This window comes from Myxocyprinus asiaticus, chromosome 25 (genome assembly GCF_019703515.2).
Source record: "Myxocyprinus asiaticus isolate MX2 ecotype Aquarium Trade chromosome 25, UBuf_Myxa_2, whole genome shotgun sequence".
Lineage (NCBI taxonomy): Eukaryota > Metazoa > Chordata > Actinopteri > Cypriniformes > Catostomidae > Myxocyprinus > Myxocyprinus asiaticus.
Window position 1 is genome coordinate 19,749,412 of NC_059368.1, and position 72,089 is coordinate 19,821,500.

The 72,089-nt window shown below is 38.8% G+C and overlaps 2 protein-coding genes across 2 annotated transcripts; both read left to right on the forward strand.

Moving 5' to 3' along the window:
* Window positions 1–17,632: 17,632 nt before the first annotated feature.
* LOC127416470 (synapse differentiation-inducing gene protein 1-like) lies at window positions 17,633–51,192 on the forward strand. The gene is made up of 5 exons (XM_051655859.1): window positions 17,633–17,730; window positions 17,862–18,046; window positions 22,462–23,052; window positions 41,064–41,201; window positions 49,972–51,192. Exons 3-5 carry the CDS (start codon window positions 22,582–22,584, stop codon window positions 50,128–50,130), a joined length of 768 nt encoding a protein of 255 aa, XP_051511819.1. The 5' UTR covers window positions 17,633–17,730; window positions 17,862–18,046; window positions 22,462–22,581; the 3' UTR covers window positions 50,131–51,192.
* Window positions 51,193–51,292: 100 nt separating this feature from the next.
* LOC127416468 (uncharacterized) lies at window positions 51,293–59,246 on the forward strand. Its single transcript, XM_051655858.1, has 2 exons — window positions 51,293–56,352; window positions 56,754–59,246. Exon 1 carries the CDS (start codon window positions 54,126–54,128, stop codon window positions 55,197–55,199), a length of 1,074 nt encoding a protein of 357 aa, XP_051511818.1. The 5' UTR covers window positions 51,293–54,125; the 3' UTR covers window positions 55,200–56,352; window positions 56,754–59,246.
* The last annotated feature ends 12,843 nt before the right edge of the window (window positions 59,247–72,089 follow it).

Consider the following 72,089-nt stretch of genomic DNA (forward strand, 5'->3'; position numbering starts at 1 on the left):
CTGCGCATGCGTTTTAGCCGATGACGACATCATTAGTTTCGACTAATAAATATAGGGTATAATAGGAGATGACAGTGGCGATAACTTCACCTTGGACACTAGCGTAAGCGTGCAGTTCTTTGCAATCAGCTGTCTCCTCAAAAAACACTGTTTGCGAGCAGCAGCAAGCTGCCTTCCCCTAGACATCTGATGAGTTATGCCATGAAGCGCACATATACGCAGTTGTAGTTCACTCTGCTGGGCATAATGGCACCAAAATAACAACAAAAAAAAAAGTATGATGAGTCGCGTTGTGTTCTCCATGCATGTTTGTGATGATGTAAGATGAATGCAAATGGACCGGGGTTCGATAGAATCAAGTGAGTGTGAAACCAGACCAACGCTGCGGGGGGCACCGGGAACAATCACACTCGGAATCGGACCGCAGCAAACGTGCCCAGTGTGAAAGCCCCCTGATAGAAAGCAAAAACCACCTGCCAGAGTGGCCTGTGACGCTGCGAAATTCACCAGCCAAACAGAAAAATTACCCCCATTTGGCGCTTGAAAGGTGTTAATTTCGGACCCTGCAAATGTGTCTTGAATACTAATAGTGGGGACAAAACAAGCTGACTTAGTTTATGAACTGAGCATCCTAATTCTTTCATTTGCATTATTTGCAAATATCGAATAAACAAGTGCTCCATTGATTTAATAATCTTAACAGGTGGTTGTTGTTTTTTCCGGAATCTTTCTGTTTGTATTTCATCTAAACTATGATCAATTTGCAGCACCTGAGACTATTATTAATTATTTAGGATTAAGTCTGTCAGAACAAATGAGAATGAATACACTACTTTCTTTCTTGCCTTATGGAAATAAATGCAATATACATCCTTCAACACTCTGTAGCTGTGTGATGTGGTCATAGCCTTAATCTCCCTGTGTTTGTTTTTTCTTAGAGCGGATTAAAGGAATGGATCAATAGAGATGTTAACAGACTGAGAGGAGAAGAGAAAAACAGCATTAACAGCATAGCAGCAAATATGCAGGATCACTACGACCACCATGACAACAAGGACGTTTGAGAGAATATTTAAAAAAAATAAAACATCTTACCGAGTCCGTTTACACCTGCTATTAAGATGCGTTTTGATGATCCGATCACATGTGGTCAGCGCTAAATACAGGTCTAAACGGGGTCTTCCCTTCCTCTCTGAGACCTGCACATTTCAATCAGTCCTCTAATATTTGCTTTTCCTCTCTACTCTGATTATGATCTGCAAGGGCGTAGGTTTGGCTTGAACAGCAGGGGGGTTGCAGTGTGAAGCATTTACATGTTTTCATTGATCATGATATAAATTGGGGGTGGGGGGGGAGGGGTGGGGTTTGTACTTGCTTGTTTTGATTACTGGGGGGTTACCTCTCCCCCATCTCCCCTGGAATCTCTGCCCTTTATTTCTTTCTGACCACTAGCTTTTGGGTAAATGTTCACAAAACACAGAAAGAAGATCATCTTCTGAAAAGGTTTATATGCATAGGGTTTTATTAATGTTTTCTTCACTATTTTCTTAAGCGTGACAAAAAGCTGTTTTGTGGTAAGGTCAAACTTTATTTTCTCCTCTGTGGTGTTTGAGTTTGAATATATAACTTTTCCAACTATTTCCATTCTATATGAAATAAATTTTACCAGTGCACAAAAAGACGTATCATTCATTCAGCAAGGAGCCATAGCTTCAGTCGCTATGATATCATTGATCACAGATCATTGATAGGAAATCTGTGAAAAGTTAGTCTTTCCTCTTGCGATGATACCCGTGGATGTAATCTAACATTTTTCAGTAGGTTGACCCTAGTGAAAAAGTAATATACCAAATTGTATTTAAAAAAATTTTATTGCATGAAAAGCATACTACAAATACATTAACATATCTATGTACTAATTAAAAGCACCATGTACAGTAATTGCACTTATTTTATGCTTTCTTTAAATGCACACAGAGAAACTGATCACTATAAATGAAGTGGTAAAGTAGTCTAGCTTTTACAAATGCAATTAGGGGAAGTAAACATTAAGTTAAAATATTGTGTACTTTAGGAAAGTACACTGGTTAGATGCTTGTTTCCATCTTATGATTCTACAACTTGTTTGAACAGTGTTAAAAGCAACTGTTATGATGTTCTTCAAGCACAAAAAAAAAAGAAAAAGAAATATTAGAAATATTTTTCTTATATATATATATATATATATATATATATATACTGTATATTTTATATTACGCCATTTCTGTTCTGAGAAATTTTAAGAGCACATAGTTCATTTGCATTTCAACATACTGTTATCATACTAACAGAGAACAAACTCTTTATTTGTCTGTCTTATAACTCGGAAGTCTTATAACAAGAGGGTACTAAATGCTGGAAATGTAATTTAAAAATTATAATTAAAACATTATTTTGAGTACATTTTTAATGGCACAATGCACATTCCTTAAAACACAAGAGTGATACTAAATTTACATGGGTGTACAACGGTCACTGCACCAGAACCAGTTTTGAAGTGGGGAGGAGCCCTCAAACAGGCTGGTTGTGACATCACACCATCAAGTAGTCAGTATGCAGAGTGTGTTGTACACCCAATTTATACCAGACCAGCTTCCAAAATGGTCAACACCATGCTGATTAGTTATTTATCTACATAAATATTAGTCAAAAACTGTCCCCTTACACAGTTCGAATGTTGACGCAATCAAACTAAAAATATTTAAATCTGCTTCTGCGGAGAGAGACTGGCTATGTGCTTGTCATTATTTTCAGTTCACACAAACCGCTGCTCAAAATGAAATGCTGTCTGTTAAGCCATTGATGATGATACTACTGGAACACTGAATTGGTTCAACTGCGTGTTCTTGTGTATGGGTTCCTCCTCTTTATGTATCTATTAAAGTCTCAGTCAGACAGTCTTTTGTTGTTTGTGTCTGCATTCAACAACGTTACATAAATACAGTATGCTCTGTGTTTTATTCAATTTTTAAAGCAGCATGTTGCATTCGATATTGTGTGACTTGAAGAGGTAAGGGTTAAAGTAATTTCCTCATCCCCAATAATAGGGTACAAAGCAATATTTGTTCATTAACCTACTTTGTCTAATGCTGCTTGTCTGCTCAGTCTTGTCTTTGAATTAAGACAAATTTCTCTCTTGAAAGAAGAATAAACACAAAAGCAACAGAGCATGTAAAACTGTTAATTTGCTTGTTAACATTGTGCTATCAGCATATGGTCATTCTACAACTATCACGCAAGACATATCATGTAAGTTATAACTATCTACATACACATCTGGACTTATATTAGTGTATAACGGAGCATCTCATTATTGTTCTAAACACGTCTACAAAAAACACACAGAATGGCAGTGACAACTATCTAGCCAGCGCACCCTCATCTACTTTTATATTTCTGGCAGGTTAGCCACTGTTGGCCAGGGGCCTTTTGTAGATCAGTGATTAGATGGACCAATCAAATGTCTGCATTTTTTCACTTTTATTCGTGCAAAGGGCAAAATTTTACATAACTACATAGGATTATAGTCCTTTCCAGGAGTAAACTGTAACGTCTGTTGAGGTTTCTGCTTGGGGACTTGCTATTGGTAGGTCTGTGTAGGTTTTGGGGACTGTTTGAGGGTTTTATTAACTAACATTTAAAAGTAATTGGAGTTGTAGTTATGTTTTGCGTTCAGCTTAATGTTAAATATATCATTTTATGTTATGAAAAGGGGTTATTTTTAGTTACCCTTGATGAGATTAGTGTTGCTTTGAGATAGGTGTGATCCTGTGTCTTTTAAGTATAAGGAACAATTCTTCAATGATTATTTTGAAGATTAATATTGATTGAAGACGCACTATGCTTGGTTTGCTATTTTTTGTACCAATTAAGCCCACGTTATAATACTTTTAATGCTAGTACCAGAAGTACATACACTGATCAGCCAAAACATAAATTCACTTACCTAATTTTGTGTAGGTCTCCCTCGTGCTGCCAAAACAGCACCAACCCATAACTAAGAATGCTATTTTTCATACCAAATTTGTACAGAGCGGCTATCTGAGTTACTCAACAGGCCATGCTCTGTTGACCTCTCTCATCAACAAGGCATTTCCGTCCATAGAACTGCCGCTCACTGGATGTTTTTTTGTTTTGTTTTTAGCACCATTCGGAGTAAATTCTAGAGACTGTTGTGCTTGAAAATCCCAGGAGATCAGCAGTTACAGAAATACTCAAAACAGCCCATCTGGCACCAACAATCATGCCACGGTCCAAATCACTGAGATCAAATTTTTTCCCCATTCTGATGGTTGATGTGAACATTAACTGAAGCTCCAGACCCGCATCTGCATGATTTTATGCACTGCTGCCACACGACTGGCTGATTAGATAATCAAATGGATGATTGTTGGTGCCAGACGGGCTGGTTTGATTATTTTTGTAACTGCTGATCTCCTGGGATTTTCACACACAACAGTCTCTAGAATTTACCAAACCTACCTAACTTTTTGTCATTAGTGGGCAGAAGCTCAATCTCTGCACTGATCTGAGACTCCTTCATACCAGCCATTCACTTGATCTTCCAAACGATGCCGTTCTCACTGGCTTTGTACTTGGCTTTCCCCTTCATGCAGATGACCTGAACCCCACTGGTGTTGAGTGGAGTGGGAGTGTGCACCTCTATCTTCTGTGCCAGCAGTGAGGGCTTGAAGTTGGACATGATCACCACCTTTACCTCCAACTTGGTGCGGCCGACCTCTCGGACCAATGGAATGATGCGAAAGGGGAGGATGATGTCTTTAGTGGTGTGGTACCTCATGAGCTTGTACTCTCCGTCGGGAGGGATGAAGCTAATACTGTGCTCAGGTAATTTTGGTAAATTCGAATGGTGCCAAAAACAAAAAACATCCAGTGAAGGGCAGTTCTGTGGACAGAAATGCCTTGTTGATGAGAGAGGTCAACAGAGAATGGCCAGACTGGTTTGAACTGACAAAGTCTACGGTAACTCAGATAACCGCACTGTACAATTGTATTGAGAAGAATATCATCTCAGAATGCTATTCTGAGATGTGGGTTGCCCCTGTTTTGGCAGCACAAGGGGGACCTACACAATATTAGGCAGGTGGTTTTAATGTTGTGGCTGATCAGTGTCCAAAATTCAGTTGTGGTGTGGGCCAGCAGTATATTATCAGTATAACATTAGTGTATGTATACCAATTTATAGCCTGCTAGCAATACACTTTAGTATACTGAAGCACCCACGAATAAAGTGTGCTTAAGTATATTATTTTTTCACTAGGGGAGGCATCCAGGATAAGCATACACAAGCACCATCTTGAAAAAGAAACAGATACAAATACAAATGCAACACCAATTCAGCTTCTGTATAACATTCCTCCACTGTTGTGCACAGCGCTTCCATCAGTTCTTGCGTAAACTTTCCAATGCACTTATGTCACGTGAGAGGCAGCGTGTATTCGGCCCTCATGACCGTGCATATCACAGCTGGGCTGAAGCAAAATTTTATAGTTAAAAAAAAGTTTTAAATATTGATTTTTTTCTTGCACACGCCTAGCGTTTCACTTCACAAGACATTTTTTAATCCACTGGAGTCGTATGGATTATTTTTGTGATGGCTGTGTGCTTTTTGGAGCTTCAAGATTTTGGCACCCATTCACTTGCATTGTATGGACCTACAGAGCTGAAATATTCTTCTAAAAATCTTAATCTGTGTTCTGCAGAAGAAAGAAAGTCATGCACATCTGGAATGGCATGAGGGTGAGTAAATACATTTTCATTTTGGGTGAACTAATCCTTTAAGCTCCCTAGCAGCAAGATGGAAAACCTGAGTCAAAGATCTTGTGAGGCTAGGTCCATTAAGAACAACATTGCCTATGGCGTTGTTTCTGGAGAAAATTAAGGGTGAAGCATTTTCTAGTAAAACAGCAGTTCCTTCCATTCACATTGCCTTAACATTCTGGCAGAATTGTTTGTTCAGGGAAAACTCACGATGCTTGAGAGCAGGTGTGTCTGAAATGTACACTACAGCATCACATCAGTGATAGCTTCTGACATGAGCTGGGTTATAATAAGACTCTGGGAAACAGATTACAGAGTGTTTATTTTTTATTTATTTATATATATATATATATATATATATATATATATATATATATATATATAGAAGCAGTGCTAAGAAAGCTATGTGCAAATTTTACTCATTGACAGCAGTACTGAGCCAACAACCAAACTCATCAATGTTGGAAGAATCCATGGGGCAGAAATCTATAACTCCCAGCTACTGAGAGTTATTTGAATCCCAGAGAGAAGAATGTGTAATATGAAGGAAATGACTATTGATTTTGCTCTGCCAGTGTGCATACCACCCCCTTCTGAAACAGAATAATTTAGTGTGATGTTTCATAAGTATAATACAGGACATTGTCCCCTGTTGTATTTTCTTTTTTAACAACATAGTGAGACCTCAGGCTATTTTATCAATGCCAGGCCCATTAAATTCTTCTTGAATCGATTGAAAAACCTCAATTATATTATCCCATAATTCCGGAGTAATGTATTCATTGGCCTGTGGGCTAGCAGTCATCCATAAAGTTTGAGTTGCCTGCTTCAAATTACATTATATATTCTGAAAAAGAAAAAAGATGGACTCTAAGCTCTTTTGACAGGAGGGACATGTTCATTGCAAGGCACATTGCGGGAGCAACCATCTGAAGGAAAATAAATTTCCCTATATGTTGCATTCATCTCTCTTAAGTCCACAATATACAGTATGTATTCCTTGATATGCATGGACCAACATCAAGACTTTGAATTTCATAAAGAATTCCTTCACAGCCAGAGGCATAGTGCATGAGGTAAATGAAGACATTTTAGCCTTTCGTCTGAATTTCGATATCACACAGCTATGATCTAATCAGTTGGTAAGAGTTTGCTGCCCTTGTGTGTGTTATTTAGAGAAACCTTATTTACAATGCTTCCTTCTCAAACAAGTTTCCAACTAGAAAATGTTGTTTTAATGCATATTAGTAAGGGGTGGGTGATATGGCCAAAATCGTATATCATTATATGAGTCATTTTATATCACAATAACAATATATATCATGATATAGTTCATTTGTTTCTGAAAAATAAATAAAAATTGGCTAATATATTAAATAATCACACATTGTAATACCTACTTTAGAATAAACCAGTCAGTGATTTAAATACTTTATAAATGAAAACTACTTCCTCCATAGCACTTTAAGGTAAAAAACTCAGCAGAATTGAAATGGGTGACGTAAGTTTTGTGGTTTGTGCGTGATATCAAGATAAGTTGGTTTTAAGTGAAACTCTTGATGTCCAGGTGTATGAGAGTGTATGAAATAAGCTTGTATTGAGTTGACGGACCTGGATAATTAAAAATAAATAATAATAATAAATACTTTCGTGCTCCGCATAAGAAAGAAAGTCATATCAGTTTGGAATTACATGAGGATGAGTAAATGATGACAGATTTAGCATTTTTGGGTCAACAATCCAATAAATTAAATTCAACACAATCAACTGAATACAGGTATAACTGAACACTTCACAAACCAGGAGAGGAGGGAACAAAATGGCTCGTATCTTACAAGAACAAACATATCTTAACAGGAAAACCTGCTCACGTTGTGCTTTTAATCATGATAGACGTCTTTTATTTTTTTTCACCTCATAATATAACAAGTCAAACGGAATTGTTTTGCAAGTAATTTCAAAGTTCACAGTGCCTCAAAAAAAGTGCATAATCAAAAGAGTCAGTCAAGTGCAACTCAACAACTAGCATGTTTTATTATTATTATTATTTAAAGGGATAGTTCACCCAAAAATGGAAATTCTCTCATCATTTACTTGCCCTCATGTCATCCCAGATGTGTATGACTTTCTTTCTTCTGCAGAACACAAAGATTTTCAGAAGAATATCTCAGCTCCCCCACACAAAGCAAGTGTTGGCCCACACAAAGCAAGTGAATGGTGACCAAATCTTTGAAGCTCCAAAAAACACAAAGGCAGCTTAAAAGTAATCCATAAGACTCCAATGGTTTAATCCATGTTTTCTGAAGCAATCTAATTGGTTTTGGTTAAGAACAGACCAATATATTATTTCCTTTTGACTATAAATCTATAGTCTCTTGATCATGATTTCAAACTCGATTACACTTCATAGCACCATCTAGCGCTCCGCAGATGTGTCAAGCACTAGGAATTGCAATTGAGCACAAAATCATGATCATGCTTAGAGACTGCAATGACAAGATGTACAGTAAAAAAGGGATTACATTTTGGTCTATTCTCACTTAAAACCAATTGGATCGCTTCAGAAGACATGGATTAAACCACTGGATTTGTATGGTTTACCTTTAGAGCTTCATTGTTTTGGTCACAATTCACTTGCATTGTATGGACCTACAGCTGAGATATTCTTCAAAAAATCTTTATTTGTGTTCTGCAGAAGAAAGAAACCTGTAAACATCTGGGATGGCATGAGGGTGAGTAAATGATGAGAGAATTTTCATTTTTGGGTAAACGATTCCTTTAACAATGATTAGGCAGGAATCTAGCCTATTAGTTTTAACAATAATCACATTTGATATTTTTCTATAAAATAATTTAAGTAAATGATATTGTGAATTAAAGATTTTTAATTTAGATGGCAAAAGAAATTATTTAAATTGCTATCAAATAATTTAGATTGTCCTTAGACAATTATGATATCAGTTCTATTGTCTATTCAAGGTAGGGCTGGGCGATATGGCTTCAGAATTTATATCTCGATATTTTTTAGCAAATTAACGATATTCGATATATATCTCCATGATTATGTTTTTGCTCTGAAATAGCATGTGTTTTGTTTTTTGTTTTTTTTAATCAGAAGAACCATCATTTCATCTAAACAGCCATTGTAGCCATGTAAAATGTATATTTCTTAAATAAAAAATCTGTTTAAAAATGATGAAGGCATGTTTTCCCACAGTTTTTCAATAAATTAACAGTAAGGGAGAGTAAAATGTAATAATTGTAATTGATTTGCACGTTTATACTAACATACAATCATATATGGAAGCTTAATAAAAACCTTATTTACCTATATATTTTTACTAAAAAAAAAATGTTTTTTTTTTTTTGTGAATGAACAAGGTGTGCAAAAACTACTTCACTTATTTTTTTTGGAAACCAGATGAATATTGCATAGTACTAAATTATCCAATTCATCATTAGTCAAGTTTATTTGTAAAATATAAAACGGAATTATTATTATTTTCAGGATAAGATTTTTTTAAAGATAAATTAATATGTTTCTGTCCTATTTACTTCACCCTAAACTGGGGTTTTTATTTTGACACTGTATGCAGTCGTGTTTATTTCACCTTCACCAGGAGCTTTTATTATGAAACGGAAAGGGCAATGTTTGTTTGACAGTTATGAGTTTCGCATCTTGTGAACCGCTGTGGTTTCATTCTGTTTTGCAACCTGCTTTAGATTTGTAGTTAACAGAATAGAATACGAAGCATGCCTGAACTCACCTACCTTTGTAAGTCAGAGGAACATTGGAGAAGTCCATCAGGATGGCCTTCACTTTGGTTGTGGCCCAAGTCTGGTGTCCTGACAGCTACCTTGGGTTTGTAAACTCACAGGTCAGTGCTTCTGGCCTTGCTTACTTGTTTCTCTGTAAAAAAATAAATAAATAAATAAAATAAATAAACATTCAGACAGACCATCATTAAGCAGTATCAGAACATGCTTCAGAGCTCAGTTCAGCTTTAACTGTGAGAATATGATTACGGTCAGACAAATACATAAATCCACAAAGTCTCAACTTTTGTCTTGCTTGCATTTTAGAAAAATGATGCTGTGGAGTAAGTATGGAGAGAGGCAACGTAATGATTGCACAATACATAACATTAAACTGGTTGCTTCAGGGTCCAGATTTTGCATTGTCTATCAAGTGGCAGCCCAACACAGTACCAAAAGTTAACAAAAATGCCCTTAAAATCAAACAATGAAAATAATTCATATTGATCATATTAATAAAATATTAAATAAAGAGCATATTAATTTTGACAGCCAAAAAAATAAAAAAAAAAATTAAAAAAAAAAATTTACACAAAAATACATTGAGGTCAGAACAAACATGTCTTTATCCTTGTTGCAAATGAACATACTGAATCTAGTCTGGATTGTGTTCATTGGGTCTTTTAACTTGAGTAGTTCTGTTTGTAGTTTGATTGAAGACACAGCCTTTGACAATAAAAGATTTTGGAATTTTTTTCTCTTTCCCTTCAAAAGTTTATAAAGCCTTTTAATTTACCCAACTATGAACAATATTGTTTGTGATGCATTTTTGAGTTGTGACCCACCAGTTGAGAACCACTCCACAACAGAAATATCCATGACTGCTGTAATTACAAAAATATTCCACACAGAAATAGAGAGGTGAACAAGATTGCAGGCCTGAGCATTTACAAGTTATAAAACCCAATGACATGTACATTACTGTGTTCAGTGCTGTCAAAGCTGAAATATTGATTGAGACCTTCGTTTGTCATTTTCACTGAGCTTCTCTCCATTCATAAGGGGCAGAATTATTGCTTCCGTCAATTTTAGAAAGGCAGACAAATTCTTTATTAGTAATCTTTCTGTGATTCAGAGCCTTAGGGCTCAAATAAAAAAAAATTAAAAAAGAAGAATGACGCAGAAATGGTAATGGGCTGCAATTTCGATATCTTGTTAAAGCTCACCTTTACATAGGTTGATAAAACCAAAGAGACTTAATTTGTGTTTAGACTTGATAAAGTTCAGTGGGTGTAAACTGGCATTTAAGTCCAACTCCTTTCATGAGTGCTTAGAGTTAATACTATCATCAAAGCATTCACTTTAAATGAGACAGGCATTTAAAGCCCCACAATTATAATGAAACACTTTGTTCTACACATATGCTCTTTGAATTACACTTTTTTTTTACATCAAAAACTTTAAGCACACAGACATGGAAGGCTGGGTGATTTAGTTCTGCCCAACTTTTTTTTATTATTCTATAATATTACCAATATTCAGAAGTTCCACAACTACTTTGTTCTCCAAACAGTTATTGGTGTGAAAGTGGCCTGTACATTCTGCTCTTCCCCCTTACATAACATATTTTGTTTTTTTGTCTAGCCAAAGATTGGGCTAAGATTGAGCTTATTTGAATTAAAGAAGCAATAGTCCACTTTCATAGTTAAAATTATATTTATTCAAGAAATATTGGCATTCTTTCATTATCTTGCTTCCAAGTTAATACTGCTCAGCACTACCCTTTATTGATTAAAGGAAAAACTGCAATGGAAAGATTCCAACAACCATTTCTTTATTTGGAAAAGTCAAGTGCTCCCTTATTGGCTGTGTGGCCAACTTTTTAAAAGGTGGGACTTGTTGTTGAAGAATGTGATCAGTTGAATATTAGCAAGGGGAAAAAATGCTGCAAGCAATATCTCGGGCCTAGTCTTGTTACATGCATGGACATTCACATCAAATGAAGTGAATTCAAATCTATGAAAAATAATCTGACCTGCACATGACATGAGAAATACATATAGTTAATTTTCACTCAATTAAAGTTAAAACTAAATCACTTTGGCTTCAAAATAACTTAATATTTAAGATATCAATGCTATCAAGTTTAAATCATTTAACTGTATCATGAAAACTGTCAGCGGTGAACCCATTAAAATAAGACATTAAACAGTTTTAAAGAACTTAAATTGAATACATTTCATTTAAAAAATGTATCATTTGAACAGAAAAAAACAAACTCACCAAATCCTGTTGTCAAAATAAATAAAACGGCATTTCTCTGACTTCATTTTTTGCCCCCTGCTCATTCCACGCAGTTACGTAAATTCTCATTCTCATTTAAGATTTCGGCGTTGTCCGTTTTTTGTGCTTAAAATCTCTGTCAGGTCTTGTTCTGAAAACTTGTGGAACAGTCAAACAAACTTTTATCGTGGTGCGGTGGAGCAACTTAATCACACTGCTTATCTAATTGGTAATTTCACATCTGCAGTGCAACTTCTCTTTTTTATAGGGTTTTTTACTGTAATGATTGGCAAATAAAACATATTAGATTTGCATTTGAATTCTACTTCACAATTTTCTTTATGGCCTTAAAAACATAACTTTAAGCCAGGACAGGTACTAATGCTGTGTTCCATTCAATATCGGATGTGGGAAATTCTGACTTGATATCTCTGATCTTATAGTCAATAAAGGCATTCTGTTGATGTTTGGAAGATGACAAATTTGTAAACAAAACTGCTATGCTCCCGTTATCTTAACCGGTGTTCGATTGTCACCAGAGACATCATCACCTAGCAACCAAATTGATAAATGATGCTGCAATACTAGCATTTGTTGTACATGTGTACGATTATAAAAAAACGAGTACAATTTACCGTGTTTTGAAAACCTGTCTCTGCAAACATTTGCTAAATGGGTTTTATTATCATGTAATATAGGAACTTTGACTCATTCATATTATTTAATAAAAGTGAATTATTAATTTATGCTGTGTTCCAACTTCCATTCAACTTGGAAAGTCTGATTTTCCAACAACCTACTAGGAAAAGTGCAATGGAACGCCACTTGAAGTCGGAATTCCAACTGGGAAACTCGTGCAGAAATTTTCAACTCCAATTTCACTGAGATGCAGGTGTGTGACGTCACGCAAACATGTCAGCACTCAGGGAGATATACAAAGTAAGTGATAAACATTCACTTTTATTAAGTAATATCAATAAATGAGTCAAAGTTCCTACATTACATGATATTGAAGCTTGTTTAACAAATGCCTGCAGAAACACGTGTATAAACATGGTATATTATACTCTCTTTTCATAATCATACACCTGTAGCACACATCTGGGATGGCATGAGGGTGAGTACATCATGAGAGAATTTTCACTTTTTGGGTGAACTATCCCTTTAAGTTTGTGGCTAGTAATTACAAGGTTATAAGCATATATGCAATCTCCATCTAGTGGGTGGAGATTGAAATCAATGACTTGCAGAACTCTTTATGTGGCGAGAAAATAATTTTATTTGTAGACCAAAGAATTCAGAAGTTATAAGCAAAAGAAAAGTAAAATCTGAGCAGTTGGAGGTGCTAGAGGTTTTAGTGTGGGAACCCAAAGTTGGTCAGGATTATTCAGAGCCATCCAAATTAGTGTGCCAAATACTAGTATAACTTTTTACTATACAGTTCTAGGGTTGCCATGGTCTCCTAGCCAGAGAAGGAAGAAAATCTGTCAAAACAAAAACAAAAGGGGTACTCATATCTAATAGCAAGCCTAATATCATATACACTGGGCAATTGGATGTACCTAGTGAATCAGTATCCTGCAAATGATTGGGATGTCTCTGATAAGAGCAGGCTAATTTGCACATACATGCATAAGATAAAAAAAAATAAGCCCATCATCATTGAGATTCAGGTGATGTGAGATTCACATAAGATGTGAAATTGATCACATCATAAATTTAGCCAAAGTGTTAGTGCTACCTTGAACTATGGTTTTCAGTCTGGACTAGCCATTGAATTATAGTACAATACAATACCTCAACAGGGGCAATTTATTTTGGGGCATACAGAATGACCCTGTAACAAGTCTGGAGTAGATATGAAATATAAAGTGTAATGTACAATGAAATATATTATAGAACATACAATGTGATATATACTATAGTGAAATAAAGTAGAAATATACTGTAAACAATTTAATATGTTAAACATTTAAATTTGCATCAGAACAATTTCTACAAATCTGAAAATTATAAATAATTGATAAATATTAAACAGCTGAGAATGGAATGCACTGGAGGAGAATACAGGACACACAACAAAATAGTCTGCTGCTATGTGCCAAGCTTTTGAGGTGGCTCAGTGCTATCTTTTTTGGTTGCTTTGTTCAGTATACAGATAGCCTTCCAGGATGAATGATGCTCTGTTTCAAGTGGTATAGCATTGTGTTTCATGCAACCAGTTCATCAGAAGACACAATTGGAGAACATGTGAGCTGTCATTTACACTGTCCCTTTAAATTCATATTTTACTGTAAGAACAGTGACTGTATTGATCTGTTTCTCATTCATCACTGAACATAGTGCAAAATTATTGTTTCAATGACCTTTATGATTATTCATTTCTAAAGATTGCAGTTATAATGTTGGGTTTGAGGTCATAGTTGGTCTGCTGCTAAAGGAGTATGCTTGTATGAACTCAGAGGCAGCAAAGGGGTCTCTTTAGCATGTGTCGGCACTCAGATGTATTCAGCAGCAACTTGCCTTTGCACCTGCACAATTCATTGCCTCATCCAAAAAACAGCCTCTAATCAGCCTCTCTGACACATCAGTGTAAATGAACTCCTGCTATGCTTGCAAGCTTCCACCACTGTGGTTTCACTTGTTGGGTGATCCATGTCAACTTCCACTGACTGATACATTCTGCTGAGAAGGGGGTGGAGAGATGGTATGTTTATATGTCATACATATGCAAGGACAAGTTTTTCATTTTTATTTATACCATGATCAGTAAAAACATGCTTCACGCTGCAACCCTAGTTGGTGAGAACACTGTGCTCCCAGGAATCTGACACAGACTCCCTAAGAGGTTAAGTTTAGGCCCACTGGCTCTTTCTTTCACACAAAATTGAAGATTCATTAAAATCATTCTCGCTAGATGTTAAATTTGTTCTGCTAATGTAGTTCTACAAAAATATAGCCTTGTAAGTCCATATAAGTTGCCATAGGAGAGAATAAGTAGACATGAAGGCTTTTTCACCCAAATTATTGCCAGGATCAAAACCTTAACAGCGATATGAGGACAGTAGCTTGCAAAGACTAATGAATTGTACAGCAAAGATACATTTTTCTGGCTAAATAAAGCCTTAAGATCATTATTGGATTAGTTTTTTGGTCTTAACTGTCATATGGAAACCATTCAAACAACGAGTGTCTCTTCTGGTCATCAAATGGCAAAAGTGCAAGTTTTTTTACACCACAAGTCTACCAGTGAATGAACCAGAAAAGGTTTGGCCATATCTGGGAGCATGGGAATTTGAGATACGCAGGAAAACACTTTCTGGTGTGACAGCCTCAAACTACTCCATGAGGCCTTTTTATCCTTTAGTGTGTGTGTATGCACTTTTTTGCATGCCAGCTTCAAATAAGTATTCTGGAACTGAATTCTAAGGTGTTTGCTGATTTTCATTTCCTTGGGCATACGCATGTTTCTTTTGATGAAATTCTTTGTGGTTTATCTTTAAAATGTTTAATTGGGGGAATAAAAACAATCTCTGGGGGGAATGTGGGAGAATGTTGTGAATCCTCTATGTAGTAAACTGTAAAATGCAGATTGTAATACATATGTGTGTTTGTTACAAAGTTTGCAATGTCTTTAAATTACAGTGCCTCTGAGATTTGAGATTCACCACACATGTCGTCCAAGTTCAAACACAAAGACGTGTATCAGTTTTCTTTGCGCACATAGAGGTCCTGAGCACACTGTATTGTGATGCATTTATTGATTGCTCAAAACTGGCACAATGCATGGTGTGACATATTGTTTTATGTGTATCTAGTCATCTTTAAAATCTTAACATTTTTAGAGCTAACCAATTCGTCCTGTCATTGGCTATAGTATCAATTTCAACTGCAGACTTGTTCAACCTCTTGCTCAAGAGTTAGACAAGTGCTTTAAAAGTTTGCCCAGCTGTAATAGCTGATAACTTGTACATCGCTGACTATCTTTGTATCCTCTTCCCAGAGTGTGCACTGTAGTGTTTGCTATTAAAAGGTGCACATAATGAGGTACACCTGACCATAGTCTCACATTTTTCAAAAATGTTCTATCTGTCTGATGACTGTTTCTAGATGGATCCCAAAGAAGTGTACCCCAAGGATATTCATTTGCAGCTCTAATGTTCTGTGGCAAAAGGATTGAAGTCATTTCAGCTGAAATAAATTGATTCTCAAGCTCATCGGAAACTCAAGTTAAGCCTGCAAGTATAACTGCCTTCAACGTAAACAGAGGCAGAAGGGAAAAGTGAAAAGAGGCTGCCTCATTCTGTGCAAGCTGGGTGTACTGTGGGATATATTCTGATTGGTGGGGGTTTAAAGTAAGTTAGAGCAGCTGTTTCCCCTGAGCCTGTGTGTGGAGGGAAGAGTAAAGCTTGGATACATGCCACCACAAAAGGCGGCAGTCTATTAAATGCAATACTTTTCACCTAGGGCTGGTAAACTGGGTTCTCACCACTGAATCAGAACAGTTTGATTTTTATGCACTCTGTCAAAGACACATCCCCATTTGCACTTTAAATTACAATCCTTATATTTACACGCATTACAGTTCCCCATCTTATTATCCCCATACTTGATCCACAGAGCTTTGACATCAACTAGGTGCTCTGCTGGCTGTCTCTACGTCAATTGTTAGCCACTTTTCTCGTTCTCCCCCTTTCTTCTTGAATTTAAATTGTGATCTGACAAAGCACATAAAAGGGGATTTTAAGGCACATCAATTCTGCACTCCATACACATTGGAGCATTTCCCTCCTGAGCTGTCCCCATCTGACTCTTGCTTTTTAAAGAAACGCTTCTTCTTGTAGTTTTCCATTACATTGTTTACATTGTATAGACAGCTGGAAATAACCCGGAGAAGCACTTTATTTGAAATTCTATATGAAATGAAGTTGAACAATTTCTCTACATTGACCCTTTTCAGTGTTGTTATCCTTCAAGGACACTGGCCTTTATTTCTTCAACCTTATATTACATTTATTATGTCTCTTTTCTTAGGTTGTCCCTTTATGTCACTCAACAACTGAAAATGATAGAAAGAATACTTTGCTGTAATATTGAACGTGATCTCAGGAGCATCCCTCAGATGTGAAACCGATGGAGCTACAGATTTTAGAACTGTTAAGGGCCGTTCATACCAAACACGTTCTTGTGTCCTTCTGCGCTCTTTTTCTATATGTAAACATGCGCAAGACGTCTGACCGTTGCGCCGCTTTAACCTGTTTTGTTGTTGTTGTTTCAGCGTTTCGCGTAGGAGCGCTGCGCCGTGTCAGTGAAAAAAGAACTTCAACTTTTAAAAGCGCGTCTCGAAACATCTGTGTTCTGTTATAGTTATGCTTTGCGCCGAGTCTAGCTTTTTCAGCGCAAGAACGCGTTCGATTTGAACGGCTCCAGAGATCGTCTTCCCACGCAAACCTTCCGTACACTTTAAGGGTTTACATTGGAGTGAGTAACACGACATCGGCGCGTACTGTTCAAGACACATGGTCACTCGTGTCCTCTTTGGAGGGAGGCTACTTTGTCACTGAGATTGTATTTCTTTTTCATTTAGAGCGAAACAACACATTTCTGTGTGACTAGTAGGATACTATGTGGAACGGAAATTTCCACAAAGTGCTTCGTTTAGCTTAATCTGAGGCGGGTTGATAATTTAACCAGTAAAAAAAAAAAAAAAAAAAAGACACAATTGAGAAACAATTCCTTGCCAAAAAATGCTTTGTGCGGAGATATGAAAAAAAAGTTCTCCAAAATCCTCATGAACGCGGTCCTGTATAGCTTATGATTCAAAGGAAAGTGAAGGAGAAACTGCTCGACAACTCCAAGGAATCGGACTAGGTATTTTGAAGCTTTTGTGTGTTACTGTCAGAAATTTCACCTGCTCGTGTTATCAGGTGTTGGCTATATTTAGTCAAGTCAGAAATCTGTTGCTCAAGAACTCACGTATTTTTTTTATTATTTTTTTTTAGGTTGCTAATTGTTTCGTTGAACGTGACCATTCGAGAAATAAGAGGCTTTGTTTACCGGCGGCTGACGGGCTTATGCAATGCGAGAACGGAATCAAACCGTTTAACATTTCTGTGGCAAGCCAGTCGGTTGCCAAATTATATCGAATGAGGACATTGTTGAAACCAGATACCTGCCGAGTCACAAGGTAAGACATACGAGCATATCCGAGTATGTGATTGATGATATTTTCTCAGAAACGTGTGCGCATCTGAATTCAAACTGCTTGAATGCACATATTTTGGGGGCAAATTATCAGATGTAAGCTACAGTGAAATTACTGTATCTGAGTATATGTGTGACTGGATAACACCTGGATTTATTTCCACTATGAGTTAGGATGTAGTCTATAAATCTACATTTATTTTACAAAACCCAACCTTTGGCATGAGCGTGAAACAGTAAATACCCCAAAACAGTGCTTAGTATGTATGCACCTTAAAAGTTTTTCATTGAACTGCTGTTGATAGATATACAATAAGCATTTATTTATTTTATGTTGCAATAATTAATTATTCTTACTGTACTGCGCACATTATTAGTACATGTTTTACGCACAACAGTTCTTCAAGTTCTGAGAATGCAACAAGGGAGTGAATCTACAGTACTGTGTGTAGTTCACTACACTGTCCAGTACAGTTCACATGGAACATCCAGATGTATAATGCAAGCAAAGAAAGAAACTACATGTAGACAAGATCATACAGTATGTGGACTAGATTTACTTAGTATTTTAATTATTAGTGGTGCGTGCCAGTTTGTGCAGCTGATTACTCAATTGCCTTCCCTCTCTGTTAGGGGTTGTTAGATAAATGGTAGTGTACTATAATGGACACCCTATAATTATTCACTGTTGAGAAATGGCAATAGCACTCTGAAAATGCAATTGTTCTCTCATCTTCTCACTCTGATTTTACCCTTCACCCACAGAGTGCATGAGTGGAGCCATTAAAGCCAGGTTGTATGAGCTGAACAACAGCCACAAACAATAAGGAATATGCAAATCAAATGAATATAGATGTGTACCCCAGAGCACAGGTCTCTCAGACAACTTCTGCATATTTTAAGAACCACATTACTTCATTCGTCTCTGATATATTGCACCCCTCTCTTGTACAAGCTTTGTGCACGAGTTGATTAAAGTGCAGGTACATGTGGAACAAAAGCTTCCATTAGCCTTTTCAGACAATACATTAACACTGTTAAAGTGTTTTCAGCCTCTAACTTATTAGAATTCTGAAGAGCAGCGCCTCATAAGGCTTAATTGACTAAGACACTGGCAGGAGAATTTTATTGCACCTTCGCACAAGGAGCAAGGTACTATAATCAATGAGGAATGAAAGCATGTTGTGGCTCTCTCATTTTAAAGTGTCTCGCTTGTTCTTGAGATGGAGGAGCACTGCTATTAATAAATTGTTCAGGATGAGAATTCTGATTGACCATTTAAAGCTCCTCTTTGAAAATGTTGCTGCAATAGACAGGCTGCATGATAAGGCAGGATGGTTAAACAATTATAGATCTCTATAACACAATCAGACACATGTCTGCATCCATAAAGTGGCTGTATGATATACTGTGCATTACTTTCACAGTGCTGTTATATTTACTATGCATAAAGGTGTATGACTCATTACTTGATTTCTGATCATGTTTAATCGTATTAGAGGTGAAATGGAAAGTAACTTATAAAACTGTGCTTTTTATATGTTTTATTTTATTTTATTTATTATTATCAGTTTGTGTTTCTGTTGGTCATATATCATATGTTGACTGCCATCATATTGATGCTGTGGATCTGTGTGGACTGACTGGATAATAGGGTTATTTAACCACAGTCTTTTCTGCTTGAAAAGAAAAACAACATTTTGCACCTTTGGTTATACGAGTTCTGTATATCTCTACCTATACGGATGCTATTCAAACTCATTCTCATCTGACCTTGACCAGGGATATTAGCACTCCTAACAGGTGTTTCTAGATATGTAAATGCACAAATGCACTCACACCACAGGCAAAATGAATAACTAAATAGTCGCTGCCATGATCACCATTTATAAAAGAGGTTCTGAGTTTGAATATCACAGGGAAGGCTTTAATATGTAATCTTTTCAACTTCCTGTGATTAGGTTCCACACAAAACACATTCACAGAGCTCAGGAAAGAAGATTAAAAAACAAAAACAAATGTACAGGTATAAAAGCTTTAGTTAATTGTAAATGTGTAAAAGGGGCTTTAGATGAATCAGAAAAACTCTCTGATGTGTATAATATTGGCTAAAACTGTGTATAAGATGTGTGTATTATTTGGAAGAATTGTTTTGTCCATAAGCTGAATTGCTTTCGCCCTAAATGATGAAATTAATCATTAACAATCCTACTTTTAAAAAGTATCTACAGAGGCAATTCTGACAAATTACAGCTGCCTGCATACTGTAGCTCTCTCAATTTAAACTAGACATAACTGTGCCATCATCTGTAATACTGTCATATACAATTATGTAAATATGCACAAAATGATAAAGCTAGCAGCCTTTCTACAGTACTGTTAAAAAACAGAATATGTGATTCAATTTTATCCATGCTCTCCAAAGTGTAAAGCAGTTCATTGCCGTGTAAGCCAAATGTTCTAATTTAATATGGCAGGATCATGTTACACACATATGTTGGTTGCATTTCACAGAGCTCATTTAATTCAGTGTAAAATGAGAACACGAGTGGACACCCTTTTCCTGTTTCTATTAATTAAAGTAAACACATCTTTTGTAATTCACAGCAGTGTAAATTGTATTGTACAGGATTGGAAAAACATAAATAAAATAAAATTACAATTCCACAATGCTCTTCCATCATCTCACCAATCAAACTGTACGGTACAACCCACTCTAAAATCATAGCTGTCAAGCCTGTATACAGTGTATACAGTATATACAGCACTGTATACATCTGACCTTTTGGCTTTAGACACACAACAACATATGGTTGCACATTTTACACGCATACACTCAGACTATGGGCGAGTCTAGCATGGCCTCATTTTAATTATGAAACACAAAAACAATAAATAATTGTATCAGATGGTTAACAAGAAAAAAAAACTAATTATATTTAAATATACTTAGAAAGCAAAGACACCTTAAATGAAGCATAATTAGTGCATTTAATAAAAAAAAATGTCTGTCTCAGTCATGTCTTCTTGCCTTATACAACATAATTTCTTTAGTTAGGGCCATCCTTGCACAACAAGGTACAAATTTAGAGTCCATGCACACACTCTTTAATTCCTAACACTAGTCTCTTGCACCACAAAAATACCTTTGTTTTATTTATTGGAGGGTTGAGAAATTATGACTAACTTGGGAGAGGAAGTCAATGGGAGTGAGGGATTGATCTGCAGAGGACACTTTGTAGAAGACGCAGGACGAAACTGTCAAGGCATCAGTGCAGAGAGAAAGACGTTCTAACAGGACAACTTAAAAGTATGAGAATTTTGTAATCAATTTCCAAAATGTCCAAATTCATGAATTTATTTTTACTGATCTAACTGTGAAATCTATTCTTTAGTTAGCCCTTATAGTGTAGTATTATTGCATTGGAAGAATGTTCTCCATTGATGCTGACTGTGTTGAAATGTGTATTGAGAAATGGGGGAGCTCAAACAATCTGTGAATCAACAAGTTGGCATAACTTGATGTACGAACCTAAATTTGACAATACATGGAGGCATCAGCACAATCACTTCAAAAGCTCTGAAATAATCTGCTTGCTATCAGATTGTGTTGCTATTTTAATCACAGATTAATGATGAGGAGGTAAGAGGAATGGTTACGGCCAACCACTGTGGCCACATGCTGTTTTCTCCAATCAAAAGGAAGTTATGATCGAATTTAGATCTATGAGTGAAATGTATGTGCTCAGTTAAAGTCTTTTGAATAAACCTGCAAGACAGCTATTATTTAAACTTGTGGCAATCACATATTACAAGATCAGCTTCATTTCCCCCCTCAATTCAGTTTTGGGTGGCCAGTTTTGAATAGGTCATTGGGCATGTTTAGGATTTCCTTTTCATAAAGACGCCTACTTTACCTTCATGCAATATACTGTAAATTCCCAGACATGCCTATTTGGCAAGGTTATCGGTGAGTTTAATGGGATGCCAGATTGAAGTTCATTGAAATCTACTGGATAACCACAGTTTATCAGCTGGGTGGAGAGGAATGGGGTATGGTGATTTTATTTGTTTGTGAATTGGTGGAATAACAGAGAGTAAACGTCTCTCTCAGACTGGCATGTAAAATCACACAACTCAGCAGCAAAGCTCTTCAATCTGCATTATTTGTGGTATAGTCCCTATAAGAATCTTCACATCTCAACTATGTCTTAGCCAGTAAGCCAATCTTGGTGCCAGAGACATTAATGTGTTAGCTGTATGGCTGCCTTCCCATTGCTCAGTTCCTGTCTATTCTGGCAGTTGAGTCTTATTAAACTTTTCTCTGCATGTGTTCTGTAGTCCATGTCTTTACTATGTGCTCCCTCACTTCTCTCTCTCCTCTCACTCCTCCTACAGCTCACGGACTATTGAGCGCATTAGCACTTGTCACATCAGTCCAGGCAAGGTCATCGCTTCTTCCTATCTTTCTACATACGGCTTGTAAACACTGAGTCCCGGCGCTCTCCACATTCTACAATGGAGAGCCTAAGTGAGCTTCAGAACCCTCTACTGGATAAGAATAGCAAGCATCTGGTCAAGGCTGACTACGGCTATGGGGGAGACTTCCACAGCAACCAATATCAGGAGAACATTATAAATTACTTTGTGACTGGTGGAGGAGGTGGGGGTGTCGGTGGAGGTGGTGTTGGGGTCACAGGAGGAAATGGCAAGGCGAAAGCCCAGCTACTGGACGCCACCTCACTACACCTAGCAGTGGAGGCATTTTACAAGCCTAACTTCATCCTTTACAAGGATGATGGGAGCGGCAAGGGAAAGGATTACAAAAATGAGTGCTGCGAGACCACATTCATGGAGAAGAAAGAGAAGGAAGTAGTGGTGGAGACAGCCACAACAGAGGACCCACAAGCAAAACTCCTGGACGAAAACAATGTGAAAATCCAGACGGTCTCTTACGAGGTAGAGGAAGAGGATTACGTAGAATATGAGGTAGGATGGCAAGTTTCTTTGAAACCACTGAGCCAAACACATGCTGTTTTGTACTGCTGGATTAATTAATCTAGTCCTTGACAGGTAAATTCTCTCAGGGAGCACCAGCTTCTAGTTATAGCCTACACCATAATATGAGACCCTGTCCTTTAACCTGCACATTTAAAAAGGCATAAGTTTCCATTTGGGTTTAAAATAGCTGTAAGACATGAATTTATGTTCCCCCAGCTTCTGCTGGCTCTGTTGATTATGTGTAAAAACTACCACTTACATTTGGAATATTCTGTTGAAACGGTAAGATCTCTTTAGTGGAGTTAAAGATGACGTGTAATTTTTTTCTGTCAAAATACTTTCTCGAAAACAAGCTTAATATGGAGAGACAGCTACAAGTAAGGCTAGTAAGGATGCATTCTTAGGTTTCCATCAAAACTTTGCTCTTAAACTGCAACATTGGTTCAACTAATGGCATAAGTGTGAGTCAGGACTATCTGTTTGTCCAACAAATAGAAGGCAGCTTACTTTGGCACTATGAAAAGATTCAGTGAACCAGACTAAATCTCTTCATAAACTTGTATATTCATTGTATTAATTGTGTATGTGTATTCATTACCTAAACTAATGATCTCAATATAGAGCAATGGAATGAGCAATGTGCAGTGCTGCTGAATAATTCTAATAATGCTGAATTGTGGTCCATCTCCCTTTAAGCTAAGTGAGAGGAAGGTATATGTATGCAGGTCATGTCCAGGATTCTGGGTCTTTCAGCATTTCACAGTGAACGTTACTCCGTACTGAGCACCACTGGAGTTCACAGCAGTTGTCTCATGATATTAAAGCTGTTCTCCACATGTGGGGCTCTGCACTTCTGCAGCCCATACTGTGTGGTCTGCCTTCATGATATGTACTGTGGTGTTACAGTACTTTCTATTACTTAAAAATTTATTACTGCACTTCTCTATATAATTATTAGGTTAAGTGAGTTCATTTGAAATTAGTAAATATGAAATCAGAATGACTTATCTGATCTTCTGGTTTAAATCTGATTGTGTTAAAAGGATACTTAATGAGCATGGTCTAAGAGATACATTTGTGTAGGGCATTAGTAACATCACTTTGATATTGAAGGTTGTGTATCTCATTTGTATTCTACTGTATAGATTTAAGACCCCTCCTCCTTGGCAATGATAAAGTGAACTCTTGAGTTTGCCTCTAGAGACACCTCTGTTGTTCCCATTTTTATTCTCAGTGTTGTGAAATATATCTTGTGTGTTAAAGTAAAGTGTGAACTGTACCTTAGCTTTCCCCAATCTTAGAGAAAGAACATGAATGTCAGAGCTTCTTGTTTGAGGGGATTGGCAGCAGATCTTGTTTGGCCGACCCTTTTTTAGTGGGAAAGAAACACTAATGGTCCTAGTGTTTTCTTTTGGAAGTCAAAGAATGTTATGAAAGAAGCATTTTTATCTCCCTAAACCCCAATTGAATGCCTGTAAAGCCAATTTAGGTCCTTTTCCTTAGATCTCATTTTCTTTCAGAAAGAATGCACTGAGGATGAATTATCCAGACAGGATGAAATGGGAATTTATTGCACTCTGAAAATGTCATCAGTAAATAATTACTTCAGAATCCTCAATGAGTCTCCTTTGAATTAATTGAACAAAATTATGATGATAATAATTATGTTGATTATCATGCTCATCATTCCTGTCCATGTACATTGCACACTAATAAATGTTGTTGTTGTTGTTCTTCTTGGAATATGTTTAACTTAAATGGTAGCTGTATATTAATCTTTTTTTTTTTTTTATTTGTTTGTGTAATATAATAACATAATTCCTGAACAGAACATTGCTATGCAACTGCTGTGTGTGCTGCACTAGCTGTTACGATATTGTGTATTTTAGCATGGCTGGAATGCTGTATTGATCAATCAGCATTCAGGACTGGAACTATCTGTTTTCTATCCACTTATTTTTAGGTGGTAATTTTATCCTATATAGTAGAGTTGGGTACTCGAGTTCAGTGGACTTGGACTTGTCACAGACTCAGATGCATTTTTACTCTGACTTGACTCGGGCTGGAGCATTTAGGGCTTGGGATTTTTTTCAGAATCCAGCCGAGTCCATGACATTTGTGATGCAATGACAAACAAACAAGCAAACAAATAACGTAATAGAGTGACCATACATCCTCTTTTCCCAAGACATGTCCTCTTTATTAAACCTGAAAAAAGTGTCTGGCCGGGATTTCAAAATTGCCTCTTCATATTGATGTGCTCTCTACAGTTAGTACTATCATACATTCTGTGTATTTGAAACTGCACATACATTTTCTTGTGTATATGTCCTTATGTGTGATTATTCTGGCTGAGAGCAGTAGCTCACACACTTTCAAAGTCCGTTTTTTAACTCTCTCGCCTGCGCGCGTGCGCTGTATGTGTGCGCGCAAAAGAGATCGCCACACGTGCTCTGCCACTCTCATCCAGAAATATCAATAACGTAAGCACACTTTTAAAAGTACGTTCCCCAACTCGGCAAATTATTAAAAGAATAAATGTTTTATCAGATTCACATTACTACGCAAAGCCATTTCTAACTGAAAATGTTGACTATATCAAGACAAAATCAAATATGCCACAGATTAGGGATATTTAAACTAATACGGATGAAACAGACCATGGAAATTGTACAACTCAGTCCGTTACATATTTGTAGTGCAACCTCTGTGTGTTACCTGTAAAGCTGGCACTTGCGTTTCAATGGCAAAAAAGTCAGAAAACACAATGAAGAACACAAGTGAGGGGAGAAGTCTCTATTCACCTATTATCCATACTAAATATAATGTGAAAAGAAATGTCAGCTCAAGGAGAGTTTGTCATAAAAAATGTATCTTAACTTTAGGGAAGTAGGCTATACCTGGACACAGCAGGAGGACAGAAAAGTGTAGTAGAATAAAAATATATTTCTAATGGTTTCTGATCTTTTCAGTTTTAATTTTCTGTTTAATTTTATGGGCATTATTAAATGTTTTAATATTACACATTAAATGTATTTAATTAATTACATTACGTGTATTTCACCCATAATTTTAGATAAAACTAAACTAAATTGATTGGACAAATTGAAAATGAAGTAGAAAAACTAAACTAAAATTTTAAATAATAATAATTCTGGTTGTAATGACTAATGCAGCTTTCACTTTCTTTGGTGTATGTTTGAGTGGAGGGGAAAAATCAACAAATAATTGAAAAAGTCAACAGAACACAATAAGAAGTGTGTTGAAGGACAGTTTTGTCTTCATACACCTGAAGCATATGCTTTCATTCTGAAACCACTTTGAAATTTGATCAGCAGGATAATAATCATAAAATGTGAATATGAAATGCAACAGAGGTGTTTTTGTTGCATTTATATTGACAAATTGTTTTTCTTAGTTGTGAAGGTTAAAATAAGCTGAAAATATTGATGTTGAGTTTACGGTTACAATTTTAATTCAGATTCATGAACAGATTCATTCGGACTCGACTCAGACTCCGCCTGTTATGGACTCATTGACTTGAGTTAGACTCGACTCCTTTTGGACTTGGACTCGACTCAGACTCGATTGTTTAAAGACTCGGACTCGACTAAGGTGGACTCGAACTCGAAATCCTTTTCATAGAGTTACCTTGATCGATAAAACCATGCGCTGTCAAACTGAAATGCTTTGACGAGCAATATCACTCATAAGTTGAGGAATTACTTTACCTATTGTTTTAACCATTAAGAGTTCTGTGTACCTATGGATTTATTTCCATCGAGTAATGCTTTGTATTCAAATTAAACACGGTATATGTTTTCAAATATGATCATTTTTGCAAGCCCTGAACTGGTTTGCCAGTGATCTAACAGCTGGAGTGCTCTTGATGATTGTTAATATATAATGCTGAATTGTACAGCACAAAAATGCCATCATTTTGTTTTGCCACACATTTGATAACATCCACCATCACACACACCATTTGTGTTTCTATGCTGTCAAATGAATGGTTGTTGGGAGGTGGTAAAGAAGATGATGATGAATGTGTTTCAGCTGTTGGTGCAGGCATTATTTGTAGGAAAAGTTTTCAGAGAATGTGCATAAAATCTCTTGCATTGTTTGCCCAAACTTTGTTTTAGAGGAATTATTTAAAGGTGAAGTGTCTGATTTTTGCACAGTCAAATGGAACTGTAAAAATAATTACTATTTTTAAACAGGTTTCCTGAACACTTCTATGTCTTCTATTGGTTAGAAAAGCAGATAGTCCTTCCTCAAGCTCATGCCATTGGATGAACCAGTGTTGCAATGTTGGGCTGGTCGGGATGCTCAAACTAATAAAGCAATGTTTTGAAAGTGCCACATAGCCACAGAGTTTATACTTTTTGGGGAATCAACCTACTAAACAGCTTTTTTCTTTAGTTTTCTCTGCTTATTAACCTGGGATTGTTGAAAGTATTTTCAAATCAAATAAATTGCACATTTGAACTTGTACTGTTTAATATAATTTTCATTGCATATTAAATACAATATGACACATAGTTGTAAAACAATTTATCTTCTCCAAATTCCCCAGTGAAAACAGAAAAACATTTCAGAGCGCTGTTTAGCTCCAAGTGGCATAGAGGCGCAATTCTGTCACAGCTGTGGAGATTTTAAAATTTAATTTACTAGGCATAAGAAACTTTTACTTAGATGAAATAACAGAGAAGGCTGCACTGGAATTTCTGTGTACAGTTGTATACTGTCAAACTGTCTAAATTTTGTTTCTCCTCTAAACAAACACAAACAGCTTAAATGTAGCTACTGAAAAATATGTCCTCTTTGAGAGAGAGAGAAAAAGATGAATAAGTCCTTCAACCCCTAATCATACTAAAACTCATAAAAAAAAATTTCAGGGCTGTATCAAACCATCAGCTGCTCATGGTTATATATAAAGCTTCTAAAAGTCTTGCAATAAATAGACATCAGGGAATATTTTTAAATTATATGTTTGCGACTTCTAAAAGACCTTTGCCAGTTATAGGCTTAGATAAAAATGATCTACCAAAAGCATATAATGCACCCCTGCATATTTCTTTTAAAAGCATGTAAGGTCCAAGCAGGGTTATGATGGACTGCAACAGACACAAAAATGTTGTGGTTTACTCAACCAATGTTTCCTGTTTCATTATATGAAAAAAGATAAATCTGACTATCATTAAAATCTGGTTATACTGTGTATACTTGTGTTGCCACAGCATTAGTGCAACTGTTATATTGAATGGCTAATGGTGTTTCTCACATTGCACTGTAGTCTAAATGAAAAGTTCTGGCACCAGGCAATTAATTAGTCTTTAAATTATTAAGACCCACAGAACTCTGTGAACACTAACCCATTCTTAATCTCATTACTGCTGCATTGTGGGCGAGAGGGTACGCTCAGTTCCCAGGTGATCAAAGGCTATTTACACAAACTGGAGATAAATGAGCTCACTGTGTATTCTGCAGAAAATTCATTTATCATAACTGTTGATGGATGGATTAGCAAGAGTAAACAATGCAAAAGGAATAAATGTAATGTACCTTTGTTAGGAGGATTCATATATCAATTGCAAGAGTTTTTCCAAGGCCAAGAAGACTGTTTTGTGTGGTGTTGAAACAAATAGATGCCAAGTACCCATAAATTACTGCTATTGCCTTGAGGCGTTTAGAATAATATATATTTATTTTGCCCTCTATCTACGGGGCATATGGTACACGTTTTTAAATATTCAGATAAATCAACAATTCCTGGAAAGAGAAGTACTAAATTTGGAAATATGGCTTTGAAAAAATCTTGTATAGAATTATCATTCCTTTCACTTTCGCTGTTTTTATGCCAGCATGTCGTGATTATTTGCTCTGTGATTGAGAATCCCACCATGTCCTTGAACACAGGTCATGTCATGCGTGATCCTGCAGTCAGTATATCAGCAAGGTTTATTAACAGCTAAGTAAGTCTGTATTATTTGTCGGGCATGCACTAGACATTAATCAAACCCCCTGATTAATTATATCCCCATGACCTGCTGCTGAAATGCTGGCAGCACCTGGCATGACACAACTTAAGTACTCTCTGCCATGAGCCAGCCATCTTTAAACAGTCCCATTAAAAATGTATGCGGCTGTTTTCTACGTTGCTGTCACACCTGCCGGGACAATGACCTCCCAACGACATCGTTGATGCAGTTAATTGCCCCTTTGTAAGAATATATTTGCCTCAGAGAGCTTTTCACCTGACAGCTTTTTTATTGACCTCCCCATCACCACACACACACACACACACACGCATGCATGCAAACCCACACACACCTTTCTGTCACTCTCTTCTGGCTTTTGTTTAGACCGCCTCATTCGCTTTCCATCCTGAGCATCTATTTTCATTTGTATGGCTCTCCCTACAGACTGCTTGAAGTCGGCAGATATGGAGGGAGACTGCAGCAACCAAAGAACTCTGTTTACCATGTTTGTGAAAACTAGAGCTGGGCAATTTGGCCAAAATATTTCTCTCTCATTATTTTTTAGCCTCCTCGATATTTATGTAATTGCTCCGAAATGGCTAAAAAGTTTGTTTCAACAGGGGGAATCATAATTTTAACCAAACAATCTTTGTAATCAACAAGATTGGAAATGTTTAATGTGAGAACTAAAACAGTAAAAATCTAATTAATAATTAAATGAACACAAGGAATCCCATACAGAAAACTGATATATGGCCATATATGAACATATAAAATTATAGTTAATATTTTTGAGCATATGTACATCAAATTCAAATTCCACTAAGATCTGGGAAAATATGTTATTTACATATATATATATATATATATATATATATATATATATATATATATATATATATATATATATATATATATTTATACACTATATTGCCAAAAGTATTCGCTCACCCATCCAAATAATTGAATTCAGGTGTTCCAATCACTTCCATGGCCACAGGTGTATAAAATGAAGCACCTAGGCATGCAGACTGCTTCTACAAACATTTGTGAAAGAATGGGCCGCTCTCAGGAGCTCAGTGAATTCCAGCATGGTACTGTGATAGGATGCCACCTGTGCAACAAGTCCAGTCGTGAAATTTCCTCGCTACTAAATATTCCACAGTCAACTGTCAGTGGTATTATAACAAAGTGGAAGCGATTGGGAATGACAGCAACTCAGCCACGAAGTGGTAGGCCACATAAAATGACAGAGCGGGGTCAGCGGATGCTGAGGCGCATAGTGCGCAGAGGTCGCCAACTTTCTGCAAAGTCAATCGCTACAGACCTCCAAAGTTCATGTGGCCTTCAGATTAGCTCAAGAATAGTGCGTAGAGAGCTTCATGGAATAGGTTTCCATGGCCGAGCAGCTGCATCCAAGCCATACATCACCAAGTGCAATGCAAAGCGTCGGATGCAGTGGTGTAAAGCACGCTGCCACTGGACTCTAGAGCAGTGGAGATGCATTCTCTGGAGTGACGAATCATGCTTCTCCATCTGGCAATCTGATGGACAAGTCTGGGTTTGGCGGTTGCCAGGAGAATGGTACTTGTCTGACTGCATTGTGCCAACTGTGAAGTTTGGTGGAGGGGGGATTATGGTGTGGGGTTGTTTTTCAGGAGCTGGGCTTGGCCCCTTAGTTCCAGTGAAAGGAACTCTGAATGCTTCAGCATACCAAGAGATTTTGGACAATTTCATGCTCCCAACTTTGTGGGAACAGTTTGGGGATGGCCCCTTCCTGTTCCAACATGACTGCACACCAGTGCACAAAGCAAGGTCCATAAAGACATGGATGAGCGAGTTTGGTGTGGAAGAACTTGACTGGCCTGCACAGAGTCCTGACCTCAACCTGATAGAGCACCTTTGGGATGAATTAGAGCGAAGACTGCGAGCCAGGCCTTCTCGTCCAACATCAGTGTCTGACCTCACAAATGCACTTCTGGAAGAATGGTCAAAAATCCCATAAACACACTCCTAAACCTTGTGGAAAGCCTTCCCAGAAGAGTTGAAGCTGTTATAGCTGCAAAGGGTGGGCCAACGTCATATTAAACCCTATGGATTAAGAATGGGATGTCACTTAAGTTCATATGCGTCTAAAGGCAGATGAGCGAATACTTTTGGCAATATAGTGTATATGTATATATATATATATATATATATATATATATATACATATACATATACAGGTGCATCTCAATAAATTAGAATGTCGTGGAAAAGTTCATTTATTTCAGTAATTCAACTCAAATTGTGAAACTCGTGTATTAAATAAATTCAGTGCACACAGACTGAAGTAGTTTAAGTCTTTGGTTCTTTTAATTGTGATGATTTTGGCTCACATTTAACAAAAACCCACCAATTCACTATCTCAAAAAATTAGAATATTTTGACATGCCAATCAGCTAATCAACTCAAAACACCTGCAAAGGTTTCCTGAGCCTTCAAAATGTTCTCTCAGTTTGGTTCACTAGGCTACACAATCATGGGGAATACTGCTGATCTGACAGTTGTCCAGAAGACAATCACTGACACCCTTCACAAGGAGGGTAAGCCACAAACATTCATTGCCAAAGAAGCTGGCTTTTCACAGAGTGCTGTATCCAAGCATGTTAACAGAAAGTTGAGTGGAAGGAAAAAGTGTGGAAGAAAAAGATGCACAACTAACCGAGAGAACCGCAGACTTATGAGGATTGTCAAGCAAAATGTCGATTCAAGAATTTGGGTGAACTTCACAAGGAATGGACTGAGGCTGGGGTCAAGGCATCAAGAGCCACCACACACAGACGTGTCAAGGAATTTGGCTACAGTTGTCGCATTCCTCTTGTTAAGCCACTCCTGAACCACAGACATCGTCAGAGGCGTCTTACCTGGGCTAAGGAGAAGAAGAACTGGACTGTTGCCCAGTGGTCCAAAGTCCTCTTTTCAGATGAGAGCAAGTTTTGTATTTCATTTGGAAACCAAGGTCCTAGAGTCTGGAGGAAGGGTGGAGAAGCTCATAGCCCAAGTTGCTTGAAGTCCAGTGTTAAGTTTCCACAGTCTGTGATGATTTGGGGTGCAATGTCATCTGCTGGTGTTGGTCCATTGTGTTTTTTGAAAACCAAAGTCACTGCACCCGTTTACCAAGAAATTTTGGAGCACTTCATGCTTCCTTCTGCTGACCAGATATTTAAAGATGCTGATTTCATTTTCCAGCAGGATTTGGCACTTGCCCACACTGCCAAAAGCACCAAAAGTTGGTTAAATGACCATGGTGTTGGTGTGCTTGACTGGCCAGCAAACTCACCAGACCTGAACCCCATAGAGAATCTATGGGGTATTGGCAAGAGGAAAATGAGAAACAAGAGACCAAAAAATACAGATGAGCTGAAGGCCACTGTCAAAGAAACCTGGGCTTCCATACCACCTCAGCAGTGCCACAAACTGATCACCTCCATGCCACGCCGAATTGAGGCAGTAATTAAAGCAAAAGGAGCCCCTACCAAGTATTGAGTACATATACAGTAAATGAACATACTTTCCAGAAGGCCAACAATTCACTAAAAATGTTTTTTTTTTATTGGTCTTATGATGTATTCTAATTTTTTGAGATAGTGAATTGGTGGGTTTTTGTTAAATGTGAGCCAAAATCATCACAATTAAAAGAACCAAAGACTTAAACTACTTCAATCTGTGTGCACTGAATTTATTTAATACACGAGTTTCACAATTTGAGTTGAATTACTGAAATAAATGAACTTTTCCACGACATTCTAATTTATTGAGATGCACCTGTATATATATATATTATTATACACACACCGATTAGTCACAACATTAAAACCACCTGCCTAATATTTTGTAGGCATTCTGAGATGCTATTCTTCTCACCACAATTGTACAGAGCAGTTATCTGAGTTACTGTAGACTTTGTCAATTCGAACCAGTCTGGCCATTCTTTGTTGACCTCTCTCATCAACAAGGCATTTCCGTCCACAGAACTGCCCCTCACTGGATGTTTTTTGTTTTTGGCACAGTTCTGAATAAATTCTAGAGACTGTTGTGCATGAAAATCCTAGGAGATCAGCAATCATGCCATGGTCCAAATCACTGAGATCAAATTTTGTGGGTTGGCGCTGTTTTGGCGGCACGAGGGGGACCTACACAATATTAGGCAGGCGGTTTTAATGTTGTGGCTGATCAGTGTATATATAAATATATGTGTGTGTGTGTGTGTGTGTATACATATATTATATATATATATATATATATATATATATATACACACACTTTATTGCCAAAAGTATTCGCTCACCCATCCAAATAATTGAATTCAGGTGTTCCAATCACTTCCATGGCCACAGGTGTATAAAATGAAGCACCTAGGCATGCAGACTGCTTCTACAAACATTTGTGAAAGAATGGGCCACTCTCAGGAGCCCAGTGAATTCCAGCGTGGTACTGTGATAGGATGCCACCTGTGCAACAAGTCCAGTCGTGAAATTTCCTCGCTACTAAATATTCCACAGTCAACTGTCAGTGGTATTATAACAAAGTGGAAGCGATTGGGAATGACAGCAACTCAGCCACGAAGTGGTAGGCCACGTAAAATGACAGAGCGGGCTCAGCGGATGCTGAGGCGCATAGTGCGCAGAGGTCGTCAAATTTCTGCAGAGTCAATCGCTACAGACCTCCAAAGCTCATGTGGCCTTCAGATTAGCTCAAGAACAGTGCGTAGAGAGCTTCATGGAATGGGTTTCCATGGCCGAGCAGCTGCATCCAAGCCATACATCACCAAGTGCAATGCAAAGTGTCGGATGCATTGGTGTAAAGCACACCGCCACTGGACTCTAGAGCAGTGGAGACGCGTTCTCTGGAGTGACGAATCACGCTTCTCCATCTGGCAATCTGATGGACGAGTCTGGGTTTGGCGGTTGCCAGGAGAACGGTACTTGTCTGACTGCATTGCGCCAACTGTGAAGTTTGGTGGAGGGGGATTATGGTGTGGGGTTGTTTTTCAGGAGCTGGGCTTGGCCTCTTAGTTCCAGTGAAAGGAACTCTGAATGCTTCAGCATACCAAGAGATTTTGGACAATTCCATGCTCCCAACTTTGTGGGAACAGTTTGGGGATGGCCCCTTCCTGTTCCAACATGACTGCGCACCAGTGCACAAAGCAAGGTCCATAAAGACATGGATGAGCGAGTTTGGCATGGAAGAACTTGACTGGCCTGCACAGAGTCCTGACCTCAACCCGATAGAGCACCTTTGGGATGAATTAGAGCGAAAACTGCGAGCCAGGCCTTCTCGTCCAACATCAGTGTCTGACCTCACAAATGCGCTTCTGGAAGAATGGTCAAAAATTCCCATAAACACACTCCTAAACCTTGTGGAAAGCCTTCCCAGAAGAGTTGAAGCTGTTATAGCTGCAAAGGGTGGGCCGACGTCATATTAAACCCTATGGATTAAGAATGGGATGTCACTTAAGTTCATATGCGTCTAAAGGCAGATGAGCGAATGCTTTTGGCAATGTAGTGTGTATATATATATATATATATATATACTAAAAAGCATTATTTACCATCATGCATTTTTACTAAAATAATTTTTGTGAATGAACAGGGTGTGTAAAAATAACTTCATTAATATTTTGGGAATATTTATTGTGGGACCCAATCAAGTTATTATAATAAAATAATACTAAATCATTATCTTTATTTTGAGGATTAGATTTTTTTAAACAATAGTCATATATTTCTTTCGTATTTGACATTTTACAATGTTTCTCAATACAAATACTGTGAAATGCTGCCATATCCTCCTTATCTTTGATTCTATGTCGAGTTTTTAGATTTGTATAATATCTTGTGGCGGTTTACCAATGTTTGGGAAAACATTCCCTTTTTACAAAACGTAATGGCCAAATGTTATGCAAATTAAAATCATTGCAATATTCATGATATTCCTTAATTTTACATTGCCAGCAATATCATTGGGATTTTATCTTGAATATTTTATATAACACCTGCCCTTATACTGTATACAGTAATAAACAGCAACTTTCACCTACAAACTTAAACATTTTAATAAATCAAAAATGGCACACAGAGAATTTCATGAGCATAATTTTGACCAAACGAATCAGAGTTTTGAATTGGTTCATTTTAAAGGATAGTTTGAATTGATATGAATCAATGAATCAATCTTACCAACTCTAAACTTATTAACTGTTACTCTTTTGCCATTGAAGCTTAAAACAGAGACACTGATTTAACATCTCTACAGTAAATGCTCAAGGAAGAATCTTAAAACTACTGTAATGAAATTGCAAAATCTTTCAATAATATCGCAAAATCCTTGCAAACGTGTCGTGAATTTTCAATATTTCGCCCAGCCTTATAGTGCACATGGAAATGCACCTAGGCATCAAACTGCACTAGTTACGTTTTGCTGGATGAAAGGGCATTCCAAGACCAAGCCTGCATTAATTTCAATTTGCAATGAAACAATTTTACTGATTTCCTCCCATTGCATTGTGATGAAAACGTGTGGACCAGAGTAACTCTATTTGATTAAGCAGCTAATTACAAATGTATATGGATTCAGTTTTCTCAGCAAAGGGGGCACTCAGCCAGAGCCCTCATACATGACACATACATAATAAGTTTGAAAGTGTAAACATCGATCACCTTGAAAACTAGGTAAAGTTCGATTGGCTAAGAGATGGATCGTAAGAGCAGAGAAAAAAGAAAGGACAGGCTCGTCTTTCTCATGCTGGGGGAGGCGTTTTGGTAACATAAATGACATGCTTCCTTTACTATGCCTCCTGCCACCCTGAACGGATAAAACTATCCATTAATCTGTCATTACCTGTCAGGAGGCTGGCAAGCAGTGACAGCATCTGCTGTCAAGCCCCCCACCCACCCCCTTTTTTTTTTGGAGAGACACCTGAGAGGTAGAGGCAAGGGTGGAGGTGGGCTTATCAAGCCAGGCTGTGGAACTCAAGCTCTGGGGCTTAACCATTTGGCACTGCTGGCAGATCACACACACACATACACAGCTTATATCAGTAATAATGCTGATATAAGCTTTTCAGCTGAATGGGGAGATGATGAGATTGTTTTTGGCTTGTATGTTTTTATATATATACATAAAAATCTATTTGTGGATAGCAGAAATGCATTACTGTAGATACTAAAACCATGAAGGATCATTTTTGTACATTCCGGATATATGAGATGCTTCTACTAATTGGTCCTCTGGTGGTAAAGAATAACATAAAATTCTTCTTTTTTTTTTTTTCTCTCTCTCTCTCTCTCAAGAGATAGGCAGCTATGAATGTAACTCACTGTTATCAAAATATTGCTAGGCTGTGCTACCTTTACGTTGGTGAAATATAGAATGTCACACAGTATTTCAGTTGAAAGCACCTAAACCGCTAGTCAATTACACAGCAGACTTGCTATTACATTCCCACTGAAATATTTATATATTCTTATGTAACATCAGATATTTTAATATAAACAAAGATAAAGGGTGTAGGAATTTGACAACTTGTTATAAGGACTGAAATGTGCCAGCATTCCTGTAGCATTAATTACAGGTACCGATAAATAAATGTCAGTTTCCTAAACTGACACCCAAAAATATTAGACAAAACTGAATAGTATTTTGGCTTCAGCCAATAGATGTAATGGAGCACATAGCATACAACATGCACAGATATCTGTGTGCAAAAGCCGCTTCACCCCTCCTTAAAGAGAAATCCAACCTAACATCCCATGGTATTTTATAGAGAGGTAGGCCTATTGTTTTCACAGATAAAACCCTGGCGACAAAACTATCCTTCACCAGTAATGATTACAACTTATTGCTGTGAATCAGTCCAGAAATATTCTCATACCAGCTCTTCTCTCTGTACACTCTCCAGCAGACTGCATTATTTTTAGTTTCTCAAGTGTATCACTGGAATCAAAGGAGAGAACTGACAAAATTATATAAAATTCACACATTGTTGTGATCTGGAAACACTGCAATGGTTGAAGATCAGGCATTGATTATTAGACCTATGTGATAACCTGTATTGACCACTTACATTATAAAGGATGTCCAATGGCCTTAAAAAGCATTTGGAGTGGACACTTAAAAAAATATGAACCACTGCATAGATAACAAAATATCAAATCAAGTGGAATTTTCTCAGATCTAACTTCACTTTCCTTCCATTTTTTTTTAGTTATTTTTAATCATCTGATCTCAGTTGATGTCCACTCAAGTTTACACAGGTGATCTAACAGAGATCAACTACGAATCTAATTCCTCATATTAACTATGGACATGCTCCACTCACATTTGACATCCAAAAAGTGGCCAAATGCTTCTTGATACGTCTCAGTTTTGAACAATATGTCTTGTTTTATAATTTTAAACCTTACAATCCTTTATGTGCATTTTTTTATTTCCTAAATGTGTGATTGGAATACATTTCTTTGACATTTTGTTATTTAATGCAAAGACATTCATACATTAAGTGTCCAAATACTTATTGGGGCACTGGATGTTACTATTATTTTGAATTCCAATTAAGAAGATACACATAATAGTATCTGTGTATTGTTCATCAGGGCTGGGTAAAAAAAATCTAGATTTTCCAATGCATCGGCATCTTCGTTTGAGCGATGACGATATCGATTCTTAAATCACAAGACTGGTCTATATGGCAACCCTCTATAATGCAAGTAAATCACTTGCATATGTGACCAAATTCTGCACTATGCATCTAAAAATGTCTGTGATTAGCCTCTGGCTGGTAAATGTTCAGTTTTCACCAGTGTTTGAGTAGTATATTGGTGAAAATTTTTAGCACAGAGAGCCTTTCACAATGTGTTGTTAGAAAAGTTTAGTTTGACTCCTTCCATGTAACGAGATCCACGCAATCCATTTTTCATTGAATAATGTCTCTTTGAATATCCTTTCTGTCCTTTACAATCAGTTGTTGATCAAAAACACCAACAAAATAAACATTTAATTGTAACCAAACATAGCACAAATGCAGTTTGTAATTAGGGGTGGGTAAAAATATTGATTTTCCAATGCATCACAATCTTCGTTTGAAAATCTCAATATCGATTCTTAAATCCCAAGATCAATCTTTTACTCTATGCGCAATAGGGCTGAAACGATTAGTTAACGTTATCGACAACGTCGACAATAAAAAAATGTCTACAGAAATGTCCATTGTTGAATAGTCTTTTGATCTTATTTAATGCAACACGAGACCATCTGAAACGCTAATGATGGCACGCGAGAGCAGCACTTCAGCTCGCGAATGATTGAGGGGAGGCAAAAAACACAGCTCACAGTCCAGACGCATTCCAAACTTTCCAAACAGCTTAAGGTGATATAGATCGCAAAGTATGAAGGAAATATAATACAAAAATACAAAATAAATAAATACAGAAGCAGTGTCGTCGTGAAATAAAGCGTACCTGGCGTTCCGCTTGAGCAAAACTTGCAGGTCAGAGTGTCTAAAAATGAAACACCCCGGCATTATATCTTCAATGCATCCTTCATTAAAGTTCAAATAATAAGGAAGTGGGTTGTATAAATAAGCACAAATACCGAAACTGGTATTTCCTGTGCGGTCAGAGCCGCTTATATGAGTCAAGTGAAAAACAGCAAGAAGAGTTTCAAACTTTGCCCGGCTGATACACTGTCTCACGCTGAGATGCTCATCCCTCACGTGCACTTGCCACAGCTAGATTATAACGTGATGGCATAGTGAATCATAATATATGTCACGGTGTGTATCTTATCATGAAGAAAATCGTCGATTCAAGCTCTATTAAGAGAGAGGTTTTTTTTTCTTTTGATTTTAAGATAAATCGAAATCAAACAAACAAAAAGGTGAGAGGGTGTAGTCTTAGCCCATTATACAATGCAAAAAATAAAAATAAAAAAATAAAACACACACACACAAAAAAAAAAAAACGGTTTTCAAACGGTTGCCTTTTTTGATTTATTTTCCAATATAAATATCTAAAACTCCTTACGTACATTTACTTTAGGAGCTATACTGCAGAATAAATTTTTTTTTATTGGAGAATGTTGAATAGAATATTTAATATTTATATATTTTAAATTATCTAAAAATCCTTCAAACAAGATACATCTACCTGAGAAGCAGCATATAAGATATTTAGACTTGTTTTCAGAGAATGTATCTTGAATATAAGTATATTTTGTCCTTACTGCACTTGCTGAAGTATAAACGAGTGAAAAAATACACTTATATACAAAATGTTAGATTAGTCGAATAACAAAATAATCGTTAGTTTCAGCCCTAATGCGCAACCCTCCACTACAATGAGAGGAAATCACTGGCATTTGCAACCAAATTTTGCGCTATGCAACTAAAATATATATATTTGCCACCTGGCTGGTAAAGATTTCACTTACCAGTTGTGTAGTATAGTGGTGGAGTACCAAGGTCCTTTCACTGCATGTTGAGGGTAAAAGTTGTTTTGTGTAATGTGTGTCCAAAGATGCAACCGTTTTGTCGAATTCTGAATCAAATCGAATTGAGAACTTGTGAATCAGAATCGAATCAGGAAATGTATCAGTATCCCGCCTTAAATATAATGTATAAAATATATGCAATTTCAAGACCACATATTTATTGATGGTTTGCACTAAATTTTTAAAAAGCTCAAATGTGACCAAAATGATGAAAAACTAATGATAAAATGATTAAATAAATATTAGAGTAATGTACCTAGTTAGAAGGTCCCCTGTACAATTAACATCTTTTATATGTAAGCATAATGGACATTATAACTGAAATAATGAATCGGAATCGTATTGGGTCTGTTCCAAAACCTAGTGAATGTCACCAGAGGCAGCATTTTAAGGCATCATAGGTGTACTCCCAACTCCTCCTAAAGGCTGTTCTAAAAGCTACTGTAAAAAAAAAAAAAAAATCCTGTTGTTTATTAAATAAAATTAAAAAATTAAAAAATAAACTGGCAGCTGTGGTTGCCAGAATAATTATGTAAAAAATACAGTAAAATGTAAACAACTTTACAGAACAACCTGTACATTTTACAGTTTAAAACTGTTGTAATTTACAAAAAAAATTAATTTTAAACCAGTAAATCCAACAGCGCTTTTCTTCTGGGATGTAATTTTGATGCCTGTATATTTTACGGTGCAGTACCAACATTAACTAAACTACATCAACTATAACACAGAACACCCCAAAGTACATAACTGATATTAAAAATAAGAAGAAACATTACTATTTCCATCAAATATAATGAAATGTAGTGGGTCACGTAGGGAATTCTTAATTATGCTGCCTCTTAAGATATCTCGTTTTGGCCAAATTCTAAGGTTGCATCTGATGTATCCTTCCCCGGGTAGGCAATCCCAGAATGCACTGTGATGAGCTCGGCAGAAAAATAAATCCAAGATGGCAGACGAAGTGAGAGAAATTTAGATTATAAATATACTTATAATCCATTCAGTACTGAAAAGCATAGATAAATAACAGTTTAATATGTTACAAAACTGACTATTTTACCCAAAATGTGTGTGTGATGTGTGTATTTATGCTCATTAGAGGATCGCGTCATTTCCCTTGCATCACCTGTATTGAAATCAGTTGCAAGTCGAGGGTCCCGTGCACTGCGCGTGAGGATCGCTATTTGAATGATGCGCGGAGCTGCCACTTATGTATAGCGTTCCAAATCGCTCTCTTGTGAGGCATCATTTCAGTAAGTATGCTGCAAGAGAAGTGAGGCAGCTCAAGCTTTGGAACAGACCCATCGTATCGGAATCAAATCTAATTGAGAGCTTGTGAATCGGAATCAAATCGAAAAGGGAAATCTGTATCAATATCTGGCCCTTTTGTACTATAATCCAAAATATACAGTACATCCATCACCTAGGAACAGGTGACTGGTAAAAATTAAAAGTGATTTTAATTAATGTTCTCTCTCCCTATAGACAGATTGCTCCAGTGACAGTGAAAGTGAGGACAACTTTATTGTTATCCCTCCTCGTGATCACCTGGGCCTTGCTATCTTCTCCATGCTCTGCTGCTTCTGGCCTCTGGGCATTGCCGCTTTCTACTTTTCTCAAGGGGTAAGTGCAGAGCTCACTGACACAAACCATAGACTAATGATGATTAAGTCTGCAAAACATTTCATTCCCTATGACATGTGAGACATATGAGATACATCTATAAACAGCCAGCCACGATTAATTCGTCAACACATTTTCATCTCTGCCCTGCAAGAAGCCTTCGGTCTCCTGAGAGAGGAGAGTTTGTGATCTTTATCAGCCTAGAACAGGTGCCTCATTATATTACCCATAATTCGAGCAAACAGCTTTGCTTGTGTAACTGCACAATTATCATGCAATCCTCTAATATAAATTGTGTAAACATGTTTAAATTAATGTAGTGATCAGATGGGCATGACGAACATGATGCTGCTGATGCTGCATGTTCTGAGGTTCAGTTGCACATGCAGTAGGATTGCACGTTAACAAAATTCCAATATTTGATACCAGTACCAGTGAAATTTTGCAATTCTTGATACCTATTTCAGTCCCACAGCAAAAACAAATATACCATTGAACACAAACCTTTATTTAAAATTTTAAATACTAATAAAAATAGGGCAGTTCCCCTCTGGCTAAAGAGCATGAATATAATACCAATAATAGTTATCTAATAGAAAACTATGTAGATATTTTTTTTGTACGAACTTTAAGATTAATGATTAAATGTCTTTGAAGTCCATACTGAATTAACTGTGGAAGTGCACATTGATGCAATGTCCTTTGTTATTTGGCTGATCAAGGCTTTAGTTTGCATTAATTTAATGTCTATGTATTACATTTTAAGAGAGTGGCCATCCTATGACCAAAATGGTGCCGGCGGAAGTCAGTGAATTGATAATGAATTGTGAAATGCTGAATTGAATTGATTTATAGAGTTATAGATTTAGTATGGTTTTTATTATTAATGTATGGATTGATGACATTTATTTTGATATCACCCCTGTTTATGAAAAGGAGGTGTGTAGGCGAAAGACAGGTATGTGAAGGTGGAGAGCATTCAGCTTTTCGACTACATTTCATTAAGTGCTTGGTGTATTTTGTTTATTGTTTTGGAAGAAAAATGACTCGATTTTATCATCAACAGTCTTTATTTGGGGATCATTATTGGATTTATGTGCGTTATGTGAACCGGATGGGTGGCTTTGGACCAAGAAAGCCCCTACAGTAATGATATATTTATTCATTTATTTGTGTATTCATACCTTGTCCAACAGTTCAATAATGAAGAAATCAGTCATCTAAATAAGTTTACAATCTGAGATGGCATTTCTCAGTGTGTTCAGAAAAGCTTATATGATGTGCAAGAGCGAAGATTCACTCTTTCTCTCATGGACTCCTATGCTTTTGGGACAGTTTCAGTCATGATCCAATTATGATATTGTGATATATCACAATCTTTGTTGAATCATGGCATATGTATTGCAATATGTATCCTATCTTGAGGTGGTTGGCAATACCTTACCACTAACACACGCAACCACATCCACAGAGCATGTGCGCGAATTCTTCGAAAACATTGACTTGGTACCAATGTAAAAATACTTTTGACCTCTTAACTTGCAGCACAGAATGCTTTTCAACTGTTTGTTTTTTTCCACCTCAGAATGAGCCTTTTTTTTATTTTTTATCTTAACTATTGTTTCGTCTGTGGCAGACACAGACAGAGTGAATTATCTTGTCAGGAGCCAAGTTAATTCTCCTAGAGTAATTATGATGATGGTGGTGTTGTTCAGGGAAGGTGGATGCCTTCACCATTGTCTAGAATGCAACTGCAGTGTGTGTGAGGAGGATGGAAATGAGACAGTCTGATGAAAATGCGAATGTTTTGCCCTGTCTCCTGGCTGGCTATATTCCTCCGAGAACATCCTGAACAGATTCTCTCACCTTCCCCGCGGCATAGGATTGAATGTTCATGAGGTGTGTCGCCCACCCTTTATCTCTAACTCCTCCCTCTCAAATCCATCTCTGTCTCACTCCTACTGTAACTGGAAAGCAAGATAAAATAACTTTGTCATGTAACACTCTGACCCTGCTTACATCTTGAATTAAAGGGACAGTTCACAAAAAATGAAAACTCTGTCATCATCATGAATTTCCAAACCCCTATGACTTTCTTGGAACACCAAATGAGATTTTTTGCAGAATGTCTGAACTTCACTTTTCATTGCAATGAAAGTGGATGGGTACAAGGGGCTGACAAGCTCCAAAAATGGACAAAAAAGCACCGTATACTGTAAGCTTCATAAATGTAGTCCATACGACTTATGAACTATATTACAAGATTCCTGAATCCGTATGAAAACTATGTGTGAGGAACAGACTGAAATTGTTCCTGAAATTATTGCCTTGAAAATCTTGCTTTACAGCATTGGTCACCATTCACTGTCATTGTATGGAAAAAAAGTAGCTTGGACATTCTGCTATACACATTTAATTTTGTGTTCCATGGAAGACAGAAAGTCATACAAGTATCAAAAGAACGAGGGTGAATATATGATGACAGATTTTTCATTTTTGTGTGAACCATTCGTTTAACATCTGTCTTGGCTGATCTGGTAATCAAGGTGTTCAGCGATAAATACAGGCATAAACGGGATCCAAAATATAGTGTCAATGCTGATCTGTCCAAATTTGTTCCAGACAACATTAAAAAATTGCCAACTCACCTGTCAATTATCCATTGCATTAAAACAAAGGTTGAAACATAAAAAATCCTTTTAAACAACATTCTAATCAGACAGAAATGGAAAAACCCATTCTTACTCATGCACAAGATTTCACAGAGCATCTTGTTGTCACAACGTCCAACTTTTTTGTGCTACATTAAAAAGCAGCAATAGAGCGCAGCAGTCTCGTTCCAGAAGTAAACATCCCATTCAAGTTTGTAACACAGTTAAGGTTGGGAAAGGAGGCGGCGGAAACCGGCTGAACAGTCAAAATAATATTTAATAAGAACTTAAACAAGACACACAACATAAACACACTCTCTCTCCCGAACTGCCGCGTTCCGCCACATTTATCCCTCTCCTCGGCTGATTAGCCCAATTGGGGGCGGGGTGTGCGTAGTCACGGCCCGGCCCCACCCTCCTCCTCTTCACACTTGTTCATAGACGAATGGATTTTCAACGATAACTTAAAAACGCAGACGGATGCTTCTGTTATAGCCATCCATCTGTGTTATTTCAACTTATTTGTTTTAAGATCGTGTTTGATGATGGGGAATTCATGGTAAACAACTACCCATGGTACAGCAGAGAACGCTTCACCAATCAGAGAACTGCTGCCAACAAAGCCTGCAAAAATGTGCCTCGAGAGAGCCCCCAGTCCAGTGGTGTGATTGAGTCGGTCTCCCTTCACCCTTAAACAACGTATTATTTTATAACTTATTTATACAAATCAGAATATTTGCAATAAATGTAAAATATATTGTTTCTATACTTATAATCAACAACCTAAAATCAATAGTTTCATACATTCCTTTCAGTTTTTATTAAATTACATAATAGCAATGCTTCTTGGAATTGTACTCTGTGCCCTTGTGAAAGATGGTAAGTACACAGCCTTGTACCTTTGTCTTTTTTCCTATTTTCAAATACTTTTTTGCCTCAAAACAAAGTTTGTAGTTCGAATCCAGGGCTTGCTGAGTGACTCCAGTCAGTCTTCCTAAGCAACCAATTGATCCTGTTGCTAGGGTGGGTAGAGTCACGTTGGGTTAACCTTCTCTGGTCGCTATAATATGTGGTTCTCGCTCTCGGTGGGGCACGTGTTGAGTTGTGCGTGGATGCTGCGGAGAATATCGTGAAGCCTCCACACGCTCTAGGTCTCCGCGGTAACACACTCAACAAGCCACGTGATAAGATGCGCGGATTGACGGTATCAGATGCGGAGGCAACTGAGATTCGTCCTCCGCCACCCAGATTGAGGCGAGTCACTACGCCACCACGAGGACCTAGAGTGCATTGGAAAAATACTTCCGGTACCCAGACGCTGAATAAGTGGGCGGGACACTTGCGCTCTATACACTGATGTAGAGTTATGTATGTGCATTAAATGTATGTGACTTGTATTAAAGACCCTCCCTTTGAAATTCACAGAAGACGCATTTGAGACACGATGCTAAAAATTGTTAACAGCAATCTATCCAGATAATAAACAGACTTTGACTTAAATAGGCCTCTGATGGACATTGACACAATATCAATATTACATCTACAAAGCCCATTACACATACAATGTGTTTACCTTTCTATTCCCATGAAGTCCTAGTATGTCAGAATTTGTAAATATTTGTGTCAGTGAATTTGTGATGGTGCCTCTTGAATTTTAAAGATAATAAGCAAATGAAACATGTTAACACACCATCTCAGCTGGTGTACCAGTACTGGCTTGTCCAAACAACCCATTATTGACTGTCACCAAGCATAGGAGTGAAAATCAATAGTGTTTTCTCTGGACTAGAGGGTCAGATGCAGTCACAAAGAGAGCAAGACCCTTCCCACAGCAGGAGCCATGTGTGATTGGCAACTCTTTCCACTTGTACATTCTGAAGTATATACTAAAAGGGACAGTAGACTCAAGAGTCACACTCACAACACAAACAAATCAACTTTTTACTGCATGTAGGCTTGTTTACACTTAAAGGACATCATGCTGTGTGGAAATAGAATGTTGTGCATTATAGAGTCAGTTATTACAGATGCAACTTACAGTTCACCCTATTAGATTTATGCAGCCCTTGAGCCATGTTCTCGGTAAATGAGCATCATACTATGACTTAATTAGTCATTTGAACTGGGGAAATGGATTGGTTTAACAATTACATGGGGCTTCATGGCATTGGTATTAAAGAAATTAAGGCAGTGTGATGTTTCCTTTTTGAGTCTAATAGCTCTCAGCACAGCTTACATTCAGTATGTGGTTTTATGGCACTGCAAACAAAAGATTAGGCATTTCATTGCCATTTCAAGTCACACGTCTATTTGCACCCCGGTGTTAAAAGCAACTGCCACACAGGGCAGCTATTTGCACCCCAATAGTCTGGTGGAACCACAGAAATATATGACAAACTTACCAATAGACGTCGCTGCAGTGGTGTGGGGTGTAAAGACTGTGTGTGAATGTGTAGTGTTGTCCTCGAATCCGCCTTTTGTCCCACTCTTTTTCCCCATCCGATTTCCTGTTTCAACTCTTAACATTTCCTTTAATATTATTTAAAATAATAGATAAAAATGGATATAAATGTTGATTTCATCACCGTGATTTGGTCACAGTGAATGTCGGGGAGTGCAGAGAAGGGTTTGATCTGGAGGCTGAATTTGTCGATCGCACTCATTCCCAGTGAAAGCATGGTTACTGTAGTAAAACCAAGGTTATTTTTTCTAAGGTAAGGTTAAGGTTAGGCTTAGGGGTAGAGGTTAATGTAGTGTGTCTGCAGGACTCTAAGTAATCACAAGAAACACATTGCATTGATGCCCATACTGTATGTTAGTATTTAAATATGGTTGGAAATAGTATTTTACACTATTTACATCAGGGTGCAGTTAGTCTACACTGCCTGGGTAGAAACAAAATCGCAGTTTGGATTTAAATAAGCAGATACTTACGAGCCTATGATTGGATCATTATTGCAGTGATTAATATGTTTCAGCTGGCATCAATTATTTTAACCCTAACTGATGCAGTGTGTAGCTTTTCATTTCTTAAACAGCCATGTCGGAAGAAAATTTGCTATTGTGTTTCAGACGGGGCAAATTATTGGCCTGCATCAAGCAAAGAATACAATTAAGGAGATTGCTGAAATCACTGGAACTGGGTTAAGAACTGTCCAACACATTATTAAAACCTGGAAGGATAGTGGTGAACTGTCAGCTTCACGGAAGTAATGTGGTCGAGTGATCGTGATCAGAGATCACTAAAACGCTTGATGAAGTCACATTGTAAAAAATCAACAGTAGAACTCACGGCTATGTTTAATAGTAAAAGTAAGAGCATTTCCACATGCACAATGTGATGAGAATTTACAGGATTGGGACTAAACAGCTAAAGAAAGCCACTTGTTAGTGAGGCTAATCGGGAAAAAAATTCAATTTCTTCTTCAATTTGCTGGGGAGCATAAAGATTGGACTGTGGAGCAATGGAAAAATGTCATGTGGTCCAGATTTACCCTATTCCAAAGCGATGGGCACATCAGGGTAAGAAGGGAAGCGCATGAAGCGATGCACCCGTCATGCATAATGCCCATTGTACAAGCCTCTGGAGGCAGTGTTATGATCTGGGGATGCTTCAATTAGACTCAGCAATGTTATGCGGCAGTAAAATGAAATCAGCTGACAATCTGAATGTACTGAATGACCAGGTTATCCCATCAATGCATTTTTTCTTCCTTGACGGCACGGGCATATTCCAGGATGACAATGCCAAGATTCATCATGCTCAAATTGTGAAAGAGTGGTTCAGGGAGCATGAGGAATCATTTTCACACATGAAATGGCCACCACAGAGTCCTGACATTAACTCCATTGAAAGTTTTAGGATGTGCTGGAGAAAACTTTACGGAGTGGTTCGACTCTCCCATCGTCAATACAAGATCTCTGCCAAAAATTAATGCAACTGTGGATGGAAATAAATGTTGTGACGTTGCATAAGTTTGTCGAAACAATGTCACGATGAATGCGCACCGTAATCAAAGCTAAAGGCGGTCAAATGAAATATTAGAGTATGCAACATTTTTTTTTGGCCAGGCAGTGTACCATTATTTGCACCAGGGTTGGGGTGCAAATAATATCTGCCACTATTTGCACTGGGGTGTAAATAGCATATACCATTCACCCTCATGTGATTCTAAACCCGTATGACTGTCTTTCTTTTGTGGAACACAAAGGGAGATGTTGGGCAGAATCTTAGGGACAACAGCCTCTGTCATCATTCACTTTCATTGTATAGAAAAAAGATACAATGAAAGTGAATGGTGACTGAGGATAACATTCAACCTTACATCCCCTTTTGTATTGCACAGAAGAAAGTAAGGCATATGGATTTGGAATAACATATAACATGACAAATAATGACAGAATGTTAATTTCTGGGTGAACTTTTCCTTTAAATCTACAAAGCAAACATACCACTATGTATCGAGAGAATTACAACAGCTGCATCACAAACTCCTAAAAGTATTTTCTTCTGATCATGTCTAGCTGTCAGATTTGGCTCATCCCTCCTGCGATTGTCCCTTATAACAAGAAAGAAAAAGAAACAATATGAGAAGTTAGATGTTGACAAATAGAAAGTCTGTACAACTCCAGCTACTGTTTTCCCTCATGTCTCTGCTGCAACATTGATCGTGACTGAAACCTCAAAGGTGTTGCTTTTTTTGGAAGGTTTAGAAGGTGAAACCAGGAGGGACTGAGAGCATTCACTGACCAAAAAAAAAAAAAAAAAAAGACAAGACAAGACAATAAACCTAAATAAATGTTCCCAAAAGAAAGCCCTAGATCTTTAAATGAATAATTAAATATACTGTAGAAACAGTACAACCACTGTGTGAATTGAGGCTGGTTATTAAAGTTGTGCCTGACTTTTGCAGGCAAGTGTTTATACTATAGTAGTTAAATCAGTCGAGTTCTTTTTCTGTTTTTATTAATGGTTACTCTTTGCATTAAGGTTCTATACATTAACATTAGTTAATGCATTGGTAGGCTATTGTGAACTAACCATGAATAAACTTTTTTTAACTGCATTTATTAATTTTGATTAATGTTCATTTATTTACCATTGTCTATTTTTGGTTCATAATGCACTACCCACTGTTAATGCATCAAATTTTTAATATTAAAGGAATATTCTGGGTTCAATACGAGTTAAGCTCAGTCAAACAAAAACAGTTTTTTCTTTAGAAAAAAAAAAGAGCAAAAAAGAAGCAGAAATCTGGGTTACAGTGAGGCATTTACAATGGAAGTGAACGGGGCCAATCTGTTAACATTTAAATACTCACTATTTCAACAGTATAGCCACAAGATGTAAACAATATGAGTGTTAACATGATTTTAATGTGATAAAATCACTTAGTAACCTTTTCAGTGTAAAGTTGTCCAGTTTTACACGTTTGTTGTCATGATGACAATACAGTGTAAAACCTAAAATGACAGTAAAAGAAATGGCCCCCCTTTCACTTCAGTTGTAAGTGCCTGACTGCAACCTCCATTTTTGCTTTTTTTTTAAAGAAAAGGACAAGAATTATTATTATTATTATTTGTTTTGTGGTAATCAACATTATGCCACAAATGTCATCGACTGAGCTTATTGAACCCAGAGTATTCCTTTAAAATGTTTAACCTAATTAAAACATTAACCAAGATTAATACATGCTGTAAAAGTACTGTTCATTGTTAGTTCGTTAACTAATCCATTAATTAATGTGAACATATACAACCTCATTGTGGAGTGCTACTGATGCATTCCATTCATTAGAACATTTGGCAAATAAAATAAAATGCCTTAATTTTTATAAATCTTTTACATTTGTTTTCTGTGTAACATTTTCGTTCAATGTAGCTAGACTGAAATTGATTTTTGTTTAAAATACCCTTCATCTCATGTGACCAACTGTAACGTGTTTTCTCAGAGCTGTGCGGGGGAACATTTCTGAAATTCCACTTGAGTATCCATTTAGCCCTCAGCATCATCAGGGAAGCAATATATATTTCGAGCAATTTCCCCTTGAATGTAAAGCAGGTCAATGTATGCTTTCATCTTGTTGCTTTCTCACCATTCCTCTCTTACTTTGTTCCAGACCAGCAAAGCCGTGACTAAGGGAGACTTCCCACTGGCTAACATTGCCTCCAGACGAGCCCTGTTCCTGGCCGCACTCTCCATCACCATTGGAACAGGGGTGTACGTGGGCGTGGTGGTGGCCCTCATTGCATATCTGTCCAAACCAGGCCACATATAGCAGGGCCAGAAAGGAAACCACAGGACTTCATGATAATACCGCCTCCGAACGTCTTTTCTAAATGTCTCTCTCATCTTCATCCCTCCCCGTGGACTGCCTGTCCGCCCAAATTAGAGAAAGGGATGAAGCAGAAGACGATGAACCCAGAAGAACTGTGGACTTTATCATCTCAGTGATTATATATAAATGTCACCTTGTGTCACACAACAGCAGTTGCCCCATTGGATAAAACTTTAACTTAAGTATTGCTTAAGTCTGAGAGCAGTTCAGGTGAAGAATACAAACTAGAGAAACAAATAAGAAATCAAATTCACAAAAACCAAAGGGAAGATATTCCAAAGGACACCCATAAGGATCAAAAGAGACTAAGCGCCCTTGGATTAGTTTTTTCCCTTTCCAGCTGTGATTCATTCCGAACCTGAAAGAGAACTCAAGCCGTTCTCTGTTCCTCTGTCATTATTTACTTAGTTCGTTAAACCCAGTAAGAGTGTATGGCTCAATTAAACCAGCGCTGCTGAAAACACACTGCGATCTCTGCTGTTCACGAAAGAGCTCTGTTAAAACATATTATACAACAGGTGACTGCTATGTTTCCTTATATATTTGGAAAAAATGACAGAGCCTTGTATGTTATAACAAGCTGAGGTAGAGTCCACTCTCAAACCTAAGTGCTTATGGTTATACAGAACTACAGAAATAAGAAATAGCTGTCAAAGACAATGCAGTCCACCTCTGTGAATTCAAATTAATCTATGAAATTCAGCTCCACTTACACACAAACTATGCTGATCTCTGTGCAGTTTCCTCTTGTTAGGGCTCTATGCTTTGTGTTGTAAATTCATGTCTTTTTTCTTTTTGTAAGTTTATGTCATGGTAGAAGAAAAGCCATCACGTAAACACTGGTGCTGAGAATTCTGAACAGTATATAACATGAAGAACAAGAAGCATTTATTTTAGATCAGTAAGTATATTTGTTTGACTTAAGCATTATTTAATGATGTTCCCTATCTGTCACTCACTTGATCTTATGTCGATGTAGTGACACTAGGGGTCACACTTGGGAGCCCCAAACACCTCTGGTTTTTTGAAAAAAGGCGAGTGGAATTTGCATGCCACTCCCCCAGACATACGGGTATAAAAGGAGCTGGTATGCAACCACTCATTCAGATTTTCTCTTCGGAGCCAAGCGGTTGTATTCAGTGCACTGAATTCAAGTCCCTCCAAAGACACACCTCAAAACTGCTGGATTTATGGCACATTTCAGCGGCTTCTCCCCCTCTGCACCTGTGGAGTGCAGAGAACGCTCCTGGGTGCTTCGGCAGAGCGAAAATAAGAGAATATATTCTAAAAGAGTATATTGTCATTCACAAAATGAGCGGCACACACGGAATGTCTTTTTAAAGATGCCTTTCCGTTTGTGTGTTATTCCTGGTTGCGGTCGTTATCTCTCCGCTTCTGATGGCCACGATCACTGTCTTACGTGTCTGGGCACTGCCCAAGCGGAGACATCATTTGTGGATGAGTCATGTCCTCATTGCGAGAACATGACCATGGCAACCCCAGCGGCCCCCCACACCGGTCCTTCTACCTACAGGTTTGAGGGCACGTCGGTTAGCACTGGGGGCGATTTGGGGACATCAATGGGACCACCTCTGCCGGGTATCCCCACGGACCTCCCATTCCCAGCACACTCACTTGCCCCGATCGGGTTCTCGCACGGGACCGCCGGCTCGTCTCAGCGCGAATTCGACTTCTCGTTCGGAGCTCCGGAAGACGATGAGTTATCGAGCGCAGCATCGGTGAGCGGGATCGTCCAGTCTGACGCAGAGGCTTCGGCTGGGCTTCCTCCTTCGGGAATGGTCGCCCGGTCTCACGCCGACACGGAAATGACGGACATGCTTTCCCGGGCGGCCGCGAGTGTCAGGCTAGAGTGGAACCCTCTTCTCTCCCCTGAACCCTCGCGGCTCGACGATTGGTTCCTGGGCTCGGGGCGCCGCCCACGGCCACACCCCACCCCCATTCAAAGTGCATGAGGAGCTGACAAAATTGTGGGAGGCACCTTTTACTGCCCGGTCCCGGTCTTTCAGCTCCCCCGCTCTCACTACCCTCGATGGTGGAGCGGCCAGGGGGTATTCGGTGATCCCCCAGATGGATAAGACATCCAGGGACTGTAGGTTTACATCGTCCCTGACGACTGTAGCCTACGGTGCCGCTGGACAAGCCGTCTCTGCCCTGCACGCCATGGCTCTCCTGCAAGTACACCAAGCCAAGGCGCTAAAAGAACTGCACGAGGGTAGTTCTGACCCGGGATTGATGCAGGAACTGCGCTCGGCGACCGACCTCGCTCTCCGGGCGATGAAGGTCATGGCGCGGTCTCTCGGGCAGGCGATGTCCACCCTGGTGGTCCAGTAGCGCCACCTTTGGCTCAACTTGGTCGAGATGGGAGAGGCGGACAAGGCACGGTTCCTTGACGCCTCCGTTTCCCAGGTTGGCCTGTTTGGCGATGCAGTCGAGGACTTTGCCCAGCAGTTCTCGTCGGTGAAGAAGCAGACGGAGGCCTTACAACATATCCTGCCCTGGCGCGGCTTAAGACCCCGCACCCTGTCTGCTCGTTGCCAAGGGCGTCTTCCTGCAGCAACAACACTGGCTCCGCCGCAGACCGCCCCCATGGCCCGGCTCCGGTGTGCAGCCCTCCGCAGGAAGCAGATGCCACCCGTCTCGCGGCCGGCCACTGAGAACCCGAGGAAGGCTTCGAAGTGCCCCCGAGATGGGCAACCCAGGGGCGAGGAGACCCACTTCTTTGGGGCTGGTTGATAGACCACTCCATCCCCTGGTGGAGGGCCGGGAGGAGAATCTTTTGTCGCCGCATGCCCAGGAGGCTGTGGCACCCAAAATCCTGACAAAAGAATGGTTCCCTTGTCTCCTGGGTCACATATCCGGTGCACACGGCCCACCGTCCCATTTTGGCAGGTATGACGCTCCAGCGGTGGACCCCCCACTCCTGTGCGCCCAGCTGTGGCACAAACACGCCCACACAGGATTGGTTCCATTGAACTATGGGGATGAGATTCCCCCCCTCCTCGGCCAATCTTATGGTGGGCGGCAGGAGCCAGGTAAGTGCTTCAATGTCCCTGGACACAGCATGGCCACGGGGCTCGAGTCCCCTTGATGTGGCACCTCGAGCTCCGCCCCGCAGCGAGGCCCCACCCGCCGGTACGTCCGACGTGATCATTCTCTTGGTCCCCCTCACCCGGAGTTTGGGCGCATGGCTCGCGCTTTCCAACCCGTTGCGATGGCTGACCTGGACCGTCCGACTCAGCTACGCGATTCAGTTCGCCAGGCGCCCGCCCAGGATCAGTGACATCCGCTTCACCTCGGTGAAGTGCAAGAACGCCGCTACCTTGCGTGCAGAGATCACTACCCTTCTGCGCAAGGGCGCAATAGAGCCTGTCCATCCAGCCGAGATGAAGAAAGGGTTCTACAGCACTTACTTCATCGTACCGAAGAAAGGTGGTGGGTTGCGACCAATCCTGGACCTGCGAGTACTGAACTGGGCTTTGCACAGACTCCCGTCCAAGATGTTGACGCAAAAATGCACTCTAACGAGCGTCCGGCATCAAGATTAGTTTGCGGCGGTAGACCTGAAGGACGCGTACTGCCACGTCTTGGTCTTCCCTCGACACAGACCCTTCCTGCGGTTTGCCTTCGAAGGTCAGGCGTACCAGTACAAGGTCCTCCCCTTCGGCCTGTACTTGTCCCCTTGCGTCTTCACGAAGGTCGCAGAGGCAGCCCTTGCCCCGCTAAGGGAAGTGGGCATCCGCACCCTCAACTATCTCGACGACTGGCTAATCCTAGCTCATTCTCGAGAGTTGCTGTGCGCACACAGGGACCTCGTGCTCCGGCACCTCAGCCGACTGGGGCTTCGGGTCAACTAGGAAAAAAGCAAGCTCTCCCCGGTTCAGAGCATCTCTTTTCTCGGTTTGGAGTTGGTCTCGATGACAGCGCGTCTCACGAATGAGAGTGCACAGTCGGTGCTGAACTGTCTGAAGGCGTTCAGACGGAGGACAGCGGTTCCACTGAAACTTATTCAGAGGCTCCTAGGGCATATGGCATCCTCAGCGGCGGCCACACCGCTCGGGTTGATGCATATGAGACCGCTTCATCACTGGCTTCAGACTCGAGTCCTGAGATGTGCATGGCGCTGCGGGACACATCGCATGACCATCACGCCGATCTGTCGCTGCCTCTTCAGCCCTTGGACCGACCTTGCATTTCTACGGGCAGGGGTTCCCCTAGAGCAGGTCTCCAGGCACGTTGTGGTTACAACAGATGCCTCCAAGACAGGCTGGGGTGCCGTATGCAACGGGCACACAGCCGCCGGCTCCTGGACGAATTCCCCTGATGAAGGACCTTCTTTCTCAGGGACGGGGCACCATCTGGCACCCACGACCAGACCTCTGGAATCTCCACGTCTGGCCCCTGGACAGGACGCGGAAGACCTAAGTTGCCTACCACCCGCGGTGGTAGACACGATCACTCAAGCTAGGGCTCCCTCTACGAGGCGCCTGTACGCCTTGAAGTGGCGTCTGTTCGCTAAGTGGTGTTCTTCCCAACGCGAAGACCCTCAGAGATGCGCAGTCGGATCGGTGCTTTCCTTCCTGCAGGAGAGGCTGGAGGGGCGGCTGTCCCCCTCCACCTTGAAGGTGTATGTAGCTGCTATTTCGGCTCATCACGATGCAGTAGATGGTAAGTACTTGGGGAAGCACGACTTTATCATCAGGTTCCTGAGAGGCACTAGGAGGTTGAATCCCTCCAGACCATGCCTCGTACCCTCGTGGGACCTCTCTGTAGTCCTTCGGAGTCTACAGGAAGCTCCCTTTGAGCCCTTGGAGTCAGCTGAGCTTAAGGCACTCTCTTTGAAGACTGCCCTCCTGACTGCGCTCACTTCCATCAAAAGGATAGGGGACCTGCAGGCGTTCTCTGTCAGCGAATCATGCCTGGAGTTCGGTCCGGGTTACTCTCATGTGATCCTGAGACCCCAACCGGGCTATGTGCCAAGGTTCCCATGACCCCTTTTAGGGATCAGGTGGTGAAACTGCAAGCATTGCCCCAGGAGGAGGCAGACCCAGCCTTGGCGTTGATGTGTCAGTGCGAGCTTTACGCATCTATTTGGATCACACGCAGAGCCTTAGAAGCTCCAAGCAGCTCTTTGTCTGCTTTGGTGGACAGCGGAAAGGAAGTGCTGTCTCCAAACAGAGGATCGCCCACTGGGTCATTGATGCCATCGCGATGGCATATCAGACTCAGGACATGCCACCCCCTGCAGGGTTATGAGCCCACTCTACAAGGAGTGTGGCGGCCTTCTTGGCCCTGGCCAGTGGCTCCTCTTTGGCAGACATCTGCAGAGCAGCGGGCTGGGCAACACACAACACCTTTGCGAGGTTCTACAATCTCTGGGTTGAGCCGGTCTCATCCCATGTATTGGCAGGCTCGAGCAGGTAAGTTCCAGGACAGCTGGCCAGGTGTACCTCTTGCGCATAGCCCCTTTCCCCTCCCTTGAGGTGAAGATGTGTGCTCTTGACTCCCAGTCGTGTTCATAGACTGTGATCCCTGGATGACTTTCCTCCTTAGCCCTCTGGCAGTTGAGTTTGTGGAGAAACTCGCTGACCGGCGCAGTACGTGCACTAATGAGCCCCTGTACTGAGGTAGGTGCTCCACATGTGCTGGTTCCCCGAAGGCGACCCCATATGATATCTTCCTCAAAATCGTTTCCCTGTCGGCAAACTGCATCTTCCTTCCCTCTGCCTCCGGTCGCCATGCTCTGTAGAAACTCCTCTCCCTTCGGTAGGACCTACCATGGGATCTCTCCACATGACATACTTCCGACAAGACTCGGTAAGACCATGCAATGAATTCCACTCAAAATCCCCCCCCCTCCTTTTTGGGCAGGGTGTGGTCTCCATGGTGTCTTCCCCTTGGGAGGGACACCCCCCGACACAGACACTTATGGCTCCCAGTCAGTTTACAAATTCCACTCTTTTTGGGGAGAAAAGAGAGGGAAAGAGGCCTCAGCTTGTCTAGCCTGTCCCTATAGTTGGACAGTCGACTTGTTCCTGATGGACCGTTCGACGCTCATAAGAGCGTTGGGGGAGGTTACGTGACGGCCTGGTGCGCTGGCTACGAGGCACACAGTGGTCTGCCCCTCACACACCGCCAGTTCACGTTACACAGTTCAGATAGTTGTGGTGTTTTGTATAGGGACCCCTAGTGTCACTACATCGACACAACGTCGAGTGAGTGACAGATAGGGAATGTCATGGTTACTTTCGGAACCTCCGTTCCCTGATGGAGGGAACGAGGCATTGTGTCCCTCTTGCCACAATGCTGAACTACCCGCTGAAATGGCCGGGACCTGGTCTCGGCTCCTCAGCACAAAACCTGAATGAGTGGTTGCATACCAGCTCCTTTTATACCCGTATGTCCAGGGGAGTGGCATGCAAATTCCACTCGCCAATTCTCATTGGCCTTTTTTCAAAAAAGCAGAGGTGTTAGGGGCTCCCAAGAGTGACCCCAAGTGTCACTACATCGACACAACGTCTCATTCCCTCCATCAGGGAACGGAGGTTACGAAAGTAACCATGACGTTTTCACACCCAAATCTCTGAACTGAATGTGAAAAGTAATGTCTCCTCTGAGTCCCCAAATGCATAACTTTATGTTCCTAAGATAAAAAATGAATTAAAAAAATTAGACTTGAGACGAGTTAAACTGGCAAAATTCAAGACCAATTTTCAGAAAATGTACCTTCCTCGTATTCTAAAATGGATGTTTGAACAAAAATGCGGGTTAGGGCCTCAGATTGAATTGATTAATAATGTATTGCTTGTCTATGGGCTTGCAGGCTATGGCACATGAGAATAAACTCACAGGGAATGTAGTGTTAGGGGTCAACTGGTCCATTGCAACACCAACTGAGCTTCAATTTGGTATAGTCATCCGCATAATAACTTCAAAACAAAAAAGCAATGGGTATTCAGGTGGCTGGGTGGTTTAACAATTGGTGCCTGGATTGAATCATTATGATACAAGCCTTTGGAAGTTGGTAGAAATAAAATTATAACCTCCTAATTGCTTCAGCCCTCCCATGAGGAGTTCTCACTTAGATGACAGGATCTCTTTAATAGCTTGGTTCTACCAAGTGTTTGACCGACATCATGGTAATTTCAGGATAGACTTGACTTGCTTAAACATACCATCAATTAAGTGTCACACAGCCTGTATTCACCCCGTTGAGTGTAATAGAGTGGACACTATTGCAAATCATTAGTGGATATAATTCATTGAATTAAAAAAAAAAAAAATATTAATCTCAAATAAAATTCAAGCAAATGGAGAAAAATTGTCAAGTAATTTCTATAGGAGAAATGGTTTGGTGTGGTGCTTTTATCAAGGTTAGCAGATTTTCTCAGCTTATTGCCAGTGGTGTAGTAACTGGAAAGAATATGTTGGTGAGAATGAAATCATTGAATCACTGAGCTTTTAAAGGCATGAGCGAAGACGAAAAATGAGTAAGTGTACTATTGAGGATTCTACCGCTGATTAATAATTAATATGTGCCATATGAACTAATTACCCTCAATACTCTGTATTTGGCACCAAAAGGAGAGCCGTAAAAAGTATTACTACTAAATTAAGAAAAAAAAAAATATCATAAAGAATGGTCATACCATAATTTTTGACAGAGGTTTTTATGCAAACCCACCCTGACCCTATAGTCACAGATTCAAAGGTGATCTCATCAAATGCAATGGAATTGTTTAAAATATCCTCTAAATATATAGCTGACTGCATAAAATGGTTTGCAAAAATGTCAGTGTTCCAACAAATAGACTGATGTGGAGAGGGATGCATGAATCCAAGGCCTGGAAAACGAAACACCACCCAGCCCTTCTTTCTTGGAGCCTGCAATTCACAGCACACTCCAGACCTGCTGGTTTTGTTGTGGTTCTTAGCTAATGCATTTCTATTGCAACCACTGGAACACTGAAAGGCAACATGGGACACTAACAGTTTCTCTGCCCAGGTCATGCATTAGTCCAGTGGTTCCCAACCCTATTCCTGGAGGCCCACCAACATTGCACATTTTGTATATCTATCTTTTCTGACACACCCAATTCAGGTCTTGTAGTCTCCACTAACAAGCGGATGAGTTGAATCAAATGTGTTTGATTAGGGAGATATCCAAAATGTGTAGTGTTGGGGAGCCTCCAGGAACAGGGTTGGGAACCACTGCATTAGTCATACCTGACATTTATGGTTCACAATTAACCTCAAATAATGGCTTTTTCTGTGGAAGTATCTAGTTTCTAGACTACAGCAAAGCAGGAAAACAGAATTTTTTTTACAAACAAGACTCTGCTACTTTGAAGCCATTGAAGCTAGCACAAACTAATTTAACTATTATTATTTCATACTATAACAGTTTTTCATCTTTGTTGAGCTATTTAGTAGTACAGCAAAAAATTAAATTAATACACTGGTTTCTAATGAAACCCATGTGGTATGGTTTCATACATGCAAAAAACTCTAATTGGCTTTTATGAAAATGACCTTTTTCCTCATGTGATTGCATCATTTAATTCTAAATGAACAGTGCCAATGTCTGGCTTACGTTGAGTGTGTATCAGCCTGGCCCTTTTCTCCCCCATTTTACGTTTCCATAGTGACTATTCCTTTACAGAGATCCATTTTATGCTAGTGCTTTCACTTGCAATGACCTACACTGTAACAATAGTGAGAGTAAATGTGCATTTTACCTTTGAGAGTTTTAATTGCAATCAGTTCTGCTTTGTCTTTTGTTATTGTCACTTAATTTAGGGCTGTAAGGTTATTTTGGTATCAGTCATTAACAAATTGAGGAAATTCAGAATTATCAGCTTCAGTTACAACAAAATGAGAAAGTAAAAGTGTTTATACAGGAATGTCAGTGTTTTATTTGTATTGTGATACTTTGAGTTTTTCTCATTCATGATCAGAATGTGCTTGTAAGACAGTGACAATGATGTAAATACTGCAAATGAAAGTCAAGATGCAGCAATATGAAATAAAAGACATTTGAGACAAAAAAAAAAAAAAAAAAAAACAAATGACCATATATCAATAAATGCAACAGCTTGGCATATGTTTGATACACCATTGTCCTCACATACATGTGCAAATCTCTCTTATTCTTGAGTAGAACACTAGTTAAACAGTTAAATAATGCTAGCAAATAGACAGATGAGTCATATGTGCATAACAGTTCAGTGTGTATGGAGGTGTGAGTATGTAGCTTCTTGGAAAAACACTTTTCCCCTTATTTTCCATATATCAGCACCCACAAAATACTTTAGTGGAAAAATATGAGTAATGTTAATAGGCTATAGACCATTTCAAGTATGTAAACAATAACGAAGGAATTAGAATGCTACTAACCCTGAAGCATTTCCGGTATCATTACTGGATCCTTTAAATAAGGCTCTGAGTTAACACATTTTCTCAAAGAAAATCAAACGTTTACCTGAAGTCACTTATCCAGACGTGTTGCTGATATTGAGCATCTATGCGAGAGAGACAGTGATAATGTATCATAATTTAGATGCTCACAATTATTGCCTCAGAAGAAAGATCAGGAAAATTGGATCGCTCCAATTATAATCACGAATCAAGTCATTCAATGAAGCTGTCTGTGTGACCTGCAGACAAGGTAAGGATTTCATTTTGTCTGTTCATACTGTAGTTTGTCGTTGAAGTTGATTTGGATTACAGCGACTCTAAATTATTAAATGTCATCGTAAATGACTTGCGCAGCTTCATTCATTATAATGGGAGCAATCTATGCTCACTTTTAGAGCTCTGCCTCTCAAACTTGCAATTAGTTAGCAAAAATGTCATTCACCTACCTGAGATAAGATGTGTGCTACAGTTGTTAGTAGGCTACTGCACGCATCCAGCCATCTCATTTCACCGCTAGGGTTCATGCATCCATTTGGGGTTGCTTTATCATAGATCTAAACAACATTTCAATTTCCGTTATTAGGCATCCATCAGCCACTGAACAACATGGTCCATTAATAATGAAATGTTATGACAATCGTGTTAATGTTAGTAACGCTAATCGTGTTAAAGTCAGAGCATTGATGTTGCTATGCTGTAAGATATATTTATTTGGGCTGTCAAAATTAACACGTTAAAACTTGATAATGTTTTCTGATTCCTCTGCAGAGAGTCCATCTGACGTCACAGACAGCGGAGAATGCAAACTAAAAGTGATGTATGCAGTCTGGCAGGCGTTTGCAAAAACAGAGACCCTCCCCTTAACAAAAAACAATCATAAGTGGTAAAAGGAGATGTACTTGAGATGCATATTAATAACAGGTGTAAAGAGCCAAAATCCCTTCATGCCAGGTCACTCAGCAGCCGAATTCGTAACACCTCCAGGCAGCTATCCAGGCTATTCCAGGCAACTGACTTAACACACCAGATTCAACATATTAAAAAGCTTTATGAATTGGGTGTGTCCAGTAAGGAAGACATCCAAAATGCACAGTGTTGTGAGGCCTCCAGGGCTATGATGTTTTCATTGATGCTTTCAAACTTCTGGAAAACATTTTTATTTTTTATTTTACCTTTGTAGCATCAGCCCCATTTTCTGTAGAGATTAGCACACAGTCTAACATTTGTCTAATTATGTTCATATAACTTTGGCAATTTTAGCTTACTATAGCAGGAGGCTGTCTGATATGAATAGTTAATTGTGCCAAAAGAATATTAGGTGGAGGTATGAGGCAGATGGGTTTCAAAATAGATCCTCCTCTTGAATGGCTTTTCGTAGACACCTTCAGGGTTCCTCCCAGCAATCTTGCAGAGCTGCTAAAGTTGATGAGAATATCTGAAGCATGAGAAGTGTGGGTGCAGGAGAGTCTCTCTACCACTCCCACTCAGGTCAATCTACTGCACAGTTTACATCACCATGATTTGAAACTATGCAAATCACTGCGCATATTTCCCTAAAGCACTGGTTTCTGTGTAAAACCTATTCTGATTATGTGCATATATCGGGATCGTTTCATTTCTTTGTATCAACATTTGTTTTTCAACTTGCCCTTTTATGGTTCTACTGCTGGATTTCTGCAAGTTTAGCAGTATGTGCACAATATGTTAGGTGTAATTGCACACATGGTTTTTAGAGAAGGTTTTTGAATTTATTATCTGAAATTATAATCAGAGGCGGAGTATGAAAATGGTCATGGAATGCCATTTCCATGACTGAAACATTAAACAGTCAGGTACAACAATACCCTGAGTTCATGCAAGTCCTCTGGGAATGTGAAAAGAATTTGCATACTCCTTCGTTGTTTCAATGCAGTGGCCCAAAGTCACATAGCTGGGTCAATCCACACAGAGTAAGATGTCTGCCAATGCTCTGCATGGCCAGCTCTTCTTGGTGACTGTACTTCCACAGACTGCCACTGAAACCCTAGAGATGTCAGTTCCCATAGTACACTTGCTCTAGAACAGTCCTCACTGCTCAAGGCAACAGGACTACTAAGCTTGCATTATGAAAAGCCTTATAATGGGTCTAGTGAAAAATGCAGCAGCTTCAAGAATGAAAGAATTTTAAGGTGCACTCAATGATTTTATTTTTTGCTAACTGCATAACTTTAAGAAGAAGAAAAATACAATTAGTAGTACTTTTTGAAATATGTTTAAAATTATGTAGTTACATGAGATGAATAATCTGGTCAGTTAAGTCTTAGAGGATAAAGCTCCTTTCTTTTGCATATGGTGCTGGGTGCACATTCATGAGAGCTGCCATGTTGAGATCATAAGACCAGTTTACATTTGCATTACATAACCAACTACACTTACAAGCTTGTTCATGTGCAGTAAAACTGTGCAGTAGCTCAGCTTGTCCAGCATTGCAATTATGAAGCAAAGGACCAGGATATGAGCACGCAAGTCAAGATGTGAGGTAAAAGTGTCACAGAAGCACTACAAATAACGTGGTTGCTTCAGCAGAGTTTTTCAAGTCACATTTGCTTTTTATGCAACTATCGGTTAGGTTTAAGGTTCAGGGTAGTGAGGTAGGTTTTGTTGATTTAAAACACCATAGAGCATTAACCTTAAAAACCTCATCTGCATGGGAGAAAATGTAACTCGCTTTTAGCGCCACACAGTGGGCATTTCACCTTGGAACTGCCTCGATACATGTAAAGAGCAACAAAATATAATTGTGCAAAAATGGCACCACAGTCACATACTTTTCACTAGATCAGGCTTAGAATATTACTCACTTTTTAACTTAATATTCCCCTGTAATTGGACTCTTTCACTTGCAGAATAAATTAAAAATCGCTGACTGTGAATAGACTGTGAAGTTCCTTCTTCACCTGGCTGTCAAGTAGCGAGAATCAGTTCTGAGTGCAATACACACAACCCTCCCCCTCCCACTTTCTTCCGAAAACACTCAAAGATTTACCGAATGTATATCAGCGGTGTGCTGATTTAGAATGAAAAATGAAAAAGAGAATGATTAGGATGATCTATATTAACAATTTACTGCCATTGCCTTGTTAATATGTATTCATGTAATCCAGTGGTTCTCAATCAGGGGGCCAGGACCCACTAGGGGGCCTCAGCACACTTCCAAGGGGGCCTCAAGTTGACTTAAAATTGATTTAAAATAAGAAATATTAAAATTATTACAATAATTCAACTTAATTAAAATGCTAAAAAAATACTTTAAGATGTATGTCTAATAATTATAAACAGACTTTTTCTGAAACTTCTAGAATCAAAAATTGTCCATGATTAATTATTTTAATCAGACACGTCTAGTTTTGGGCGAGGGGGCCTTCAAATTTTGTCTTGGACAGTGGGGGGGACTTGGAGTCAAAAAGGTTGAGAACGACTGATGTAATCTATAAAAAAGTAACTGTAGTCCAATTATGATTATTTTAAAATGTAATTTATTCTGATTGCAAGTATTTGATTTTTTTAAATCTGATTAAGTAATTCATATTACATGTAATCTGATACTAACCAGCACTGTTTATTCACATGATGTTTATCAAAGCTATGGTACAGTAAAGTACAAGTATACAGTATGGTGCAATATAAAATGTATGTGCATTTAAAAATAAACATTTTTATAAATTTATATTTATGCATGCTACATATACAAACCCATGTTTTCAATATGCAAAACCACAATTTTCTGTAAAATCCCATATGAACATAATTTTAATGTATTTCTGTATGTACTGGAAGCTTCTGATCAGAGTTCCTTGTGTGTGGGGGCACATCAAAAACACTCGATAACACGATAACTGATGGTATCAGATGGTAATGCCATTGTTCTTTTATATACAATTACCATATTTATGTGCCACATGTATTTACATGATGCTTCAAAGTACTTCAAAGAATACCATGGTACTACCATGATATTATTTTATGATATATGGTTACCATATTCACATACTATTGTATGTACATGTTGCTTCAAGGTAATTCAAAGAATACAATGGTACTGCCATTGTACTTTGATAAATCATTACCATATTAATAGACCATTGTATTGATAGTACTCCTAGGTAATGATACACTATGTGCAAAAAGATTTTTGTGTTTCCGTGAAGGCCACGAAGCGTTTTGATACTTTTTTGGTTGGAAAATGTCTTTACCTGCAGTAGCTGTTCACAAGCTGCACGTTTCAAGTTTAATAAAGACCTTCTTCATCACTGGCAAACAATATGATGCATTAGCAGGTTTAGTTTCCATTGATAAATAAATATCCACTGCAACCAGCGTTATCTTTGTTTCCAGTGTTGTAAAGTATTCCATTAGTGTGTTGGTGATGCTCCAAATGATTCAGCAGCGTGCATGTGAGATATCTGAGTCATTCAGATTGAATCGTGAACTGATTCAGATGGCTTTGCTTTCATCTGTGACCAATTCATTGTAAAGAACAGACTCAAAAGGAGCAATTTGTTTGCGAATCGGACATCTTTAGTTCTGATTCAAAACTGCCGACAGTAAACAGTCTACACGGCATAATGTAGCTTTTTTTTTTTTTGATTCAAAAACTAGTGAAGCTACCACCTCGCTACTGAGAAATGTAGTTAAAATAATAGCTTCGCTATTTGTAGCGAGGCTACTGCCCACCACTGTCTACACCGCAAGGTGTCAATGCAACATAAACATCAATATTCCTGCATGTAAAAATTATAATTTTAAAAATGTTCATTATAATCTCTGAATTAGGCATAACATTGTAACAAAAACATTTGAGTCAACCTGACATAAAATTCAATTCATTGCAATGTAGCCTACTGAAACAATCATGTTAAACATTATTTCATATTGCTTCATAATTGCTTCTAGATTAGATATTTATGGTCTTTACGATCTTTACAGTGGTAAATCAAACCTCATACAGTTTTACATTTTATAAAAAAGGTTATTCAAATACCACACAAAGCTAAGGAAATAGAGACAATGCATTGAGTACAGTGCAGAAAGGCAGCATATTTACATTTCTCACTGAGCTGCATTGAAAAGCTATTCTTGTCTCACTGTTTACACAGAAAGAGGCAAAAATAAAGTAGAGGCACTAGAAGCTTTTATTCTCACACCTTTTTTCCTTCAGCCTTCTCACTCTGGTATGCACATTTCCTAGGAGAGAAAGCCATGAAAGAGCCAGATTTATATCTCCTAAAGCCTCATCTGTGGGTCTGCTGTATCTATGAGGATTCTGTGTTGACTTTAAATCATATGAAAAGGGAAAAGAAAAACTGGAAGAAAGACAAAGTTATACCACATGTACACGAGAACATTTACAAGCTGACTGGAAAGCAAATGTCCCCCGTCTACAATTGTACGGCTATTATAATGGCACCTGCAGGAAAATGAACCAATAGATCTGGCCATTTTCAGCATGAAATGCGAGTTTAGGTAAACTGACCTGGTGACAATCTTTCCTTGTCAAATAATCAGAAAATAAAATGACTTGTAATGGGAAGTAATATTTTATTGATTTTCATAAGAATGAAGAGGAGCTGAACCTGCATTGTTGGGACTATAAAAAAAACAACATCTTGAAACAGCCTTAAACATCTTTATCACCAAAGCATTTTGTATTTTGCACAAGTAGCATACCAATCAATAATTGTATGCACCACCTTCTAATTTTACCCTGAGTAAGCAAGCTCATGACTCTAATGCAAAACAAAACAGTGAGTCATTGCATGGCCCCCAGCCCCCGCTCAACAACTATTGATAGCAGATTTCTCTTCACACTTTGTCCATGTCCTTTCGCCCCTGCTAAGTTCTGTGCACGTTACTGGTCTGGCTGATATGGACCAGCAAACACTTCCATTTACAATGTTACACAGGCAGCCGCTGAGCTTTTAGTAGCATAGTTGCAAGTTGTTCAGCACCCAGATCCTTTCACTGCGTGTTGAGGGGAAAATTTTTGTTTGCTTCATTCTATGTATTGTGTGTCCAAAGACATTGTCATTGAATAATGCATCTTTTAATACCTTTTCTTTATAGTCAGTTGTTGATCAAAAACAACAAAAAGAAACATTTAATTCTAATCACACATAGCTCGGGTATGGTATGAAGCCACTCAACTCCATGTTAATATGTGCTCAACCAAAATGCTGTGGGACATTGTGGGATATATATATATACTAGGGCTGGGTATCACCAGCCACCTCACGATACAATACATACTGCGATACACGTCTCGATTCGATATATCATGATACATCACGATATCATGATTCGATTTTGATTTAGCTTTTAATTTAAATTAATTTGGATATACAGTATTTCAGTTTTAATGTCCATTTGATTTTTCTCATTATACAGGGGACCATCTAACTTGTTAAATTACGGACATACAGTATCAATACTTCTAATTTTATTTTATCGTTAGTTTTTCATCATTTTGGTGACGTTTTAGCTTTTTTTTTTTTTTAAATATAGTCCATGCATTATACCAATAAACATGCTGTATTGAAATTGCACATATTATATTGCATATATACCGTATATTGTTACATGTTTGTTGTTTACATGCCTAATTTGTACTATTAACAAGTATTTACAAGTGCAAAAATGGTACTCTCTCTTTAAGATCTGTGGCAAGGACTTTGACAGTAGTGTTTGTTTGGTCGAATGGCTTCTTTACAGCATCCATGCTATTTGTGATTAGAATTAAATGTTTCTTTTGGTGTTTTTGATAAATAACTGACTGTAGAGAACAGAAAGGATATTAAAAGAGACATTATTACACAACAAATGGTTTGCTTGGATATAGTCTGTGGACTCACATTACACAGAAAGAGTCAAAACTTTTACTCTCAGCATGCAGTGAAAAGATCTCAGTGCTGAACTTCTTTGCCACTACACCACTCAAACACTGCTGAGTGAAATCTAAAAAATTACCAGCCAGTGGCTAATCACAGACATTTTTTGTACCATATGGGAAGTATTTACTGATCGTAAGGGATTGCAGATAGAAAGAGAGCGATCTTGCCATTTTAAGGATCGACATTGGGTTTGTACAAGATTGTAAAGATTAAGTAGAAAATCTATATTTTTGCCCAGCCCTAGATCCAAATTCGTGAGAGAGGTCCAGCATGTCAATGAGAGAAACCGTGAATCCTGCTGGATCAGTTTCAGTCTCTTTCATGCCTCATGGAAGCATCTCTGACTGCGTCTCATTTGGGGGTAGGGCATTTAGTGTGACTGCCCCCAAATTATGGAACTCTCTACCACAAGCCCTCTGTGACACCACCAATATCTCTGATTTCAAAACTCAATTGAAAACCCGCCTTTTCCTGACCTGTTTTTCTGATCTGTGATCTGCTGTTTTTTTTCCCCCTCTGACCTGTATTTCGCTTAACCTGTATTTTGTTTTGTTTGTTTTGCTTGCTGTGTAAAGCAACCTTGAGTTGTCAGAAAGGCACTTGTGGAGGCGAGGGTGTGTTCAAGCACCGATCTGTGGAGAGTCAGGTCCGGGAAAGCTGAGTGGTTAAGGATTTACACCTGTGCTAACACCTGTTTGTATTCCCAGTGAGCTGTGACATCGAGATAAAAGGAGAGGAGATGCCGGCAGACAAGTGAGAGAGAGCCCAGCTCCAAGCTGTGTGCGTGTGTGTGTGATTTGGGAAGTGTTTCCGCTGAAAAGTGAGGATTTTTTGTTAAACAAAGACTGTCTTATTGGAATGAAGTACACTGTCTCCCAATTCCTCATTCCCTGGAACTAAGGGATTTGCTACAGTGGTGTCGAGGAAGATCGCCATCATACAGTCCTCACCGCTGGCCGAGATCATCAAAACCCTCGCTGGCATCCACCAGATGCTACATCAGGCCCTCCTGGAACTGTCAGAACAGGAACAACGGTTCCAGGTCCTGATGCAAGCCCAGGTGGAGGACCGACCTCAGGATGACCCCGAAGCCTTCATAGAACTTTTAGAGCATGCTGTGGTCTGTCTGTTGCCGCTGTTATCGGGGGAGGCTCAGCTTGCAGCACAATAGCTACCTGTCACGATTCTGCTGGAGTACTCGGACCAGAAACGAGCCGTCCTGTAACGGGTTGGCCGTAGCCCCGAACAGCACCGTCAGTGCTTCCGGGCGCTGACATTCAGTGAGTTCGGCCACCCGTTTGCCTTCACCCAACAGCTCCTTGATGCCTGTTAGAGGTGGTTGCTGGCTGAGGACCGTGGTGCTGATGGAATAGTCAACCTGGTGGTACTGGACAGTTCGTCGACCGTCTGCCGAATGGAACGGCGGAGTGGGTCCAGTGCCACCATCCGACATTGCTGGAAGAGGCAGAGTTCCCACCCCTATCGGTTACCAGAACACAAGAAAAAGGTGGTCTGGGAAGAACTCATGGCCATGCTTGATATGAGTGTGATCGGGGAGTCCCACAGTGACTGGGCCAGCCCGGTGGTTTTGGTACTGAAGTCCGACAGGACGGTCCAGTTTTGTGTGGACTATAGAAAAGTTAACCTGGTGTCTAAATTTGACGCGTACCCAATGCCTCGCATTGATGAACTGCTCAATCGGTTAGGTGCGGCTCGCTTTTATTCGACACTGGATTTAACTAAATGATATTGGCAGATCCCCTTGACTCCCATGTCCCGAGAAAAAAACTGCCTTTTCCACTCCATTTGGCTTACACTAATTTGTTACCCTTCCGTTCAGTTTGTTTGGGGCCCCGGCTACGTTTCAGCGACTCATGGACAAAATTCATGAGTCATGAGGAGACGGAGGCAGACGAGAGAGAGAGAGCCGAGCTTCAAGCTGTGTGTGTAATTTGGGAAGTGCTCCGCTGAAAAGCGAGGATTTTTTTGGAACAAAGTATGCCATCCCCCACTTCCACATTCCCTGGAACTAAGGGATTTGCTACAGCACTATATAAAATTAATACATTATTATTATGTACAGTATGTATACATATGTTCATATATACATACATACATACTATTTATTAATAGAATACAATAAAAAATAAAAGCTAAAATGTAACAAAAAGACAAAACTAATGTTAAAATATTTTTTTTAAATCAATATTTTCATAATGAACCAAATTAGAAGGATCCCTGTGTAATTAACAGCATTAAATTAGAGATAATTTCTTTTATATGTAAGCAAAAAGGACATTATGACCAAAATATACCCAACTGAACCCAAATTAATCGAATCGGAATCAGAATTAAATCGAGCGCGTGTGAATCGGAATATCAGGAAATCTTTTTTATGGCTGGATTTGTCTTTAAAAATGAATAGAACATTTCTGCAAAAGAATAATCAGTCGAGTCCACTAAATGTGCAATAAATAAAAGATGAGTAAGATGAAAAAGATGAAATCAAAAGAGGACTGACAACTTCTTAAAAAAATGTCTGGCCCAAATATGGAACAGTCTAAAAAAAACTTGCATTGATGAAGCATCGGCCACACTCTGGCAATATCCATGTCTAAATCAATCAACGGAAGTCAGAGCAAAAGTGTGATTAATAGATAAGAGCAGAAGAGCATATTGTAAAGCTAATTCTCATATTAAAGCGTAAAATAGAGCTAATAGGTGTCATTTTCAAAATTTAGGTTCTAGAGCTACTGTTGTTGCTGTAAAGCTTCTTTTTTTGGCATAAAGGCTAAATAAAATACCAACATTTTGTACTCTTAAAAAAAAATAAAAATCATAGTCTGAATTTAAGTCTGAAAATGTCATGAAATAAAAAACAGGATTATTGTGATCCCTGCACACTAATTCTATCCATTCTGATGTGAACACCTGTAGGTTTCAGCAAGAACAGCTCACAAATGGTGTATTTCCTCTCTTCTCAACCTATTAGCTCCCTCAAAGGCCCAAAATCTTGTCTACAGGTAACATCACAGACTCTGGTCATTAAAAGAAGCACTCTCACCTGTGTCCTTTCCAAGGTAACAAAATCGTAAGGCAGCTTTCTAGACACTATAATGAGGCTGTGCCACTCTTTCCCCTTTCACTCACATTCTTCTGTAATGATATATCTATCTTTGGCCCTTTCAATCCCACAATTTCATTATTTCAGATATAACACCACAATTTTCCCTCCAGCCACAACTGAGGAAAATAAAAACCTTTTTCCTTTAACCCCTACCATTGGGTTGATTCTGTGTCTTCAAGATTTGGCTTTGTTATATTTTTACTGATTTGATTTATGTTTATTTTTATTTATTTTTTATGAAAAATCAATATAAATGTGAATCAGTGCATAATTGTAGGTGATGATTGGTGGCAAATGAAATATGTTCTAACAGGATAATCCACTAAATCTGGCACAATTCTTGATTAAGGAGGTTGGTGAGAGCACCTCACCATAATCCAAGTAATAATTAACCTTTGAGTCTGAACCAAACGAAGAGTAGGCTATTAATTCCAGCACAGAGATAGAAATCAGTTGAGGTGGGACATTTTGTCACCAAAAGCGACTGTAAAAACAAGGTCTGAGAGGGACAGATTCCGATTTGTCATCTACCCCACAGACTTGTGTGGTGTATTTGAGTTTACAATTGACATTCAATTACAACCATGACAGCAAAAAACAAAAACAAAAAAAAAAAAACTCTTGACACCCCTGTAGAGGAACCAGGTTTATGGCATGTCTACCAGCAACAAGTCTATCTCACATGTCACTTCTCTTTCAAGGGACCCAAAAAAGGAAACTGGTTAAAAACTATGAAAAAAAAATACCCTCAGTTCAAAGCTTGACAATTGGGGTGACAAAAAGAAACAGGTGGTTCATTGGTTATTTTCAGTGTTAGAAGTCCAAAGGCAAAAGATAGAGAGGGGGTGTTTTTTGATGAATGACTACTGTCCAGGAGGTTTTCCTCTATATCTATGACTTTGTTCCTGTGGTTTCTTCCAGTTGGCCTCAATTTTCTATCAGCTCTGCATGCACCTATGGAAAGGCAAAATGGCTCCGGTGGGGATCCAAAGAGGCCGTTTGTGGTAATCAAAGCCTGATCAATTCTTAATTAGAATGCGTCAACTGTCAGGTATTTATAGAAAAACACTTTCCATAGGGTCAGAAGGTGATGATGTGACAAGAAAAGCATTTCATTGATTCAGTTGCAGCAGAAGAAGATTGAGTGTTATGCAGAGCTGACAATGAGATGAGTTTCATGGTATTGTGTTTGTAAGCTATTGAGTGTGTTTGCATGTACAAAAATATGCTGATAACTATAAAAAAAAAAATCAGCTCATTCAAAAAAAGACTATACAAGAAGCCTCTTTACATGACATTTAAAATTAGATGATTTTTCTGTGGTTTTGACATCAAAACATATTGTTAGATCATCCATCCTGTCTGACAATGCCAGGAATGTAAAATCTACTCTCCCACTAGACCTCTCTCTCCGTCAGAAGATATCAAAAATCCAGTCTACATCAATAGCTTGTCATATAGACCTTATTCACAGTAGCACCTTCTTTTTTTATTGGAAATGACGAGGCTGTGAGGGATAGACTTTCCATTTCTTTAATGGCATGCCTGGTATAATCTGATTTTCCACAACTCATGTCTGGAGTTTTTTGTCTACCAAGTGCCCTTAAAAAGACATTTTTCAATGTTTTGTCCGTGGAATGATCCAAAACATTTTAAACTCCAGTGCAGCCCATCAACGAGACTATATGTCTATCCCTCACAGCCTCGTTGTCATTCACATCAAAAATCATAGATGCCATTGCTGTGAATAAAGTCTGTTAACTAGGGATGTGAGGAACGACTAATTTCACTGACATTTAAATGAAAATTTTGGAGTCGACTAGTCTAAAAAGATACCAACCTTAAGAAAATAGTCAAAAAAAAAAAAATGGTTTATGCAACCCTTTTAAAATAATTATCATCCAATTGCACACTTCCTCGGATTCGCTGTGAGTCCCACCTGTCTCCGCAATCTCAGGACGGCCCTCAGATGCTGGATATGCCGCTGTCAATCATTGCTATAAATAAAAATATCATCCAGGTGCTAGCCTTGCATTATGATCATTGTACATTAAATATAAAACATGACATGCATTCACTGAATAAACATTGGCGAATACAGGCATACTTATTGAAAACAATTAAATGAATAGTGCAGGACCAATAGAGCAAACCTAACAGCCTGTTCTAAATGGAATTCACCAAGTTGAAGTTACTTAACATATTAAAACAGTCTGGACATTATTGAAAATAATTAACAGATAGCCAAATCTACGAGAAATTTTTTTTTTTTTTTGCCTGAAACGTTGCCTGTATTTCACAATGTGCAGTCGTATTTTAGCCATTGATCTAATATGACAGCTGTTCTGTAAAGAACGTTAAACAATAACAGTTATGATGTAAAAAAAAACAAAAAAAACAGCTACAGGATA

Excerpts from the sequence above, each read along its gene's own strand:
- LOC127416468 (XM_051655858.1), top strand. The coding sequence starts at position 54,126 with ATGACAGCGCGTCTCACGAATGAGAGTGCACAGTCGGTGCTGAACTGT.
- LOC127416470 (XM_051655859.1), top strand. The coding sequence starts at position 22,582 with ATGGAGAGCCTAAGTGAGCTTCAGAACCCTCTACTGGATAAGAATAGC. Across the intron at positions 23,053-41,063 it reads AGGATTACGTAGAATATGAG|ACAGATTGCTCCAGTGACAG; the intron begins GTAGGATGGCAA and ends CTCTCCCTATAG. Across the intron at positions 41,202-49,971 it reads CTTTCTACTTTTCTCAAGGG|ACCAGCAAAGCCGTGACTAA; the intron begins GTAAGTGCAGAG and ends ACTTTGTTCCAG.